Genomic DNA, 72,089 nt, shown 5'->3' on the forward strand with positions numbered 1-72,089 from the left:
AAATCAACTTTATTGATACATATTAACAAAGTATACAGTTCATCCAAAGCATATAATCAATGGTATTTGGTATAATCACATAGTTGTGTGCTCATCACTTCAATCTCCAATAAAGCATTTTCATTATTTCAATAATAATAATAAACAAAAAACAAACAAGAAAATTCCACATCTCTCAATCTCTCTATGTTTCCCCTGGTGTACATAGATGCTATTTCTGGCTTTATTTGCACAATTATTTATGTGTTTATTAAGCAAGCAGTTTTATTGTGATATGTTCACATGTCATATGATCTATCCCAAGTGTATAATCAATGACTTGTAGTAAAATCGTAATAGTGTACATTCAACATTACAAAAATTTTAGAACAATTTCGTTACTCCAGAAAGAAAGACTCCACATCCCTTAGCATTCCTTCCCTAGCACTACAAATATTAATTTCTTCTTTATAAATCAATTTGAATTTATATTTTATATAAATTGAATAATACAATATGTAGCACTCTGTGTCTGGTCTCCTTCACTTAGAATAATGTGGGTATTTTTTTTTGTCTGATATTAATATTTTGTAGTATTAACCTATGTTTGTTCAGCTTCAAAGAAAAATGGTCTTATATATGCAAATTTACCCATATTTTTATTTCATGTAATATATTTATATTTCACATTAAATATTTAGTTCATAATAGCACAATCATAGAGTATTAGTCCCCTTGTGTCTGGCTTGCTTCACTCAACATAATGTCCTTCAGGCTCATCCATTCTGCTATATTTTTCATGACCTCATTTCTTCTTACCACTACATAATTTTCCATTGTGTGTATACTCCACAATTTGTTTATCCATTCCTCAGTTGATGGGCACCTGGGTTGTTTCCATCTTTTAGCTATCATGAATAATGCTGCTATTATCATCAGTGTGCAGATATCTATTTGTGTCACTGCTCTCAGTTCTTCTGAGTACATACCTGGCAATGGTATTGCCAGTCCTATGGGAAGTCTATATTCAACTTCCATAACATTCTACATTCAGGTGTGACCTTTTGATTAGGTAACTTGAGTTGGGGCATGGACCACAGTGGATCTTTATCCTCTTACTGGAGTCCTTTACAAATGGGATCAATATGGAAAGATGACAAGGAGAAAGAAAGTCACAGGAGCAGAGAGGAAGTCACTGACGCCAGAAGCTGAAAGCAGCAAAACCCAGAAGACAAGGTAGAGACCAGCAACACCACCATGTGCCTTGCAATATGACAGAGGAGTCCAGGACTACCAGCAGCTGGTCTTCGGGAAGAAAGCATTGCCTGATGATACATTGCTTTGGAGGTTTTTATGGCCTCAGAACTGTACGTTTGCAAGCAAATAAATTCCCATTGCAAAATTTACCCATTTCTGGTATAATGCATTTCAGAAGCCTTTCAAACTAAAACATTGGTATTCTTAATTATGTCATTCATTTGTCTTCTGATTTCCATAAATCTTTATTGCTGTAATAGTTTCTAAAAATCAGTTATCATTCTTACTGTGGTTTAATAGAATGTAATGTGATTTTTTAATCATGCTGTTTTTTTGATGTTTCCATTGTCTTTTGGTTTAAGCAGTTATATTATGTCGCAATTTTGTGTGGTTTTTCTGTTTACATCCTCCTTTGGTTGTGCAGTACCTAGGACTTAGGACTTGATCTCTTTCATTACTTTTATCTCTTTAAACATTCTTTTTGTACTCTCTTCCTCACTCTCCTTAAGGGAATTTCTTTTCCCCCAGCAATCCTTATTTTTTTAATTATTATTAAGTTATCTGTTTTTTAAAGATACATAGATCACAAAAAATGTTACATTAAGAAACTCCCCACCCCTCCTCTCTTCCCACATCAACAACCTCTTTCATCATTGCTGCACATTCATTGCACTTGGTGAATACATTTTGGAGCACTGCTGCACTGCATGTATTATAGTGTATATTGTAGTTTACACTCTCGTCCAGTAAATTCAGTTATGGCAGGATATATAATATGCAGCACTTGTCCCTGAAATATCGTTTACGGCAACACCAAGTCCTGAAAATGGACACATATCTCATCTCTTCTTCCCACACCCTGCCCTCAGCAAATACCATGGCAACTTTCTCCAGATCAATGCTACAGTTTCTTCCATTACTAGTCACAATAGTTCTATAATAGAATACCAGTAAGTTCACTCTAACCCATATTTTATTCCTCAGTCCTGTGGACCTTGGGTTGGTGATGCACACTCCACCTCTATGTTGAGAGGGGACTTAGATCCCACATGGTTGATGGATGTGATTCTCCTTCTTGGAGTTATAGGCACTCTCTGTTCCCTGATGTGGTGGCTGACCATTTTCACCTCCCTGTTAGCTGACCTGTGCAAGTCAATTCAATCTCTGGACTGGCCACGTGCCAGCTGGGCCCTGAACCTCAGTAGTGTTGCAGCTCCTACTCTCTGATTTGTTGGACTTGACCCCTCTGATGACCTCCTCACTTTTTTGAAGACTCTTAGCCATATAAACTCATTTTTCTTTACCATTTCCCCCTTTTACCCCTTTTATTCAGGGTCTTTTTCTAGTTGCATCACCAGTTGGTGATTGCTAGTAATCCCTCTGTGCCAGGGAGGCTCATCCCTGGGAATAATGTCCCATGGTGGAGGGAGGCTAATGCATCTACATCCTGAGTTTGGCTTAGAGTGGCCACATTTGAGGAACATAGAGACACTCAGGAGGTAACTCTTAGGCACCCTGCAGCTCTGGGCTTAGTTCAAATATCAGGCACACAGCCTCATAAGCACAGTCAAGGGCTCATCATTGGAGCATCCTTCTTCACTGATCTTTGCCCTTGCACGTGGAGTATTGTTGCTGTTCCAGTGCGGAATGTGACAGAGATCTCCTGGTTAGGAACTCAGCACTCCATCAGTTGTCATTTGTAACTGTAACTACTATAAAAATACCCAACATATATCCGAACACTTTTATATACCCTATATACATGCCCTGGAGAAGTCCCCCCCAACCATGTGTCCCCCAGCAATAACACTCCACACCAGTGTTCCTCCTCTGCCATAGTTGAACCCCTCTAGGTCCAAAACTTCTTCAAAAAAGAAGCCTAATATAGTGCCAAATTCAATTAATAGGAAAATGAAATAGTAGTGATAGGTTTAAAGATTAGAAATAGAATATAAACTATTTTAGAAAAACTAAAATAAAGTAAAAATAAATTAGGGTATTAAAAAATGAAAAATATCACAAAACTTTGTTTTTGACATTTCGTCTTTCATCACTGTGATAGGTGTTGCCCTGTATGTATAGTGGCTGGGCAATTCCTTTCATTTCTTCCTCAGTGTCTACATACTTTCTTTTTTTTCTAATTTTTAATTTCATCTTCATAAAAGTTTTAGATCACAGTAAAGTCACATATACAATATATGGGGACTCCCATATATCCAACAACAAACCCTTTTCCCCCTTCCCCAGTAATGATCATTTTACATATTCATGTTATATTTGCTGCAGATGATGTACAGATACTGAAGCATAGCTATCAAATATAGTTCCATTTTGGTTTACATTATGACTTATATTTTAGCCTATACATTTTTATACATTTTTGGTGTAATTTAACCTGTCCTATATCCTTCATTGCTCTATCTTGTGGAACATTTTTCATTGCCCCCCAGTTACCCTGCTTCCATCTATTCTATTCCTCTCTCCCCCTCCCATTAAGGCCCACAGTGACAATCATTTCTCACTGCTTGAAGGAGTAGAGCCACAGATACTCGTAACAATCCTGAGGGTTTGACATACTAGACTCTCCTCCCCCACTGGGAGCCACCAATTCTCTAGAGAGACACAATTCCCTCTATTTCAGAACATCAGGTCTCCCTGGGAGATGGGTACAACCCCTACACATTGTATGGGTCTCCACCCAATGATATAACACACTATGACAAGACGAGGACTCACACACTACCTAGACGCCTTCCCTGTGCCAGATGCCCCCCTTAAGCACCTTAAGCAGGTAATCCTTCCTTATGATATTTTCTAAAGAGTTTTCTCAACATTTTAGTTTCAACCACATACCAGGCAATCTCCCATGTTCAAATGTTCTCCCTAAAACCTCCCCCAATTCCTTGGGTGATTTGACCCTTCCTCACAACTCTAGCCCCCCTCAAGCCTATAAGGCCCCACCCAAAGGTATTCCTATGCCCCAATCTTATCCCTTCCTTGTACAAATACTTACCTTCACTTTATCATATATTTCACTCATGTGGGTATCCACTCACAATCTTCCTTTCCCCAATTTCCTATAAGTCTATCATCCAGTCTCTAGCTCTCTGAGACAGCTTGGTTTGCTTCTTTCATATCAGAAAGGTCATGTAGTATTTGTCCTTCAATGCCTGGCCTGCTTCATTCAACATAAGGTCCTCAAGATTCATCCATGTTATCCCATGTATTTATACCATATACTTTCTTACAGCTGAGTAGTATTCCATTGTATGTATATACTGCATTTTGTTTTTCCATTCATCTGTTGATGGGCATTTGGGTTGATTCCAACTTTTCGTAATAGTGAATAATGCTGTTATGAATATTGGTGGGCATATATCAGTTAGTGTCCTTGTTTTAAGTTCTTCTGGGTACATATACAGCAGTGGGATTGTTGGGTTATATGGCAAATCTAGCTAGGTTTTTTTCTCTATTTTCTTTTAAATGTTACATCCAAAAAATATAAGAGGTCCCCATATACCCCCATCCCCCTCAACCCACTCCTCCCACATCAACAACCTCTTTCATCATCGTGGGACATTCATTGCATTTGGTGAATGCATTTTGGAGCACTGCTGCACCACATGGATTATGGTTTCGTTTTAGTTTACACTATCCCCCAGTCCACCCAGTGGGCCATGGCAGGAAATACAATGTCCAGCATCTGTCCCTGCAGTACCACCCAGGACAACTCTAAGTCCTGAAAATGCCCCCACATCCTCTACCTACCCTCAGCAGCTAACATGACCACTTTCTCCATATCAGTGCTATAATTTCTTCCATTACTAATCACAATAGTCCCACAGCAGAACACCAGTAAGTCCACTCTAATCCATACTCTATTCCTCCAGCCTATGGACCCTGGAATGTTTATGTTCACTCCACCTCTATATCGAGAAGGGGCTTAGATTCCACAAAGATGATGGATACAATTCTCCTGATTGCAGTTGTAGGCACTCTTGGCTCCCTGGTGTGGTGGTTGACCTTCTTCACCTTCCTGTTAGCTGGCTGTGGTAAGTCGAATGAACCAGAGGGTAGGAGTTGCAAGTCTGCTGATTTTGAGCATTTTTATGTGCATTTTAGCTATTTGTATTTTTTCTTTAGAGAAGTGTCTGTTCCAATCTCTTGCACATTTTTTGTCTTTTTTTTTTACTATTACCTTCAAAAAATATGAGGGCCCCATAAACCCCCCACCTCCCTCACTCCACTCCTCCCCCCATAGCAAAAATCTCCTCCATTATCATGAGACATTCATTGCATTTGGTGAATACATCTCTGAGCACTGCTGCACATCATGGTCAATGGTCCACATCATAGCCCACACTCTCCCACAGTCCACCCAGTGGGCCATAGGAGGATATACAATGTCCGGTAACTGTCCCTGCAGCATCATCCAGGACAACTCCAAGTCCTGAAAACACCTCTACATCTCATCTCTTCCTCCCATTCCCCACACCCAGCAACCACCATGGCCACTTTCTCCACACCAATGCCACATTTTCTTCAATTACTAATCACAATAGTTCATGAATAGAATATCAGTAAGTCCACTCTAATCCATATTCTATTCTTCCATCCTGTGGACCTTGGAATGGTTGTGTCCACTCCACATCTATATAAAGAGGGGCTTAGATTCCACATGGATGCTGGATGCAATCCTCCTGCTTTCAGTTGTAGGCACTCTTGGCTCCATGGTGTGGTGGTTGACCTTCTTCAACTCTATGTTAGCTGCGTGGGGTAAGTCCAACAAACCAGAGTGTAGGAGTTGAAGTCTGTTGAGGCTCAGGGCCTGGCTATCACTGGTCAGTCCAGAGATTCAGGTCCCCTGGGTATATATTACACCTCAGCACCAACTACAGTTCTGGTAAAAGTAACAGGAGATGCTTGTGAAAAAAGATCATATCAGAGTCAAGCTCCATCACACAGAAACACAAACTCCAAAGATGGGCCAATTGACATGGCACTGAACTCCATCTGCCATGTCCATAGAATCTGTGGGTCTCTGTAGCCCTCAGGAGAACCAATATCCGGGGTGGTATCTGCTTTATCTGTGTCTGGGACTCTGCTGAGGTGTGCATAAGGGCAACCCCTCTGATAACCTCCCGGCTCTTTTTGGAGACTCATAGCCATATAAACTCATTCGTCCTTTCCATTTCCCCCTTGATTCAGGTCAAAAAGCATTTTTAACTCCTGGTATTATATGTAGACTGAGATATTCTGCTGGTGAGTTGACCCTTTTATTCATGGTCATTTTCTAGTTACATCATCAGCTGGTACTTGGTAGTAATCCCTCAGCACCAGGGAGGCTCATCCCTGGGAGTCATGTCCCATGCTGGGGGGAAAGCAATGCATTTACATGCTGAATTTCTCTTGTCCATTTTTTAAATGGGTTGTTTGTGTTTTTATTTTTGAGGTATAGGAGTTCTTTATATATCCAGGATTTTAGTCTCCTGTCAGATATATGGTTACCAAATTTTTCTCCCATTGGTTAGGCTGTCTTTCCACTTTTTCTTTTTTAAAGATTTATTTATTTATTTATTTCTCTCTCCTTCCTCTCCCCCCAACCCTGGTTTTCTGTTCTCTGTGTCTATTTGCTGCGTCTTCTTTGTCCGCTTTTGTTGTCATCAGCAGCACGGGAATCTGTGTTTCTTTTGGTTGCATCATCTTGTTGTGTCAGCTCTCCATGCACATGGCACCATTCCTGGGCAGGTTGCACTTTCTTTCATGCTGGGCAGCTCTCCTTATGGGGTGCACTCCTTGGGCGTGGGGCTCCCCTACGCGGGGGACACCCCTCCATGGCAGGGCACTCCTTGTGCACATCAGCACTGTGCATGGACCAGCTGCACACGGGTCAAGGAGGCCCGGGTTTGAACCGCAGACCTCCCATGTGGTAGACAGATGCCCTAACCACTAGGCCAAGTCTGCCGCCTTTCCACTTTTTTTAACAAACTCCCTCGAGTTGCAAAATGTTTTAATTTGAAAGGTCCCATTTATCTATTTGTTCTTTTGATGCTTGTGCTTTTGTGTGAAGTTCATGAAGCCATTTCCTATTACAGGTCATAAGGATTCTTCCCTACATTGTTTTCCAAGGTCTTTATCCATCTTGATAAAGGTCTTGATCCATCTTGAGTTGATTTTTGTATCACGTGTGACATTGTAACCTCTTTCATTACCTTAAGGGATCTTAATAAATATGATTTAGCACTTTTCTCCTTATAACAAAATTAATGCATGCTCTTTTCTACATATTCTATTATTTTATTCCTCTTGATGCTATACATTGCACATTTTCTCTTGATACACCCTCCTGGTCATAAAGTGTTTTTCTGTTTTCTTGCTTGAGTTTTCTAGCTTTTTAATACTAATACTTCTCTAGCACATGGGTTCTGAGGTGCATAATGGCCAGCATCACCCAAAGGCCAGCAGATTCCAAGTTATCTCATTCAGGTGGTTTTATAATGGGGTGATTCTGGTGATATACTTTAGTTTTAGAAAGCTTTCATCAACACACTAGAGGGCATATTTCCACCATACTCCAGAGGATGAATTTCTTGGAATTACTTGTAGCACATATCACAATAATTTCTCTGCTATGCCATGAGTCACAGCTGTGCCTTTTACCACAAAGTCTGAAAAGCCAACATTGGAAACATCTTTCTTGGGTGCCCTGTCTCGGCTTTAGAGATTATGACTACTTAATAAATATATTTTTGGTCTCTGTATTTTGTATAGTTCTCTTGACTTCTTACTAGCCAGACCCATGTTATTCCTTATGTTATATGTCCCTGTTTAGATTATGGTGTACTCTCTCTTCTGATTGACAAATACTGGAGAAAAAGAATTCTTGATCTGTAAGACAAGTGGTTAAAAGACGGATGAACTGCAGTATGGTAAGAAAAAAGGATTAAAATTTCAGAAAAAAAATGAAAATCATGAGGCAGAGTGTAAAGACACATTATATGTAATTAAATTCATATATATGAGGAGGAAGGGTAGGAAACAACATATGATATAGTGGCTAATAATATTCCAAATAGCAATAAAAGTCACCAAAACACTTTAAAAAGAAACTCTGTGATCCCTTCAGTATTAATGCACAGAAAACTATGCTTAACATATCATACTCCAACTATAGAAACCAAAGACAGAGAAAACTTTTAAAATAATTAAAGAGTTATAAGTTATAAGTGGAGATAAAATTAAACTGCTTTAAAACAATAAGGCAAAATACAGTAGGCAAGTTAGTAGAGATGGGGTATTCTATGGTTTGGGTATTGATAAGGAAGAATTAAGGGCAGTAATTCAGGAAGCAGACTTGGCCCAATGGATAGGGCGTCCGTCTACCACATGGGAGGTCTGCTGTTCAAACCCCGGGCCTCCTTAACCTGTGTGGAGCTGGCCCATGTGCAGTGCTGATGCACACAAGGAGTGCCCTGCCATGCAGGGGTGTCCCCACGTAGGGGAGCCCCATGCACAAGGAGTGCACCCCATAAGGAGAGCTGCTCAGCATGAAAGAAAGTGCAGCTTGCCTAAGAATGGCACTGCCCACACAGAGAGCTGACACAACAAGATGACACAACAAAAAGAAACACAGATTCCTGTGCTGCTGACAACAGAAACAAAGAAGAACATGCAGTGCATAGACACAGAGAACAAACAACTGGGGTGGGGGGAGGGGAGAAAAATAAATAAATCAATAAATCTTTTAAAAAAAGGTCAGTAACTTTCATTGGACAGTAATAATTCAAGAATGTAAGATGTAATCTCAACAGGAGCACAAAAAGAATAATAAAATAACATATGACTAACATTATAATAGAGGAGAATACCAAATAACAAAACTGTATTATTAATTATTCAAAAGAGGAAAGGAAATGAGAGAAAAACTATGAAGCAGATGTGTCAAACACAAAATGTATGGTAATATGGAAAATAAAAATTCAAATTCATAATTATTATATTACATATAAATGGACCAGATATACCAAGATTGTCAAATTACCTAAAAAGAACAAAACCTAGCTATACACTGTTTACAGTGGGCACATTGCATAGAAGAGGACATGGAAAGGAGAAAAATAAAAGAATGGAAAATAAATACCATGTAAAAATAAATACCACACTAACTAAAAGAAAGCTGGTGTATCTAATATTTATATCAGAAAAAGTAGATAAGGTACTTCTCTTTGCCTTTTTCATTTGCTCTGAAGATAATCTTAAGGTAATCATTATTATTATTCGTATCATAATTGTGTTATCATAAAATTAATGTTAAAAGAGATAATGCACACTGAAGCACACAATACGGGCAGAATAAATATTAGCTCATACTATCAGTATCTTTGTATCTTCCAACACAATTATATATACACATATATATTTAATCATGATCTTGAATGAATGACTAAATTAGTTGATCACAAAATCATGCAGAACTTAATAGCAACCAATGCTAATCCCCAGAAAGACCTAAGCTGTCCCAACACAGCAACACTTATGTGATACAAATGTCAGGATATCAGCCAACCTTAGGCCTCCATTTTTCAACACATTTCACCTAGCAACACCACTGGCAGGTCAGTTGGCAAGGCAGCTCTCAGTACCTCCAGAAAATGACCATTTTTACAGGAACTTTCTGAAGGTTATCTCCTTCCCACTTGACCCAGTCCTCAGGTCAACCAGACCCAAGCACTGTGAATAAATCCCTACAGATTTAATCATTCACACAATTTGCCTTACTTTTGGGACACATTTCTACCCAATTTCCCCAAAATGGACAAAGAGAGCAGACAGCAAGCAAGCCATAAGGGGGGGGGGGTGGATAAATAAATAAAATAAATCTTTTTTAAAAGTTGATGAAACACATAGAAGCATATCCACTAAGCATGGATTATATTTTACATTGTAGTTGACACTCCGTTCCATGCAATTTTGTAAGTTATGACAAAATATATAATGGCCTGTATCTGTCATTGCAATGTCATGCCAGACAACCCCAATGTCCTGAAAATTCCCCCATATTACACCTATTTTTCATTTTCCCTCCCCTCAGAGCCTCTGGTGGCAACCACCTTTATATCAATAATACAAGTTCTTCAACTACTAGAATAACAATAAGTCTATAGTAGAATAATAGTAAGTCTAATTTGGTCCATTGTTCATTCCCCAATCTGCCTCTAATTGAGAGGGGGCTTAGATCCCATGGGACAGATGTATGGAACTATCTAGCAGACAGTTGCTGACTCTCTCTATTTCTTGTCCATTATCATCACCTTGTTAGTTACCCTGGGTGAGCCAATGAACTGGAGAGTAGGTGTTGCAGCTCTGCTGAGGTTCAGGGTCCAGCTGACACATGGACAATGTAAGTCACTTGGACATACACCTATCATGTATGGTATCAACTATAGGTTCAAAAGAAGAGACAGAAGAGCCATGTGTAGGAAAACCAAAAATAAGTCCAAATCTGTCACACTGGGAAGCATAAATTCCAAGGTAAGGCCCACTAGTAGGGCACCAAACTCCTGAGCTTCATGCCCTGCATATTGTGTCTGGATGATCTAGAGCCCTCAGGAGCCCCACTATGTGAGGCACTATTTAACATGGCACTCAGTGAGATATTCCTGAGACATACATTAAGTGTAACCTCTGGAATGACCTCCTGACTCACTTTGAAATCTCTTAGCCATAAAAACTCATTTGTATTTACCATTTCCCCCTCACAGTTAAGGCCTTTTTCTAGGTGCATTGCTAGTTGGCACTTGATAATAATCCTTTGGTGCCAGGGAGGCTCATCTCTGGGAGTCATGTCTCATGTAAAGGGGATGGTAGTGCATTTATATGACTTAGAAATAGGCCACATTTGAGCAACAAGTAGGCCCTCAGGAGATAACTCTTAGGAGCATATAATACTAGGCTAAGTTTCAATTTCACAAGAAAAGGTTCATGAGTACACTCATCAATATCAAGGGCTTGGTGCAATGATTCATCATCCATCACTAGGCACTACCCCTGTACTCAGAGGATTCCTGTAGTCTCATTAGAGAATATATCAGAACTCCCCAGGATAGGAATTCAATATTCTTTCAGTTATTGTGTGGCTCTGTGAAAATGCAACATGAACACTTGAGCACATTCATATGACTTAGAGGCATGCCCCAGATGGGCCCCCTCTCATACACCCCCCTCACTGACACTCTGCACTGATGATACTCCTCTGCAACAATTGTGATCATTCTGTGATACAAAACCTCTCCAAAGATGAAGCCAAGAAAATAACCAGATAAAAACAATTATACTTTAAAAAAATAACATACAAAATACAATTTAAAAAAAAAAATTTCTTCCATATATTCCCCTGGTGTCTTTTTATTTTCAAAGAAGCTTTAAGTTACAGAAAAGCCATATAGAGAATATAGGGGATAGCCATATACCCAATGCCCTCCACATTTTACCCTTTCCCCTAGTAATAAATTTTGCATGTGGAGGGTACATTTGTAACAATTGATGTAAAAATATTGAAACATTGCTACTAACTATGGTAAATGGTTTACATTATGATTTACCTTTTAGACTCTACACTTTTATAAATTTTGACAAAATTTAGAATGGCCTGTTTCCATTATTGCATGATCATGCTGAACAATTCTAATGTCCCCCAAATGCCCTATGTTCCATCTATTTTATTCTTCCTTCCCTCTCTCCTTGGGACCCATGCTAACCACTAAGTCTCACTTTTTGAAGAAAAAGATTCATAGTTACTTACAATAATATTGAGAACTTGACCTACTGGTCTTTATTTTATTAGGCACTGCCTATGTTCTTGAAAGACTCTTATTCCTCTATTTGAGAACTTAGCAGGATTCCTCAGGATGGGAGTTCAATATTGTTCTGTTTATTGTTTGGGTCTTCACTCACTTATATATCACACTATGACAAGATAAACACTTACATATTCCATAGAAGCCTGCCTCAGGTGCACCCTGTCCCATTTACTCCCTCACATCCAACACCCTATACCTGTAACTTGCCCCTGCCATATTTGCCAAAAGAACATTTCTAACATTGTAATTTTAACCACAGACCTGCAAATCCCCAGAGTTCACCTTTTCCTTCCCCCAAGCCAACCCCTAGTTCCATGGATAGATCAACCCATCACCCCCACCATACATCTCTCATGGACCAGCACTGTCAAATGCAACAGCATTACTGCACCACTGTCATACCCATCCACTACACCCTTCCAACCTATCATAGATTTTGGCAATAGGGCATTGGCCTACACCATTTACTCCCTTTCTGTCTCCTGATAGCCTATCTTCCAGATTCTAGCTCTGTGAAGCTGCTCAATTTCCTTAATTCATATCAGTGTGGTCATGCAATGTTTGTCCTTTAGTGTATGGCTTACTTCACTCAACATAAGTCTTCAAGATTCATCCATGTTATTCCATGTGTTAATATTTCATGCCTTCTTATAAATGAGTAATATTCCACTGTATGTACATACCACAGTTTGCTTATCCATTCATCTATTGATGGACATTTGGGTTGCTTCCAACTTTTAGCAATACTGAATAATGCCACTATGGACCTTGAAGTGCCTATATCTGTTCGTGTCCCCACCTTGAAGTCTTCTGGATAAATACCCAGCATTGGGATATGGATAATATGGCAGTTCTATAGTTAACTTCCCAAGGAAATGCCAAACTGTCCTCCACAATGACTGCATCTCTCTATATTCCCACCAGTAGTGGATAAGTGTTCACCCTCCTCCTCCAGATCGTCTCCAACACCTGCAGGCTTCTATTCCTTTAATAGCCACCAATCTAATGGGTGCAAGACAATATGGTATTGCAGTACTGATCTGCACCTATCCAGTAGCTAGCCATGTTGAACATGCCTTTACGTGACTTTTAGCCATTTGTATTTCTTCTCTGGAGAAGTACCTATTCAAATCACCTGCCCATTTTTAAAATGGGTTGTTTGCCCTTTTATATTCAAGATGTAGGATTTCTTTTTATATGCTTGATATTAGGCCCTTATTGGACAGTTGGTCAACAAGCATTCTCTCCCATTGAGTAGGCTTCCCTTTCACTTTCTTGACAAACTCCTTTTAAGTGCAAAAGTGTTTTTTTTTTTTAAATTTTGAAGAGGTCCCATTTATCTTTTTTTTCTTTTGTTGCTTGTACTTTGGGTGTAAAGTTCATGAAAACATTTCCTACTACAGGATTTTATATATGCTTCCCTACCTTAACTTTCAGTAGATTTATTGTCTTGACTCTTATATTTAGATCTTTGATCCATTTTGAGTTAATTTTTGTATAGGGCATGAGATGGTGATCCTATCCCATTCTTTTGGATATGGATATCCAGTTTACCAGGCACCATTTGTTGAAGAGGCCATTCTCACCCAATTGAGTGGGATTGGTGGCCTTATTGAATATTAGTTGAGTACATATGCAAGAATCAATATTAGATTCTCTGTAATGTTCCATTGGTCAATGTGTCTATCCAGTTTTTTAAAAATAATGTGTGTTCTATGCAATGTCAGATAATATTGCCATTCTCAGTGGTGTGACAATGATACCTCATTGTTGTTTTGATTTGCATTTCCTAATGGCTAGTGATAGTAAACATTTTTTCAAGTGTTTTTTTCCCATTTGCTTTTCCCCTTTGGAGTAAATCTATTCAAGTTTTTTGCCCATTTATTATTTGAATTGCTTGCTCTTTTATTGTTGAGTTGTATGATATCTTTATAGAATGGAAATCAAACCCTTATCAGATATGTGGTTTTCAAATATTTTCTCCCAGTGAGTGGTCTGACTTTTCCCCTTCTTGATGAAGTCCTTTCAACTGCAAAAGTGTTTAAGTTTGAGGAATTCCCATTTATCTATTTGATTGTTGTGTATCCCATTTGTTTAAAAACTGGTGGTGGAATTTTCCTGAAATTGCATTGAATCACTATATCTATTTTGAGAGAATTGACATGTTAATGATATTTAGTCTTCCAATCCATGAGCATGGAATGTTCTTCCTATTATTTAGTCTTTTAAAATTTAACAATGCATTGTAGTTATCTGAATACAAGTTGATTAAGTTTATTCCTAAACACCTGATTATTTTAGTTGTTATTGTAAATGGAATTTTTTCCTGACTTCCTCCCCAGATTGTTCCAAAATGTGGCAATAGCCTTTGGTGAGGGCAGTAACTTATGTTTTATGGCCTGGTAAGAGTAAGCTTCTACCTCAAATAAACACACTTTATAAAAACTAACCCATTTACAGAATTTCACATTAGCACCTCTTTGGCTGATGAAAACACTTTTAATTTCATTACTTGTTATTGGTTTGTCGAAGTCTTCTATTTCTTCTAGGGTCAGTGTAGGTTGTTTGCACATTCCTAGGAATATTTTCATTTCATCTACATTGTGTAGTTTATTGGCATATAGTAGTTTATAATATTCTCTTATGGTCTTTATTTCTGTGGGGTCAGTAGCAATGTCACCATTTTCCTTTTTTATTTTATTTATTTTTTTGTCAGTCTAGTTAAGGGTTTGTCAATTTTATTAACATTAAAAAAACACCAACTTTTGTGTTTTTTTTAATGCCCTTTATATTTTTGTGCTCAATTTCATTTATTTCTGTTCTTATCTTTGTCATTTAATTCCTTCTAGTTGCTTTGGGAATAGTTTGCTGTTCTTTTTCTAGTTCATCCAGCTGTGTAGATAAATCATTTGATTTTAGCTCTTTCTTCTTTTTAAATGTAAGCATTGAGAACTATAAACTTGCCTCTCAGCACTGCCTTTGTTGCATCCCATAAGTTCTGATATGTTGCGTACTCATTTTCATTCATCTTGAGATATTTATTGATTTTCCTTGAAATTTCTTCTTTGACCTACTGATTATTTTCTGCCTCTTTTTGATTCCCAACTTTATTCCATTATGATCAGAGAAAGTGCTTTGTCTAATCTTGTTGAATTTATTGAGATCTGATTTGAGACTGAATGGATGGTTTATACTGGAGAAAGATCTGAGAGCACCTGAAAAGAATGTTTATCTTGCTGATTTGGAGTTCAATTGTTCTGTATTTGTCTATTAGGTTTAGTCCATTTATCATGTTATTCAAGTTCTCTGCTTCTTTATTAATCCAATGCCCAGATGTTCTGTCCAATGCTGAGAGTGGTGTATTGAAGTCTCCAAATAATATTGTAGAGATATGTATTTCTCTCTTCAGTTTTACTAGTATTTGCCTCATGTATCTTGGGGCATTCTGGTTAGGTGCATATACATTTATGATGTTGTTTCTTTCTGGTGAATTGCCCATTTTATTAATATATAATATCCTTCCTTGTCTATAATAAAAGTTTTACTTTTAAAGTCTATTTCATCTGATATAAATATAGGTACTACAACTTTTAATTTTTTGGCTACTGCATCCATGGAACATCTTTTTCCAGCCTTCTGCTTTCAGTATATTGGTGTCCTTGGGTCTAAGGTGAGTCTCTTATAACAGCATATACATGACTCATATTTTCTTATCCATTCTGCCAGTGAACATCTTTTGTTTTGGGATTTTAACCCATTAATATTCAATGTTATTACTGTAAATGCAGTTCTTATTCACCCATTTTGACCTTTGGGCTTTATCTGTCATATTTTATTTTCACCACTCTTTCTACTCTTTTAGTTACTTTTACTGATATAATCTTCATTTCTAGACTCTCTTCCAAGCCTCTAATCTCTCCTGTTTTTTCTTCTCAGGCTGTAGCACTCCCTTTAGTATTTCCTGCAGAGTTCGTCTCTTGATTGTAAACACTCTCAGTTTCTGCTTTACCATGAATATTCTAAACTTACCTTCATTTTTGAAAGACAAGCTTGCTGGATATAGGATTCTTGGCTGGCAGTTTTACCCTTGTAGTATCTTAAATATATCATGCCACTGCCTTCTTGCTTCCATGGATTCTGATGAGAAATCAACATTAATTTTATTGGATATCCCTTGTATGTTATGAATTGCTTTTCTCTTGCTGGTCTCAGAATTCTTTCTTTGTCTTTGGCATTTGACATTCTGATTAGTATGTGTCTCAGAGTTGGTCAACTCAGATTTATTCAGATGTGAGTACATTGTGTTTCTTGGACATATGTATCTATGCCCTTCAATAGAGTTGGGAAACTCTGCCATTATATCTACAAATATTCCTTCTGCCCCTTTTCTCTTCTCTTCTCCTCTGGTACACCCATGACATATGTTTCCATGCCTCTTGCCATCATTTGGATCCCTGAGACCCTGCTCAATTTTGTGCATTATTTCCTTCATCTGTTCTTTTGTATGTTTGCTTTTGGAGACCATGTCTTCAAGCTCACTGATCTTTTCTTCTGCATCCTCAAATCTGTTATTATATATCTCCAGTGTATTTTTTATTTTCATTTATTACACCTTTCATTCCCATAATATCTGTTATATTTCCACGTATGCTTTCAGGTTTCTCTTTGGTGCTCATCCAGTGTCTTCCTAATATCCTTAATCTCTCTAACCATCTCATTGAATTAATTAAAGAGATTTGTTTGAACATCTATGATTAGTTATTTCAACCTCTTTATGTCATCTGGAGATTTATCTTGTTCTTTTGACTGGGTCACATCTTCCTGCTTCTTGATATGGATTGTAATTTTTTTTAATTATCTTGGCATCTGGCTTACTAGATGTATTCTTTTTTTTGTTTGTTTGTTTGTTTATTCTTCATATTTATTTTTTTTATTGACTTTGTAATAATATTACATTAAAAATATATATGTGAGGTCCCATTCAACCCCACCCCCCCACCCCCCATCTCCCCCCCTAACAACACTCGTTCCCATCATCATGACACATCCATTGGATTTGGTAAGTACATCTTTGGGCACCTCTGCACCTCATAGACAATGGTCCACATCATGGCCCATACTCTCCTCCATTCCATCCAGTGGGCCCTGTGAGGATCCACAATGTCCGGTGATCACCCCCGAGGCGCCATCCAGGACAGCTCCACGTCCCAAATACGCCCCCACCTCTCATCTCTTCCTGCCCTTCCCCATACCCATCGTCCACCATGTCCACTTTTCCCAATCCAATGCCACCTCTTCTATGTGGACATTGGATTGGTTGTGTCCATTGCACCTCTATGTCGAGAGGAGGCTCAGATTCCACATGGATGCTGGCTGCCATCCTCCCATTTTCAGTTGTAATCACTCTAGGCTCCATGGTGTGGTGATTGTCCTTCTTCAACTCCATCTTAGCTGAGTGTGGTAAGTCCAATAAATCAGATTGTAGGTGCTGGAGTCTGTTGAGGCTCAGGACCTGGCTATCACATTATCAGTCCAGAAATTCAAATCCCCTAACTATATCTTAAACCCCAACGTTAACTGCACCTCCAGCAGATTAGTATGAAAGTCTTATGAAGGGAGATCCCATCTGAGTCCAGATTCAGCACACATAAACACCATTTCCAGAGAGGGGCCATCTGCCCTGGTAGTAAACCCCATCGGCCATGACCATAACTCTCATGGGTCTCTTTAGCCTTCATAGGAACCAATATCTGGGGGTTGTATCTGCTTTATCTGTCTCTCTGACTCTGCTCAGTTGTGCATGAGGGCAATCCTTCTGCCAGTCTCCAGACTCTTTTTTAGAAACTCGTAGCCATATAAACTCATTTCTCCTTTCCATTTCCCCCTTACTTTAGGTCAAACAGCATTTTAAAGTCATGTTGTTTTATGTAGACATGGATATTCTGTTGATCCGCATTGAACCTTCCATATAAGGTCCTTTTCCAGTTGCATCATCAGTTGGTATTTGATAGTGGTCCCTCGTTGCCAGGGAGGCTCATCCCCGGGTGTCATGTCCCACGCTGGAGGGAAGGCATTGCATTTACATGCTGAGTTTGGCTTCGAGACTGGCCACATTTGAGTAACATGAAGGCTGACAGGAGGAAATTCCCAGGCACAATGTTGCTCTAGGCCTTGTTCTTATTTTAGGTTTATCAGCTCACAAGCATAGTCATTAGCATCAGGGGCTCACTGTTGAACCCTCACTCCCTCCCGGTCCCCGCCGCTGTACCTGGGAGACTATCGCTGCTCCCCTAGGGACCACGACAGAGCACCACTGGCCAGGAACCCAGTACCCCCCCTGCTGGGTTTTTAATTGTTGCCACTATGAGTATATCCAATCATTACCATGCACCTTGGACATATGTTCTGTACAGCTCCCTGTCAGCCATATATCACCTGTCATTGGTATCCCATACCAGTATCCCTCCATTGCCATTGTTGAAACACTCTGTGATCCAGAACTCCCCGAAATTTGAAGCCCAATATAATGTCATGGTCCCTTACTAGGGAATGGCATATAGCGATGGGTTTAAAGGATAGATAAAGAACTTGGATAAAGTTAGATAAAGAACTTAGATAAAGAATGTTGACTTGAAACAATTCCACATCCTATCCTTTCCCCCCCCCCCCTAATTATTCAGCGTTTCTTCGTAGGAGTCCTAGACCACAGCAATGCATATATATAATATACAGCACTCCCATACATCCACCACAAAACCTTTTTCCTTCCACAGCGATACTCTTACACCCTATTCACATCATATTTACTTAAGGTGATGTACAGAGTCTGAGATATTAGCTTTCTAACATGGTAATATCTGTGCTTACATTATGGTGCATACTTTAGGATACACAGTTCTTTACATTTTTAGTTCTCCTATGTTTTACATTATGGTTTACATTATCAGTCTGTCGTCTCCTATATGTTATGGTGTAATATTACATGTTTTATATCCATCCTTGTGTACTCTCAAGAAACTCCTCCCTTGCCCCCCATTTACTTTGGTTCCACACATTTAACGTCTATTTTCCCTTCCACCTTGGTGCCCACAGTGACAGTCAACCTCCGTTTCCTGAGGAGCCACTTCCAGAGATAGATGGAATAGTGTTTAGGGCCTAACTTGCTCATCTGCCCCAATGCCCTGGGAGCCACCCTTTCTCTCGAGGGATAGAGTTCCCTCTATTTGGTGGCATTAGTCCTCCCCAGGATGTGGGTCCACCCCCACTCTCACTACTTGGGATTCTACCCCATGGTGTCACCCATTCTGGCAGAATGAGCATTTAGACATTCCCCAGGAGCCCGTCCTGCATCAGACCCTCCCCTCCGAGCATTCTAAACAGGTAACCCTCTTTATTATATTTTGATATTATTTTCTCGGCATTTTACTCTCCACCACCTCCTAACCCTCTCCTGTGTTCGTATGCTACCCCTCCCTCCCCCCACTTTTGGGCAACATTACCCAACCGTCCCTCCCCAGCCACCCTCAAACCCATAAAGCCCCAACCAAAGGCAACCCCTTGCCCCCATTTTATCTCTTCTTTGTGTTCATACTTATCACCATCTCGTCTTAAGTTCCACCCCTGCAGACATCGGCTCATATCCTTCCTCCACCCTCCGATTTCCTGTAAGCCTATCGTTCAGTCTCTTGCTATCTAGGGCAGCTTGTTTATTTCATATCATTGAGGTCATGTAGTATTTGTCCTTCAATGTCTGGGTTGCTTCACGCAACATAAGGTTCTCAAGATTCATCCATGTTATCACATGTGTTTGTTCTTACAGCCGAGTAGTATTCCATTGTGTGTATATACCACATTTTATTGATCCACTCATCTGTTGATGGGCATTTGGGTTGATTCCAACTTTTGGCAATAGTGAACAATGCTGCTATGAACATTGGTGTACATATATCGGTTTGTGTCCTTGTTTTCAGTTCTGCTGGGTATATACCCAGCAGTGGTATTGCTGGGTCATATGGCAAATCTATGGCTAGTTTTTTGAGAAACCGCCATACTGTCCTCCAGAATGGTTGGATCCTTCTGCATTCCCACCAGCAGTGGATGAGTGTTCCCCTTCCTTCACATCCTCTCCAGCACTTGTATTCTTCTGTTTTTTTCATAGCTGCCAATCTTATGGGTGTAAGATGGTATCTCATTGTGGTTTTGATTTGCATTTCCCTGATAGCTAGAGATTTGGAACATTTTTTCATGTGCTTTCTTGCCATTTGTACTTCTTCTTCGGAGAAGTGTCTGTTTAAGTCTTTTTCCCATTTTTTAAATGGGTTGTTTATCTTTTTATTTTCAAGACATAGGAGTTCTTTATATATGCAAGTTATAAGTTTCTTATCAGATATATGATTGCCAAATATTTTCTCCCACTGTGTGGGCTCCCTTTTTACTTTCTTGACAAACTCCTTTGAGGTGCAGAAGGCTTTAATTTTGAGGAAGTCCCATTTATCTATTAGTTCTTTTGCTGCTCGTGCTTTTGGTGAGATATTCATAAATCCATTTCCTATTACAAGGTCCTGTAGATGTTTCCCTACACTGCTTTCTAAGGTTTTTATGGTCTTGGCTCTTATATTTAGGTCTTTGATCCATCTTGAGTTGATCTTTGTATAAGGTGTGAGATGGTAATCCTCTTTCATTTTTCTACATATGGCTATCCAGTTCTCCAGACACCATTTGTTGAATAGGCCACTGTCTCCCAATTGAGAGGGTTTGGTAGCTTTATCAAATATTATGTGGCTATATATGTGAGGTTCTATATCAGAGCTTTCAATTCGATTCCATTGGTCTATGTGTCTTTCCTTATGCCAATACCATGCTGTTTTCACCACCGTAGCTTTATAGTATGTTTTGAAGTCAGGTAGTGTGATTCCTCCAATTTCGTTTTTCTTTTTCAGTATGTCTTTGGCTATTCGGGGTCTCTTTCCTTTCCAAATAAATTTCATAGTTAGTTTTTCTAGTTCCTTAAAGAAGGCTGCGTTGATTTTTATTGGGATTGCATTGAATGTGTAGATCAATTTTGGTAGGATAGACATCTTAATAATGTTCAGTCTTCCTATCCATGAACAAGGAATAGTCTTCCATTTATTTAGGTCTTCTTTGATTTCCTTGAACAATCTTGTATAATGCTCGTGTATAAGTTCTTTACCTCTTTAGTTAAATTTATTCCTAAGTGTTTGATTTTTTTATTTACTATTGTGAATGGTATTTGTTTCTTGATTTCCTCCTGATCTTGCTCATTATTGGTGTACAGAAATGCTACTGATTTTTGCGCATTGATCTTATAACCTGCGACTTTACTAAACTCATTTATGTGTTCTAGAATCTTCGTTGTAGATCTCTCAAGGTTTTCTATGTATAGGATCATGTCATCTGCAAATAATGAAATTTTGACTTCTTCCTTTCCAATTTGAATGCCTTTTATTTCTGGTTCTTGCCTCAGTGTTCGTGCAAGTACTTCTAAGACAATGTTAAATAGGAGCGGAGACAGTGGGCATCCTTGTCTTGTTCCTGAGTTTAGAGGGAAGGAGTCTAGGATTTCTCCATTGTAAACAATATTGGCTTTAGGTTTTTCATATATACTCTTTATCATGTTCAAAAAATTCCCTTGTATTCCAATCTTTTGGAGTGTTTTTATCAAGAAAGGGTGCTGTATTTTGTCAAATGCTTTTTCTGCATCAATAGATATAATCATGTGATTTTTTTCCTTCAGTCTGTTTATATGGTGTATTACGTTGATTGATTTTCTTATGTTGAACCATCCTTGCATACCTGGGATGAATCCCACTTGGTCGTGGTGTATAATACGTTTAATGTATTGTTGAATACGATTAGCAAGTATTTTGTTAAGTATTTTTGCGTCTAGGTTCATCAGAGAAATTGGTCTGTAATTTTCCTTTCTTGTGATGTCTTTGTTTGGCTTTGGTACTAGGGTAATGTTGGCATCATAGAAGGAGCTGGGTAATGTTCTTTCCGTTTTGATGTTTTGGAATAGTTTCAGCAGGATTGGTGTTAGTTCTTTCCGGAATGTTTTGTAGAATTCACCTGTGAAGCCATCTGGCCCTGGGCTCTTCTTAGTTGGGAGATTTTTGATAACTGATTCTATCTCTCTGCTTGTGATTGGTTTGTTAAGATCATCAATTTCTTCTTTTGTCAATATGGGCTGCTTATGTGTTTCTAGGAATTTGTCCATTTCCTCTAGATTGTCATTTTTGTTGGAATATAGTTTTTCAAAATATCCTCTTATGATAGTCTTTATTTCTGTTGGGTCAGTGGTGATATCGCCTTTCTCATTTCTTATTTTGTGTATTTGCATCTTCTCTCTTTTTTTCTTTGTTAGTGTTGCTAAAGGTTTGTCAATTTTGTTAATCTTCTCAAAAAACCAGCTCTTGGTCTTGTTTATCTGTTCAAGTGCTTTCTTATTTTCTATTTCATTTAGTTCTGCTCTTATCTTTGTTATTTCCTTCCTTCTTCTTCCTGTTGGGTTACTTTGTTGTTGTTTTTCTAATTCCTTCAAATGTGCAGTTAGTTCTTCGATTTTTGCTCTTTCTTCTTTTTTGATATATGAATTTATGGCTATAAACTTCCCTCTCAGTACTGCTTTTGCTGCATCCCATAAATTTTGGTATGCTGTGTTATCATTATCATTTGTTTCAAGGTAGTCATTGATTTCTTTTGAGATTTCCTCTTTGACCCACTGTTTTTCTAAGAGTGTGCTGTTTAATTTCCAAATCGTGGTGTGAAATCTGGGCTTCTGTCCCTTGCAAATCTCCAGCTTGACTCCACTGTGGTCAGAGATAATGTTTTGTATGATTTCAATCTTTCTGAATTCGTTCAGCCTTTCTTTGTGGCCTAGCATATGATCTATCTTGGAGAATGATCCATGTGCGCTTGAGAAAAATGTATATCCTGCTGTGTTTGGGTGTAGCGATCTATATATGTCTATTAGATCGAGCTCCTCTAATATACTATTCAGATGTTTTGTTTCTTTGGTGATTCTCTTTTGAGATGTTCTGTCCAGAGTTGATAGTGGTGTATTAAAATCCCCCACTATAATTGTAGATGTATCTATTCTTTCACTTAGTTTTTCCAGCGTTTGCCTGACGTATTTAGAGGCACCCTTGTTAGGGGCATAGATATTTATGATTGTTCGATCTTCTTGACAGATTTTCCCTTTCACTAAAATGTAGTATCCTTCTTTGTCTCTCACAATTGTTTCACATTTAAAGTCTATTTTGTCTGATATTAATATAGCTACTCCTGCCTTTTTTTGGTTATTGTTAGCTTGTATGATTGTTTTCCAGCCATTCACTTTCAATCTCCATGCGTCTCTGGGTCTAAGATGTGTCTCTTGTAGACAGCATATGGATGGGTTATATTTCCTTATCCAATGTCCCAGTCTGAATCTTTTGATAGGTGAGTTTAATCCGTTGACATTCAGTGTTATTACTATCAAGGAATTATTTGTGTTAGCTATATTTTGATTGGATTTGTGTTTGTCATATTTTGTTTGTATATTTTTTTGGTCTTTTTTGTTGTTGTTGTTGGTCTTATACTCTCCTCCAACTTTGCCTTTCCTGTTTTTTCCTTTCTTCCTGCAGAACTCCCTTTAGAATTTCTTGAAGGGGAGGTTTCTTGTTGGTATACTCTTTCAGTTTCTGTTTGTCTGTGAATATTTTGAACTCTCCATCATGTTTGAATGCTAGTTTAGCTGGATAGAGTATTCTTGGTTGGAAGTTTTTTTCCTTTAGTACCTTGACTATATCATACCACTGTCTTCTTGCCTCCATGGTTTCAGAAGAGAAATCAGCACTTAATCTAATTGAGCTTCCCTTGTATGTGATGGTTTTCTTTTCTCTTGCTGCTTTTAGGATTTTCTCTTTGTCTTGAGCCTTGGATAATTTGATAAGTATATGTCTTGGGGTGGGCCTGTTGGGGTTTATGACTTGTGGAGTGCGCTGTGCTTCTTGGATATGTACATCTGTCTCTTTCAGTAGATTTGGGAAGTTTTCAGCCATTATTTCCTGCAACACTCCTTCTGCCCCCTTTCCCTTCTCTTCACCTTCTGGAATGCCTATAATACGTATGTTTGAGCGTTTTGCATTGTCATTCAGGTCCCTAAATCCTAATTGGATTTTTTCTATCTTCTTATTGACCCCTTCTACTATCTGTTTGATTTCTGAGGTACTGTCTTCCACATCACTAATTCTCTGCTCTGTCTCTTCTAGTCTGCTGATATTTGCTGCAAGTGTATTTTTGATTTCTTGAACTGTGGTGTTCATTCCCATCATATCTGTTATGTTTTTGCGTATGTCTGCAATTTCCCCTCCAAGTGATGTCTTCATGTTGTTAACCTCTTTCATTACTGCATCAAATTTGTCGGTGATGAATGTTCTGAGTTCTTTCATTGCTTGTGCCAAGTTTTGCTCCCCTTCGTGCTTATTGGTTTGTTGATTGGATTCAGTCATGTTTTCCTGATTATTGGTTTGGTTTGTAGATTTTTGTTGCTTTCTGGTCATCTCTTTATTTTGACGAATTTAATCAGTTCCTTAGCTTCTTTGTCTGCTTTTGGAGGTTAATTAGTTGTTATTTTTGCATAGGTGTTATATCTTCTCTTTGTCACTTTTTTCTTCTTACTCAAGTTACTTGTTGTTGGTTAAGTTCACTTTAGAAGAAAGTATTAGTGTTGGGAAAAGGCAATTGTGTCAGCAAGGGTAAAGTGTAAAGTGGTATTGGTAATGTATGTTAACAAAGCAAGAATATGAGATCTGGGAGGATGGAGGTTAGATTCATGTAGATTGTATAGAGTTATAGCTGTAGGTAGAGTATCTTTTATGAAGTAGATGACTGAATATAGGTGGAATATGGTATGAACTACAAAGCTATTGTTTTCATGAGAGAAGGAAAAAGAAAAGAAATGTAATAGTTTCAAGAGTGGATAACAGACAGAAAACAGAACAAAGGTATTAGAAATTAAGAGTTAGACACTTTGTGGATCAAAGAATGGGAGGTGGGGGGTGGAATATAGGAGAGACAGTAGATGATAGTGGTTATCAAGATGCAGGGGAAGAGGGATAGTGTAGGTAGCCTAAATCAGTTCACACAGAAATGAGGCAGTGGAGGATGGGAAAACCCAGCAAATGTGAGGTGTTCCCTGTAGCACGTATTGTGTACTTGAATTAAAATAAAATAAGTGGAAAATGAGGGACAAGAGGGAAAGAGAGAACCGAAAAAAAAAAAACACACTAAGTATAATAAAGAAAAAAAGAAAGACAAGAAGAAAGGAAGAAAGAAAAAGAGGATAGGCAAGCGGTGGGGAACAGATGGGGGGAGAGAGATACAGGTATACACGTGTCACAATTGCAACACTATCTAAAACAACAACCAAAAAACCCCCTAAATATCTGTATAAAAAAAAAAAAAAGGACTTTGGGGGAGACGCTAGGAGAAAAGACTAGGGGATAATGCAATATTAGCAATCAGGGCGTCAAAAAGAGTAAAAAATAAGATAAAGTGAAAATAAAAACAAAACAATATGAACCATTAAAGATAAAACGCAAACGTTGAGGTCCAGGGCACTCAAGGACCCCAGGTAGACCCCAGAGCGTGATGGATTCAGGGGTGGAAAGTCTGAGACACTGAAGACTCAAGAGGTGTGAGTCTGGGGTGTGGACCGCCAGAGTTCAGGGGACCCAGACCTGGCAAGCTCAAATCTGGTCCACAGAAAGCTTAGGAGCCCCGCAGTGCAACACAGACCTCAGGGATCCCCGTAGCTGGGTGCCAGCCCTGTGGGGGAAGCCAGATCCGCGAATTTTATATTGAATTTCTGATCCCTGAAATTCACCTAACTCCTCAGGGTATCAGCCTTTGGACAGCTCCCTCCCTGTGCTCCCTCGGAACGGCCACTTGAGGGCGCCTCTACACCACGGCCAGTTCAATGACCCAGATCCCAAGCCCCGCCGGGTGGGGTGGGCTTCAGCTGGAAACGCCGAAAACAGACTCTAAGATCCGAAATCCCAAACTTCGCAAAATATCCTCCAATCAGCTTCGAGACGTGTCCTCCTCCCTCACTGCACCCTACAACAGTCTCCCAATTGTGTCCCCTTATTGTCCAAAATCCAATTCCGTTGCAGATCGGCAGCCGGACCTGTGGGGATGGGGCTCCAGGCGGAAGCACTGCCCCCCCTGTCCGGCGACCAAAAACGTCCCCCGCTTCACAAGAAAACACCGTCTGTCTCCCCAAATCAATCTGCAAAGGAGTCTTGTCCCAACAATCCCTCACCAGCCAGCCCAGTATCCGCGAATTTCTCAGCACCGCAAAGCCTCTAGTAAAAGGAAAAAAAAAACAAAAACCCTGGCCGCCACGGCTCCGGAGCTTCAGGAGCACCCGCTACCGTGGCTCCGCCCACCCAAGGAGGGAACTTCCCGAGCTCAGCTGGGACCTCCGTTTATATATTATAGATGTATCCTCTCTGTTACCTTCCCACCGAATTGACGTCCAGACACCTTCCAACCAGCAAAAATCCCCGAAACAGCGCGGTCTCAAAGAGCCTTCAACGCTGCCCAGCCGCCCCCTGCAGAGACACTACCAGGCAAGCTCACGCAGCCACCATCTTGCCGAAAAGCCACTAGATGTATTCTTGACCCAGTTTCTCTCTTTAGTTTAAGACTTCCTTGCCCTTCCTTCCTTACTGCTTGTGTAGTAGGAGCCAAAGATGTAGTTGGTACTGTAAGCTATGGAGGCTGAATCTGACTGTGTTGCTCCAGGAACTGAAGCTACTCTCACCTTTCTCCTCTTCCAGGAATACGGACAGAGCCACAGTCATGTGTAATAATCCAGTTCTTGCAGGCTAAGACCATCTGTAGCTGCATGAAGAGACATAAAGCTTTAACTCCTGACTCTGCTGCTTGGAATAGGGATGGAGCTGAACATGTGGGCAACAATCTATGCTCTGTGTGTCCAAAGTGACCACAGTTGCCCAGGTAAACTGACATAGCACCAGCCCTCCTCCTCCCCTACTAGAGGAGGGGATGGACCGCCCAGAGTGCCCAAAAATCTAATATGTGTGGGCTGAATGCACCTGTAGTTGACCTGTGAGAATGAGGAAGTACTGTCCCTTCTGCCCTTAGAGGGTGGGGATGGAATCACAGCACCCAATAATTCTGTTGGTGTAGGCCAAAAGTGCCTGCCTTTTCCCAGAGAGACTGAAGAAATACCAGCCCCCTATTATCCTATCAGGAGTTGGAGGTGGACCCACAGGCTCCCAACAGTCCAGTCCATGCAGGCCAAAAGTGCCTGCCATTGCCCAGAAATGCTGAGGAAATACAGTTCCCCTCCTATCTTATTTGGGGGCAGGGATGGAGCAACAGGGGTCCAACTATTCAGTCTGTGTAGGGTAAAAGCACCTGCAGTTACTCAGAGAGACTGGAGAAACACTGACCGTTTTGTCCTGTTGTAGGTGGGGGTGGAGTCACAGGCACCCAACAGTCGAGTTTGTGCAGGTCAAAGGTGCCTGCATTGCTCTGAGAGGCTGCGGAAACACCAACCTCTTCTTATCTTATGTGAGGGAGAGTGGGGTTGCAGATGGAATTGAAGATGCTCAACAAACCAGTTTGTATGGACCAAAAGTGCCTGCAGTTGCCCAGAGAAACCAAATAAACTGTTCCCCTCCTTTCCTACTGGGGGTGAGGATGGATCTACAGGTGTCCAAGGAACCAGTCTGTGTGGGCTGAACACCTGCAGTTGCCCAGGGAGGCTAAAGAAACACCAAGCCCCTCCTATCCTATGGGGTAGAAGGGTGGAGACAGAATCAGAGGTGCTCAACAAATCAGTTTAAGCAGACTGAAAGTGCCTGTCATTGCCCAGAGAGACCTAGGAAACACAGCTCCCCTCTTATCCTACTTGGAGGTAGGGATGGAGCAATAATTGTCTGACATCTGACTATTCATTTCTGTATGGGCCAAAATCACTTGCAGTTACCCAGAGAGTCTGGGTAAACATTGACCCTTCTTGTCCTTTCGGGGGTAGTAGTGGGACCACAGGTGCCCAACAATCAAGTTAATGCAGGCCAAAACTGCCTGCAGTTGCCCTGAGAGACTAAGAAACATTAAGCCCCTCGTATCCCATATGGGATACAAAGGTACTCAACAAACCAGTTTGTGTGGACAGAAAGTGCCTGTAGTTGCCCAGAGGGACTGAGGAAACAAATTTCTTCTCCTATCCTATTGGGGTACAGGGATACAACAACCCCAGGTGTCTGACTATTCAGTCTATGCCTGCCAAAAGGGCCTGCAGTTACCCAGAGAAGCTGCAGGTCCCTTCAGCTTCCTTCTTGCTGGAAGTGGGGCTGGAGCCTAGGCTAGGGCTGCAATCTGATCTGGGTGGAAAGATGCCAGCCCCTACCATCATTGTGATTTTCAATCAGTCCTGCTTCCCCTCAAGGGAAAGAATTAAAATGGCAGCTACTAGCCTCTTTCTGACTTGGGCAACTTCAAACTTTAGCTGTTCTTAGGATTACACTTTAGCCAAGTGAATTTGCTAATCAGTAGCAGAAGTCAGTGCCCAACTGTCTCTTTCTCCCCCATTTTTTTTGAAAATGGGGCTTCAAGCAGCCATAGACTAGCTTCTGCCACCAGTGGAACTGAATTTGCTCAACAAGCCAGTTCTTACAGGTCAAAAGTGCCTGCAGTTGTCCAGAGAAGCTGAGGAAACACAGCTTGGAATGCTCTATTCATGCAACTTCACTGCAGATGGTCATTCTCCTTTCATTCTTTCAAGGATGTTGCAGAATGCTCTTCTGGTCTTTCTGGCCCACAAACAGAGGCTTTAGATTGCTCTGGGTGATTTCTAACTGCCATGTAGGACAAGCTTATTCTTGGACCTCCTTAATCTGCCACTATCTTCCACATTTGACTTTTAATCAACTATTAATAACACTATGTTTAGAATATTCAGGAAATGTGATAATTTCCCCCAAAATCAAGTTACATTTTGATGCAACCCATACAGAAAGGATATTTCATGACATAAGAATCATTCTTGGGCTATGTATTAGGAGACAAAAATGTTTCTGTTTATTTTGATTGGTGGGTCCCTATTATTTGATACTTATTGGTGTGTCTGTGGAGGAATTTTATCTTGGGAGGAGTTCAGGAAATTAAGGAAGACTTCTTATATAGCTCTACAAGGAAATATTTTTTGTAGTGTTATCCTTATACCCCTTCCTATAACTGATTGTATAGAAAAGGTTTCCTAGGGTTTCCTTATGTGTCTGGAAGCTCAGTGACAATAGCTAATTTTTCATCACCTTACCATAAGGTAATGTGTGTATATAAATCAGTGTTAATAACATTCCTATAGAGCAAAGGGACCATGGTTATTAATTTTAAGGTTACAGTTAATACTCTTTGGTCTTACAGATGTGGCTATAAATACAAGTTTCCTCCTCTGTAATATGGCTTTAAATAATAATTCAAGCCATTGGCCAGTGATTTCTATAAGCAAAAACTTTTTGCCTTGCATATATTTATTTCTAGAAATTTCCAGGGGCATGGAAAATACTTGTTAAACAAATGAATAACAAGCATACATTTACCTTTGTCTTTCTTTGAAGCCACCTTTGCTGTCTGGGCAGTAAAAGATAATTCATGTTCACAGACTAGAATTATGCAGACAGAGTCCTGTTGTCCTCAAAAAGAAACAATCATATAAGGAAACAATACCTTGTACATTCATTTGGGAATAAAACAATGGAATTGACTGCACCGAACTCCCCTGTTAGTTTGTTAACACAAGTACAAACAGATTTTAGAACAATAAAGACAAAATATTTGCAATATGTTTATGTTAGCAAAACATCAGGCAATATATTAACTAGCAACAACATTAAAAAGGTAAACATGTTGAACTCCATTGTTTTAAATATGTGGTGCCACACTTATTTTCTGTAACTATGGAAAATGAAAGAAAAAAATGACAGAGAACTCAAAGTCTAACCACTATCTCTTATGCATAAAAAATACCTATTTTACTTTGTTAAGATGCTCAAAGCAGATACCATAAAGTAGTTGGCTTCTAAGAGTTGGAATTTATTAACTTCAAGCCTAAAATTTTGAGATTGAGAAAAGTGTTCAAATCAAGGCATGATCACGCAACCCTTTCTTCCCAAAAAACAGTTGCTGCAGTCCTGGTCTCTTTGTCACATACTGGTGTCTGCTGGTCTTTTCCTTCTCTTCTGAGTTTAGTTGATTTCAGTTTCTTTCTTCCTTGGCTTTTTCATTTTGAATAGCACTCTGTTTATAAAGAACTCCAGTAAGAAAGATTAAGATCCACCCTAGACCACATCTTAACTGCAGTAATCTAATCAAAAGGTCTTACAATAGGTTTGCACCCACAGGAATAGATTAGTTTTAAGAAAATGCTTTTCTCTTCTTAAATACCTACTATGTTTTATCAATAAATTTCATATTAATCAATATCTATGATAGTCATCTAAAATATTCAACAAATCTTGAAACTAACTGAACTGTAAGTATCCAAATGAGAACTGTTTTGTACATAAATACAAGAATCATATCACATTTGAGAACTTTCGTCTTTTCAATAATATATTTCTAACTTAAGGAGTAAAAAGATGGAATTTTTCAGATGCAATATTATTCGCACCTCTAATCTAGTATAAAAGTATTTCACTTCTTAATGGGAACATATTTTTCTGATGTAATCACTTCCTTCATAAAGGGATGGCTTAGGTACTTTGGTATTATAGCAAATCATTCATATCTTCCTAACAGATAAGGCAGCACCTTAACATGATTAGGAATATCACTCTCCCAACTGATATACAGAAATGAGAGTCACTGGCAAGGTCTGACACTGAAGGTTATGAGAGAAGGGGACAATAAATACACTTAGTGCTAAGGAAATTGTTTGTGAAGTCTTGAAGTCTGTGGATTATAGAAAAATTGGCAGGGAAAAAATCTTAGCAGGCACCAAAAAGAGGAAGGAATCATTGAAAAGGACAGTTTGGAGTGTACCACAGCCACTGTATTTTGTTGCATAACAAACCATCTTAATACTTAGTGTCTACAATAAGAAACATTTATTTGTTCCACAACTCTTTTGATGGGCCTTCTGGGCTGTGTCTAGCCTCAGTCAGATGGTACTTCTGGTCTGGCTAGGCTCAGATGATCTACACAGAGGCGTTAAATGCCTCCTAAATCATTCTTGCAATATCACTTCCCATATCTATTAGCCAAAGAAATTCACCAGGCATCTCAAGATATAAGGGGTGCAGGGAAGACATTACACATGGTAAGAAGGGGCTGCACAAACATTTGACTATTTCACAATCTACCCTAATGACTTATATTCAAAAAGAAATCACATAAGGTATATGTAGAAGAACTGAAAACATGAACAGCTAATTATCACTTGAGGAAAGTAATTCTCATTCTCAAAAGTACCCTCCCTGCCGCACCCTCCCCCACCCCCCACCCCCAGCCCCTGAGTTGATATGATGTCTCTATTCCTCAGGCTTAGCTAAAAGTATTCAGCATGGGAATCACCACTGTGTACAATAATGAAGCAATGATACCCTCAATTTTGGAATTGTTTGATAAAGGAAAGAAGTGAACATTGGCAAGAGTTCCATAGTACGGAAACACCACAGAGAGGTGGGAACCACAGGCTTTACAGATCATCTTGGTGGAAGGGATCCTGAAAATCGTGGTCCTAATGAAGATATAAGAGCCCAAAGTAGCACTCACTGATAGAAGAAAATCACTCCTGCCTCAGTAGAGATGATTAGATCATTGAGCGAGGCGTCTAAACAGGAGTGCTGATAGAGCACAGAAGAAGTGGGGGATAGTATTGTCATCACAGAAGGACTGTTGAGCCAAAAGCAGGGCATGGACACAAGAGAGGATCCAGCACCCAGACACCAACAGGACACGCAACTCCTCCCTCATGATGGTGGTGTAGTGCAGTGGGTGACAGATGGCCAATTACCTGTCATATGTCATCACTGAAAGAAGAAAACAGTCAGCACTAGCAAACATTATGTAAAAATTCATCTGGGATATGCACTCTGCATACAGGATTGATTTGTGTTTAGTCTGAATGTCCATGGACATCTTTGGGACAGTGACAGTTAAGAAAAGCATCATTGAGGGTCAAGTGCTGAGGAAGTAGTACATGGGGGTGTGGAGGCGAGAGTCCAGCCTGATGAGCAGGATGATGAGCAGGTTCCCCAGCACCATGGTGAGGAACATGCCCAGGAAGAGGGCGAAGAACACGCCCTGCTGCTCGGGCCGAATGGGAAGTCCCAGGAGGAGGAATTCAGACACGCTGCTCTGGTTCTCCCACTTCAGGCTGCACTTTTCTTTCTTGGGAAGTAGAAAAGTGGGAAATTTAAAGGATGTAAAATAGGGAATATGCCCATAACATTATAGTTATGTCTTTTTTAGTATAAAGTTATCACTTTTTAGATACACTTTTATTTCTCACACTGTTGATTCACAAATCACAAATTTCTCACATTTTCTCTCCAATGATGCACTAGAACATCACAATAAGCAACAAAATTTACTTCCATGGAAAGCAGAAGACATTTTTTTCTTATTCAACCAATATTAATGGATTGACAGCCTTATCCAGATAATAAGTTAAACACTGAATAGAAAATAAGAAATGCAAGGTCTCTGTGTCTGTATGCCAGACTCTGTACTGAGTAATTTGCATTCATTTCCTCATTTAATCCTCATAAAGGCATCCTGAAGTAGGAAAGTTTTCCCTCATTTACTAGTGAAGAAACTGAATCTAAGATAGCTAAAGTCACTCCCTAAGGTTATCAAACTTACAAGGTCTGGAAGAAGACTAGACCCAAGCTTGACTTAGGGCAGACACTGAGAAGATGATCCCTGTCCACTGGTACAAATGCATAAGAACCTATCGGCCTTCAGAGGAAATACGGTCTCTATTGAAAGAGACATTAAGAAATATTTTTTATTAAGAAACACATGTATGAATTACTTACACACATACACACACAATGCACGTGCACACACTGAAGTTGCTGGTTTGGGAATTCAAAGCACCTGTAACCACACAGAAAATCTGTGACTCATTAATGCACACAAAGATTGAAAACACAGCACACAAGAAACAGCACAACCATGTAAAAACACAAATACTGGGACAATCACAAGACAAATATAAAACAACCAAAACACTTGAATAACACTTATTTATAATTCATACTCTGTTTCTAGACACACATAAGGAATTCCTCATGAATCATACCCAAGTCATATAAGAAATATACCAATTGCACATACATGCCTCTTCACAATTAGGCAAGAAGCAAATAACACAATTGGTCACACATACACTCCCATTTAAGAGTGAGGCCTTCAAGCCCACAGACGCTACAGGACAGGTGAAGTAGTCATGTGTGAGGTACTTGGGCCACACTCACTCACAGACAGTCACACAATACTACCCACAAATAAAATGGATGACAAACACACAAACGCAATCAGCAAACACAAATGTCTCACACACGGGCAAATAAATCTCATAAGCAAAAGGAAGATCTCACATACCCTCAAAACTGAGTAGGTATTTCAAGCCTTCACTCTTATTCTGGTTATAGAAAAATTTAGAAAACTAAGCACCACTTAATGAGCAAATCAGTCTTCCTCTCAGTTCTATACTTATTTACTTAGCTAAGTTGTGAGTTCAATGGTGAAAAAGCTAAAAATATTGAGAAAGAAGGGAGCAAATATTTGGGATCAATGACATTCATTAAGAGACTCCAATCATGCACACAAGTCATGCACTTTCTTAATTGGGGCCTATTTGTAGCTGTATGTTCTTGGTCAATAGGGGAAAAAAATGAGCTGAGTCAGGTGCATAGTACACATACCATAACACACCATCACACATATGCACACACCACATGCAGAGACTGAACTGTAAAGGAAAATATGTTACATATGCATATAAAACACATAGAAACAACAGACGTATACAGGCAAATTTATAATCACACAGATACACTTTGCTCACTGAAAAATTGCAGCTCACTCTGATTTTCGCCAGTCTTTGATGAGCTCAAGCACCTTCTAACCCACCTCCTTGAGTCTCTTACTCTTAAGGACACCAGGAATAACAGATTTAGTGAAAGACTGTGAGCCCAAGGCCTCTAGAGGTCTCTGTGTATTAACTTGAGTCCAGACTGAATAATAGCAGATTACCATTTTATCAACTGGAGACGATTCAGAAAAATTCTTGGCCAAGGAGAAAATCAAGTTGGTTAATTGTCTCCAATTTCCCATTAGACCTTGGGAAGGAGCCTGGATAGGGGAGACCAGACTAGTAGTGCCCAGAGACAATTTCTCTGTCTGCACAGAGTTCTGACTAAAAGCAGCAATAGCTCAGTCACCTCTGACTTTGATGTAGCCAATGCACTAGGTCAGACCAGACTGGAATAGGTTCTGGTCCAGAATCCTGGAGTGAGGTCTGCACAATGCCATCATTAATTGTTGGCCCTAGGAAGAAAGGAAACTCTCAACCTTGTTTCATTACCTGTACAGTGTAAAGTATTGAAATCAATGATGTTGAAATTAAAATTAATGAGGCAAAACATTGAGTAGTCAGTGTTTTGATATATATAATTAAAAGTAAACAAATAAAAAATTAAATGAGGTAATACATGCTAAAGCACATAAGTACACAATAAAATTAATTTTGACTATAATTATTTTTTGTATTTTACAAAAATATAACTCATACATGTGCATATATACATATGTAAATAATGATATTGAATTAAAGACTAAATTCGTTACTAAAATCTTCAAACTTAGTAACAACCAATGCCATCCCTAAGACCTAAGTTGCCTGTGAAGAGAAACACATTATGTGATTCAGAGTAAATTCACCAATTCAATTTTATTTCATTTTTGTTTTACACATTTTACTGGAACATACAGTAACTGGACCCTTGACAAGACTCTCTATGACAATGGCCATTTTTATAGGATCCTTCTCATGGTTCTCTCTCCCTACTTTACCCAACCCTCAGCCCCCAATATCCAGATTAAATCATATATGCAGTCTATCCTACTATTTGGCACACACTTCTTTCCCATGACCTAAGACGTTATAATCACCTCTAAGAGAGAGGTTGTGCACTTTATTCCTTTTCTCTCCCCAGCACTCAGAGACTAGCACTGTCTGGACTAACAGTAGGGACTCATCAAGTGTGAGAGTCTGAAACCAGCCCCTGACATCCAGAAAGAACACTAGAGTCTCCCTTAAATCCAAGCTCTAGCTCAAAGTCATCTTATTTCTCCACTCTGACATTCTGTGTCAAGCAAACAGAGAATTAATAGAGATTAATGCCATACTTTTAGTGTGAGTCACTGTACTACTTTATTTCCAGGAAACCAGGCAAGTTCCTTCAAAATAAATTAGTAGCACAAACAATTCTATAAAGAGGCACTCTGAGAATGCTAAATGGTAACTTACATAGTAAATTATGAAATGATAATAACAGTAAATTTTTACTAATTCTAAATGAGACTGTGCATAATTTGAAAAGTTATAAAATAGAATAAGATAAAATAAAGAATGTAAGTAAAATAAGAATTGAAAAGTTGTAAAATATTGTAAAACAGATTTGAAAAATCATCTGGAATCAGTATACAAGTGAGGTACATGTCATATACATGAGTATTCACACACACAGCTCACTCTTACCTTTGCCAGTCTTTGGTGAGCTCAAGCACCTTCTGATCCACTTTCCTGAGTTCTCCACTTCTGTTAATGGCACCAGGGACAAAAAATTAAGTGAAAGTCTCTGAGCCCAAGACTTCTAGAGCTTTCATTGTATGACCTTAAGTCCAGAGTAAAAAAAGGAGGATACATTTTTACCAACTGGAGAGAACTCAGAAGTGGATCAAGGAAATAATCTACTAAGTTAACTGCCTCCCATTTCCCATCAGACCTTGGGGAGGAGCCTGGACAAAGACTGGAGAGACTGGACTAGTAGAGCCTCGAGGGAGGTTGTCCCTGTTCTGAGGGACGCCCACAACTTCTTTCTGTATTCATAGAGTTCTGACTAAAAGCAGGAGTGGCTCAGGCAACTCTGGCTTTGATAGAGTCAATCCACTGGGTCAGAGAAATATGGAACTGGGTCTGGACAACGCCTGCCATTGATTGTTAGCCCTGAACATGAAAGGTACTTCTCTCAGATTTGTTTCATTAGCTGTACCGTGCACATCTAATAATACTATCATCTATCAAGTTATAATTAAAATTAAGTGAAATAATGTATACTAAAGTACGCAATAAGAAATGCACAATAAAATTGTCACATCTTTGAATCTGCCAAAAAATTTAATTATGTACATGCACATATATGTATAAAAATACCAGCATTAAATGCTAAATGAATTCGTTATTAAAATCTTCAGAACTGAATAACAACTTATATCATCCCTGAAAAAGGCCTAAGTTTTCCAAGAAGATCAACACATTATGTGCTTTTGATTTCCAAAGATCCACCAATCCAATTTTAGTCCACCTTCTGTTACACATTTATTGGAATTGAAAACAGCTGTACTGCTGGCTATGCTCCTTTCTGACTCAACAAATACTGTCTTTTTTTATAGGATCCTTCACATGGTTCTCTCTTCCCCAATTTATCTAATCATAAGCCCCCAACCTCCAGATTGATCATATATACAATTTATCCTACTATTTGGGACACATTTTTTCCTTCCAAATCTCCCTTCTGTAATGAGAACATATATCCTATGTTGGTGCACTATTGTAGCTCGGAAGCAGATAAATTGTTTTCTAGGTTTCATAGGTCCACACTTAGAAGGAAATATTGATTTAAGCTTCATCATATTCATGAATGATTTAGATGAGATTTTGAGCAAAGGGTTGTTACTGACATGACTTAAGGCTTCTGGGTAATTGGTAAGGTGTGAGTTTTTTAATGTGATAACAACATGCTTTTAGGAGGACAAACTGTTTTGAATTGAAAGACATATTCAAGACCTAACCCCTGGTCCTGTGGATTTGAACTCTTTTATAAATAAGATTTTTGAGGATGTCAGTAGTTAAGGTGAGGCCAACCTGAATCAGGAGTCCTTAATATAATAGCGAGAAATTGTGCTCAGTGGAGGAGGAACAGAAGGTCATGCGACAGTGTCAGAGACTGAGTTATGGATTTCCAGCAGGCCACCACCAATACAGGACAGTGTTCAAAAAGTATAATTCTGTCAACACCTTACTTTCGGACTTTTAGACTCCAAAAGTATGAGAGGATAGTTTTCTATTGTTTAGGTTTAAAAGGCAAACTAAAAGGTATGACTTAAGCTTTCTAAATTCTTACTCATGTTTTATTTATTCAATAAATTGAATTCAATACCTTGAATTGAAAGTGTTGTCTTGAAATACTTGAATAATTTCAGATATGTCTACTTCTCCTTGCAGTGCTAAGAAATTTTTGTAATTTTTTTCCTTTATTTTTAAAGATGTTTTAGATTACATAAATGCTACATAAAAAATATGAGATTCCTATATATACCACCACCTCCACCTCTCACACTTTCCCCCATTAACAATAATATCTCTCATTAGCGTGGTACATTTGTTAAAATTAATGAATACATATTGAAACATTGCTACTAACTATGGTCTATAGTTACATTATGATTTACACTTTGTACCACACAATTTTATAGGTTTGGACAAAATGTATAATGGTTTGTATCCATCATTGCAATATCATTCAAAAAATTCCATTGCACCAAAAATGCCCAGCTACAAGTATTTTGAAGATTTGTTATTAAGAGGAAATATGATACCTTTGTCATTTTGACATGGTTTTCCTTATCCCTGCAAATATTTTGCAATGAAATTAATTTGTCTGATATTCCTGTACACAATTCAGATTTATTGATTAGGGTTAGCATGGTATATTTTTCTCCATTCTTTTACTTTTTTGTTCTTATTCTTTTATACTGTGAGATAAAAATGTATCTCTATGGCAGTAGATAGGTACTAATTATCCGATTTTATTGATAAGGTGGTGGATGTGTAGCACCTTGGATGGAGTGCAGTAAATCAAGAGAAAGTTCCTGATAGCTCAATAAGAAATATTATTCATAATATTAGTCTTATACCTCTTCCTATGCGTGAAACCCCTAGGGTTTCCTTGGTTGTCTGGGACTTAGTGACAGTAGATAATTTTTAATAAAAAATTAGGTAGATAAATAAGGGTTTAAGATATTCTGCAAAAGGAGCATGACTATTAGTTTTAAGGTACAATTAAAAGCATTGGGTTTCAAAGATGTTGTATAAACAAAATGTTTCCTTCACTGTAAATGGTTTCAAAGACTAAACAGGCTTTTGAACATTACGGCAGCATAGGGTGCTCCAGGGATCCATCTCCCCATAACATTTCTGAACAAGAAGCAAAAATGGCAGTTTAATCTTCTTCAAAACTCCAGAAAAGAGTTAAAGGTTTGCAGTAACTAGCTAAGTACAAAATCAAGGAAATTAGACTTTAAAAAAATAGGTATGTCCTAGGTGAATACAATGAACTGGAGAGCAGGTGTTGCAATCCTGCTGGCACATGGACAGCCCAAAGATTCAAGTTTCTTGGACTTACTCCTTCCAACTCCAGCACTAGCAATGAAAGAAATAATATCACTGATGTGGAGACAGTGGCCACTACAGGTGCTGAAGGCAGGGAGATGGAAAAAGAGGTATAATACGGGGGCATTTTTGGGACTTGGAATTGTCACGAGTGACAGGTCATTATGTATATGGCCATAATCTACACAATTGAATGGGAGAGAATGTAAACTATAATGTAAACTATAATCCATGATTAGTGGCAATGATTCAAATGTGTTCATCAACTGCTGTGAATGTACCACATTAATGAAAGAAGTTGTTAATGTGGGAAAGGGTGAGAGGTGTGGGGAGTAGGGCATATGGGAATCCATTATATTTTTGTGTGTAACGTTTTATGTAATCTAAGTATCTTTTTAAAAAATAAAAACTATTTTAAAAAGTAAGAATGAAGAGCTACTGACACATTTGCTGGACCTAACCTACTCTTACCCCAGAGCAATGGACTTGGTCCGAACTCCCTTTGTGTGTTCTTGGCCTTGTTCTGGAGGCACTAAGTAAACCCCATGTGCATTGTAGGTTACCTGTATGTTGGTGTCAACTATTGTGTTGCAGCACAAAATACAGAATTAGAATACTTTTCTTCTTACCCTACCCTGCAGACAGAATCATTTGAGGATAGCTTAAGCATTGTTATAAACAAATAGGTCAGACAAACCTGGTACAAAGTATTACCTGCTTTAAGTCATACAATAGTGCATACTGGAGATGGGGGCAGTCTATTTTAGGAGGAAGTAGAAGGGGCCACTCTGATTCCTCTAAATGGGGGAATTCCTAAGGCCATGATTGCACACACTGTATTATTATTCAGCAATAAAAAGATGTGCATGTGGGTTGGGTGGACTTGGACATGCATATGTGGAGCTTAAGTGTGTTCATGCGGTCATGAGGTATTGTCTCAGTGGATGGAGACCTATAGAATAACAGACAGAATATTGAATTCCCATCCAGGTGAGTCCTGCTCCATTCTCTCATAGAGTAGCAAGACTCTCTGGAGTACCTGTCTAGCAAAAGAGGGTGGACCAATGCCCCAGGCCCTTGATATTGAGGCTTGTTCCTATGAAACTTGTTTTTGTGAAATCGGAACTTGGCCTAGTAAAATATATTGCCCAAGAATGACTTCTAGAGGACCTCCTTCTTGCTTAAGTGTGACTTCTCTCTAAACTGAACTCAGCATATAAATCCACTGCCTTTCCCACAAGGTGGTATATGGCTCATACCCAGGTATGAGCATCCCTGGCACCAAGGGGTTAATACCAAGTGCCAATTAATTATGCATTTGGAGAAAGACCTAGACCAAAAGGGGAAAATACTAAATGTAAATGAGTTTCTATGGCTAAGAGATTTCAAAGTGAATCTAAATTTTTAAAAAATCAGATACACTTTGTTTCCTTTTAAAGTTTACTATATTATCATATATTAGAATTAATAAACAATAGGCTACTATTCTTAAAAGAGGGGAAAAAATAGTATTCATACAGATGGAAAAGGAAAGAAAAACTGGAGACATTCTCGGTAAACTGATTCACCAGAAGTTATCAAATTGGCCACAGCACACTTGATAATGTCCCTGAAACAGGTCACCTAGGGCATTAGGGAAAGTGATGGATTCTCCAAGAATTCCAAAGAGATCATCTGCGCAGAATACCTCTGTAATGTCTGACAGTGTCTTTTCCTTGGCACTTCCAGTTGAGATAAGAAATGAGTGCATCGTTAACCACACGAGAATATCAGGGGAATGATGGTAAACCCACCTCTTGATACAGTTAAAGGATTAAATGAGGTGAAACACATCACATATTTAGATTTCCTGGCATTTATTAAACCTTCATTAAATATTACTTATATTTTGCTAGTATTTACATATTGATTGCTTTCTGCTGCTTACGCGTTTACCTTCGGTTTCACTCATGTAAACATTATAGCTCAGCACAGCTTTGTTATTTAAATGAAAAGTAGGAGTAGTCCTTGACTTTTATCTTTCTTTTACAGTTCTCTCAGTTTTTCAGCAAGTCTTGTTAGTTCTGACTTCCAACTACATTGCAACCTCCACTGTTACCAGCATAGACTGAAATACTTTAATTTCTTTTGTAATAGCTTCTCAGATATTCTCACTTCTTTCACACATACCTTTTCCCTATTGTCTATTCTCAACACAGCAGCCAGGATAATAATTTTCAAAGCTGAATCATGTTGTTCATTTGCGGAAAATTTTCAAGCACTTCGCAAAAAATTCACAGGAATAATTAAATTCCAAGTCTTATAAGATCTGCTCTCCTTTAGCTCTAAAATTAACTCCAACTGCTTTTGTACCTCCTCATTCCTGCCCAGCCACTCTATCCTACTTTCATTTCCTGGAGTATAGCTGGCATTCACTCATCTCAGCAGATTTGCAATTACTTCCACTCGCTGTAATATTTACCCACAAATATCCTCTCGGTTCACTACCCTGATATCTTGATTCTTCCGTCAAATATTACCTTTGTGATGAAACCAGTTTTCATTGTAGAACTTAAATTTCAACTTGTTCCCTCATTCCTGATGTCTTCACTCAAGTTGGTTTTCAATTTTTAAGAAATTTTTTATGTTTTTAACATTTATTTATTTATGCATTAATTGAGTTACCAGGGGCCGAAAATTGAACCTGGGACCTCATGTGTGGGAAGCCAGTACTCAACTACTGATCCCCATCAGCTTCCTGAATTGGATTTATTATTTGTTTTACTTATTGTTTTTGTTTTTTCAAAAGACACTGGGAACCAAACACAGGACCTCTTGTATGGGAGGTGGGTATTTAATTGCTCAAGTTACATCCGAGCCCTTATTTCCTACCTTTTTTGTAATTATGTATATGCAACACAAAATATCCCATTTTATATACTTTCAAGTATGCAATTCTTTGATACTAATGATATTCACTCTATTGTGTTATTAACATCCACATACATTGCCTCAATTTTTCCATCACTCATCTGCAGAAATTCTGTACAATTAAGTGATAACTCTCCATTTCTCTTGCCCCTGCCTTAGTTTGCCAGGGCTGCTCTGACAAACACCCAAAATGGGGTGGTTAACTACAGGAAACTAGTGTCTCACAGTGTGGAGGTAAGATATCCAAAATCAAGGCATCACCAAGTCCTTGCCTTCTCCTTGAAATCCTTGCATTCTGCCAACAGGTGGTCAAAATCCTTGGGGACTCTGGCCTTGTATCTCTGTCTCCTGTCCCATGGCAATCTCACATGAATTGTGTCTTGTCTGATTTTGATATCTGAATTTCTTTTCTTATTAGGCATTCAGATTAATGCCCACCCAGATTCAGTTTGGCAACACTTATCTAAGAATTTAGAAAATACTTTCCACAAATGAGCCACACCATAACTGAAAATATATCTTCATAGGGTCCCATTTACGAATGGGTACATACCCATAGAATGCAGATTGAGTTTAAGAGCTTGTAATTTTCTTTGGGGACATAATTTAATCTACCACTCCATCCAACCACTAGTTAATTGTAATCTACTTTGTTTCCTCTCTGGATATTTATTTAGTATGAGTATTTCCTACAAGTATGATTCTACCTTCACTCAACATGAAACCTGTACAATAATGTTCACAACAGTATTATTCATAATTGCCAAAAATGGAAGCAATACAATTGTCCATCAGATAAATGGATAAACAAAATGTGGCATATTCATCCAAGAGCATATTATTTGGAGACAAAAAGGAATGACTTTCTAGTACTTGAAACAACAGGGATAAAACCTTGTGACATCGCATTGAGTGAATTAATTCTGCTGCTTTTTATACAAGCTACCATCATGAAATTTAGTGATTTATTGTGCTTGTTATTATTTTCTTCCATCTAAATAAAAGCTCTACAAAGCAAATTTTTTTTTCCAAATTTGTGCATTTCTAGAAATATTCTGGACATGGGAAATAATTTTCAAAGAATAAATGATAGATACATATTTGACTTTGTATTAGTTGGAAGTCAAAGGTAATTTACTCCCAATATGTTGGAAGTATAAGGTAACTCATTTCCAGTCTACAATGAAGCTGGCTGATTTATGCTGTCCCTGTAAAGTCTCACATAGAGAAAAAGGACATTTTACATTAGTTTGGGGATTTAGTAATGGGATTCACTGTTCTGTGCACCATTGATGGGTACTTCACATGGGCACAAACAAATATAAGGGCAATAAAGCTAAAATCTTTGAAATAAGTTTATATTTTTTCATATTAATAGACATAATATATTAATTAGAAAATACATTACATAGGTAAGATACTGAACTTTATTACCCTAAATACTTGGAAGTATATTTACTTTCTATAACCATAGGAAATGAAAGACAAAATGATGGGGAAACCAAAATTCTAATTGCTATCCAACTTATATAAAATATATATAGTATAATTCATCACTAAATTTCAATATACACATTTCATGGTATTTACCTAAAATAATATTGACCAAATCTTGAAACTAGAAGTTTCAACTTAATTGTAAGGATGCAAAGGAATGTTTTTGTTAATCAATAAAAGTATGATATCATGTTTGAGAATTCTTATCCTTTCAATATGGTAATGATAACTTAAGCAGTAAAAAGCTGTAATTACACAAAATGCATTATAATTTGTACCTCTAATCTTATTCTGAATGTTTTCTCTTTTTAATAAAGTGACATATATTTCTGATGTAGCATATTCCTTCAAAAATCCTATGTATGTATTTTGGTATCATAGCAAGTCATTCATATCTCTTCCAACAACTAAGCAGTTCCTTAACACAATTAGGAATGTTGTTCTCACACTTGACAAAACTGAGCGTTACATGCAATGCCAGACACTGAGGGGTAAATGAGAATGGAGGAATAATGTATATACATAAAGATAGGGCATTTGGTTATGAAGATGAACATGGAGTTTCTGAGAAACTGCAGGTTTTGAATTCTGTTGATTTTAAAAAGTAGGCAGGGAAGAAAATCTAAGCAGTGACCAAAAAAGAAGGCACTACTTAAAAGGACAGTTTGGAGTGTAACTGAGACAACTGCAAACACTGCATTTTCTTCATATGAAACCTTCTAAAATTTTTACTTAAACCAAAAGCATTTATTTATATAACAATATTGTGAGTTGGCCTTTTGGGCTTGGGCTTGACTCAGCTGATCTACACAGGAGGTCTCATGCATCTGCAATCACCTACCAGGTGGTCCATGGGGTGGCTGATACCTTCTGAGGCATCCTAATTCCTCTGCATGTGGCCTCTTATTTTCAGGCATCCTATCAGGCTAAAGGCAGCAGGAACAGAATCTACAAAGACTTTGAGGCCTTTCAACATAACTTCCAATATCTATTTGCAAAAGAAATTCACTAACACTGCAAATATTTAAGAGGAAGAAAAATAGATTGCACATATGAAAAAGGGACTGCACAGAGAACTAGCAAGATGGTGGCAGAGTAAGGTGCCCTTAGAGTCAGCTCCTGCTACAAGGCATTTAGTAAATACCCAGAGTTCTCTGGAGCCAGGTGAAGCACCTGTTTGGGGTTTCAGGAGGCCAGAAGAGCATCCTGCAACATCCTTGAAGGAATGGAAGGAGGAGACTGCGCATCTGCAGAGAAGATCCATAAGCAGAGTGCTCCATGCCGCGGAGGCTACTGCCCATCCTGCACTGGAGGCACAAGTCACCTCAGGAGCTGCTACGCGGTTGGAATTGAAAGTTCCACTTCCCAAAAATGGGGGAGGAAGAGATAGTTGGGCACCAACTTCAGCTACTGATGACTAAATTCAGCAGGCTGAAGTATAATCCTGAGAACAGCTAAGTTTGAGCCTGTCCAAGTCAGAAACAGGCCCTGAGCCACTATCTTAACTCCACAACTGGCATGAGGGGAAGCGGGACAGACTGAAAATCAAAGTACTGGTGAGGACCAACTTCTTTCTATCCAAGTCAGATTGCAGCTCTAGCCTAGGCCCCAGTGCCACCCCCAGTAGGGAGGAAGCTGCAGGCACCTGCACCAGCCTCTCTGGGAAATTACCAGCCAAGCCGCGGAGGCCAGTGATTAACCTATTCTGGCGGCACAAGCAGCCCCAGGAGCTGTTCTGTGATGAGAATTGGAAGCTCCATTTCACAAAAACAGGGGAGGAAGAGACAATTGGCTGGCAATGTCCGCTACTGACTGGTGGATTCAGCTGGCTAGAGTATAACCCTAAGAACAGCTAAAGTTTGAACTTGTCCAGGTCAGAAAGAGGATGGTGGTCGCCATTTTGAGTCCACCCCCAGCCTGAGGGGAAGCCGGGCAGACCAAAAATCATAATGATGGGTAGGAACGGCTTTCTTTCACCTAGATCAGCCTGCAGCCCCAGCCTAGGCATCATCCCACTTCTGGCAGGGAGGAGGCTAGCAGGCCGTGCATCAGCCTATCCAAGTAACTACAGGTACATTTGGCTGGCACTGACTAAATACCTGCACTGCATAGATTGCTGCCCACACCTGCAGGTCCATCCCCACCCCAGACAGAGGAGAAAGGGACTTGAAGCCTTATCATTCTCTCTGGGTAATTGGAGTCTAGGCCTGTGTGACTTGGATTATTCCACAAAGCTGTGTCTCTATCCCTACTCCTGGGAAAGGAGAAAGTTGACAGAAGCTTCACTGGTCCCTGGAGCAATGAGGGCAGCTTGAACCTCCACAACTTAAAGCACCAACTACATCCTTGGTTCCTACTGCACAATCAACAAGGGAAAAAGGGCAAAAGCACTAAGCTAAAGAAAAAAACTGCACCCAGCATAATATTCTAGTAAACCAGGTGCCAAGGGTCCAAGAAAAAATTATAATCCACACCAAGAAACAGGAAGCTATGGCCCAGTTAAAGGAACAAGATAAGCCTCCAGATGACATAAAGGAGTTGAGACAACTAATCGTAGGAGTTCAAACAAATCTCCTTAATAAATTCAATGAGATAGCTAAAGAGATTAAAGATATTAAGAAGACTTTGGATGAGCACAAAGAAGAATTTGAAAGCATACATAGAGAAATATCAGATCTGATGGGAATGAAAGGTGCAATAAATGAAATTAAAAACATATTGGAATCATATAATAGCAGATTTGAAGAGGAAGAAGAAAGGATTGGGGTGCTTGAAGATATGGCCTCTGAAAGTGAACATACAAAAGAACAGATGAAGAAAAGAATGCACAAAATTGAGCAAGGTCTCAGGGAACTAAATGACAGCAAAAGATTTGGAAACATATGTGTCATGGGTGTTCCAGAAGGAGAAGAGAAGGGAAAAGGGGCAGAAGGAATATTTGAAGAAATAATGGTAGAAAATTTCCCAACCCTATTGAAGGACACAGATATCCATGTCCCAGAAGCACAATATACTCTCATCCAAAAAAATCTGATTAGACCAACTCTGAGACACATATTCATCAAAATGTCAAATGCCAAATGCAAAGGGAGAATTCTGAAAGCAGCAAGAGAAAAGCAATGCATAACATGTAAGGGATACCAAATAAGATTAAGTGCCGATTTCAACAGAAACCATGGAGGCAAGAAGGCAGTGGTATGATATATTTAAGATGCTGCAGGAGAAAAACTGCCTGCCAAGAATTTTATACCCAGCAAGATAATCTTTTTAAAATGAGGGTGAGATTAGAATATTTGCAGATAAACAGAAACTGAGAGAGTTTATAACAAAAAGACAAGCTTTGCAGGAAATACTAAAGAGAGTGTTATAGCCTGAAAAGAAAAGACAGGAGAGAGAGGCCAGGAAGAGAGTCTAGAAATGACAACTGTATCAGTAACAGTAACTAAAAATGTCAAAAATAAAATGACAGATAAAACACAAAGATCAAAAAGGATGAAATAAGAACTGCCTTTAAAGTAATAACAGTGAATATTAATGGATTAAGCTTCCCAATAAAAGACACAGACTGACAGAAAGGATAAGAAAATATAAGCAATTTATGTTGTCTATGAAAGACTCACCTTAGACCCAAGGATACCAATAAATTGAATGTGATAGGTTGAAAAAAGATATTCTATGCATGCAGTAACCAAAAAAAAAAAAAAAAAGCTGGGGTAGCTATACTTATATCAGATCATATAGACTTTAAAAGCAAAACTGTTATTAGAGAAAAGGAAGGACATTACATATTAATAAAAGGGATGATTCACCAGGAAGAAATAATATATACACCTAACCAGGATGCCCCAAAGTACATGAGGCAAACACTGTCAAAACTGAAGAGAGAAATGGACATCTCTGCAATAATAGTTGGAGACTTCAATAAGCCATTCTTAGCATTGGAAAGAACATCAGGGCAGATGATCAATAAAGTAACAGAGAGCTTGAATAATATGATAAATGGACTAAACCTAAAAGACATATACAGAACATTGCACCCCAAAACAGCAGGATATACATTCTTTTCAAGTGCTCATGGATGATATGATTCTCCAGGATAGACCATATGTTGGGTCACAAAGAAGGTCTCAATAAGTTCAACAAAATTGAAATTATACAAAGCACTATCTCTGATCATAATGGAAAAAAGTTTGAAATCAACAAGTGGCAAAAAAAAAGGGGGAAAATTCACATATATATGGAGATTAAACAGCACACTCTCAAAATAATCAGTGGGTCAAAGAAGAAATTTCAAGAGAAATCAATAAATATCTCGAGATGAATGACAATGAGAATACAACATATCAGAACCTATGGGATGCTGCAAAAGCAGTGTTGAGAGGAAAATTTATATCCCTCAATGCTTACATTAAAAAAGAAGAAAGAGCTAAAATCAATGACCTAACTACACAACTGAAGGGACTAGAAAAAGAAGACCAAACTAATCCCAAAGCAAGTATAAGGAATGAAGTAACAAAGGTCAGAACAGAAATAAATGAAATTGAGAACAAAAAAACAATAGAGAGAATTAACAAGACCAAAAGCTGGTTTTTTGAGAAGATAACAAAATCAACAAACCCTTAGCTAGACTGACTAAGTAAAAAAGAGAGAAGATACAAATAAATGAAATGAAAAACTGAAAAGGGGAACATTACTATTGCCCCCACAGAAATAAGAGATATCATAAGAGGAAACTATGAACAACTTTATGCTAAAAACCTAGACAATGCAGATGAAATGGAAAAGTTCCTAGTAATGTACAAACAACCGACACTGAGGCTAGAAGAAAGAGAAGACTTCAACAAACCAATCACAAGTAAAGAGACTGAAACAATCATCAACAGCTCCCCAAAATGAAAATCCCAGGACCAAATGGTTTCAGAGGTGAGTTCTACCAAGTATTCAAAGAAGATTTAATACCAATCTTTCTCAAGCATTTCCAAAAAACTGAACTTCATTCTATGAAGCCAATATCACCCTAATTCCAAAGCCAGATAAAGATATTACAAAAAAAAAAAGAAAATTGCAGACCCATTTCTGTAATGAACACAGATGCAAAAATCCTTAATAAAATGCTTGCTAATCAAATCCAACAACACATTAAAAGAATTATCCATCATGACCAAGTGGATTTTATACCAGGCATGCAAGGCTGGTTCAACACAAGAAAATCAATCAGCATAATACACCACATTAATAAATCAAAGAAGAAAAATCACATGGTCTTATTAATTGATGCAGAAAAGGCATTTGACAAAATATATCATCCTTTCTTATTAAAAATACTACAAAAAATAAGAATTGAAGGAAACTTTCTCAACATGATAAAAGCCATATATGAAAAACCCACAGCTAACATTGTACTCCATGATGAAAGACTAAAAGCTTTCCTGTTGAGATCAGGGACAAGACAAGGATGCCCACTGTCATCACTGTTGTTCAATATAGTGATAGAGGTACTAGCTAGAACAATCAGGCAAGAAAAAGAAATAAAAGGCATCCAAATTGGAAAAGAAAAATGGAAAACTTTCACTATTCACAGATGATATGATTGTATATCTAGAAAGTCCAGAAAAATCTACAACAAAAAGTAGCTAGAGCTAATAACTGATTTCAGTAGAGTGTCAGGATACAAGATCAACATGCAAAAATCAGTGGTGTTTCTGTACACTAATAATGCTCAATCTGAGGAGAAAGTCAGGAAAAAAATTCCACTTACGATAGCAACTAAAAGAATCAAATATTTAGGAATAAACTTAACCAAGAATGCAAAGCAATTGCATTCAGAAAACTATAATGCATTGCTAAAAGAAATTTAAAAAGACCTAAATAATTGGAAGAACATTCCATGGTCATGGATTGGAAGACTAAATATCATTAAGATGTCAATTCTACCCAAATTGACATACAGATTCAAAGCAATCCCAATAAAAATTTCACCAGCATTTTTTTAGCAAATGGAAAACACAATTATCAAATTTATCTGGAAAGGTAAGAGGCCCTGAATATCTAGAAACATCTTAAAAAGAAAAATTGAACTTGGAGGACTCTCACTTTCAGACTTTAAATCATATTACCTAGTACAGAGGTAAAACAGCATGTTAATGGCATAAAGACAGACACACAGACCAGTGGAACTGAATTGGTGGTTCAGATCCTTATATCTATGGCCAAATGATTTTTGCCAAAGCTGTCAAGCCCACCCAGTTGGCACAGAACAGTTTATTCAACAAATGGTGTTGGGAGAACTGGATATCCATAGCCAAAAGAAAAAAAGAAGACCCCTATATCACACTTTATACAAAAATTAACTCAAAATGTATCAAAAACCTAAATATAAAAAGAAGTACAATAAAGTTCCTAGAAGGAAATGTAGGCTAACATCTTCAAGACCTAGTGGTAGGTGGTGGCTTCTTAAACCTTAACCAAAAGCATGAGCAATGAAAGAAAAAATGGATAAATGGGACCTCCTCAAACTTAAAAACTTTTGTGATTCAAAGGACTTCATCAAGAAGGTGAAAAGGCAGCCCAGTCGATGGGGGAAAATATTTGGAAACCACTTATCTGATAAGGGCTTGATTTCCATTCTATATAAAGAGATCATACAACTCAACAATAAAAGAGCAAGCAACCCAATCAAAAAATGGGCAAAAGATTTAAATAGGCATTTTTCCAAAGAGGAAATACAAATGGCCAAAAAGCACATGAAAAAAATGTTCCATATCACTAGCTATTAGGGAAATGCAAATTAAAACAACAATGAGATATCATCTAACACCACATAGAATGGCCATTATTTTAAAAAAAACAAACAGACAACAATAAGTGCTGGAGAGGATGTGGAGAAATAGGAACACTCCTTCACTGTTGATGGGAGTGTAAAATGGTGCAGACTCTGTGGAAGAGTTTGGTGGTTCCTCAGGAAGCTAAATATAGAACTGCCATATGATCCAGCAATTCCTCTACTAGGAATATATCCAGAAGAATTAAAAACTATGAAACAAACAGACATCTGCACACTGATATTCATGGTCGTGTTTTTCACAATTGCCAAAAGATGGAATCAACGCAAATGTCCATCCACCAATGAATGGATAAACAAAATGTGGTATATACATAAAATAGAATACTATGCTGCAATAAGAAGAAATGAAATTGGGGCACATGTGATAACATGGATGCATCTTGAAGACATTATACTAAACAAAGTAAGCCAGACACAAAAGGACAAATATTGCACAGTCTCATTAATATGAACTAAGTATGAATAATAAACACACGGAATTAAAACCTAGAGAATAGGTTATTAGGAGATAAGAGGAAGGTAGGGAAGAACTACTGATGCATAATGTATGTAGCAGTTTTAATTAACTTGACAGTAAAAGTGTGGAAATGGATAGAGTTGATGGTAACACATTATAGTGAGTAGCAACTGGTTTATAAATGAGATTGTGACTGAAATGGTAGTCTGGGGAAGTAAATATCAATAGAAAGAAAGCTAAAGAATAATCTAGGGACTGACTAACATGGTGAACCCAGAGATGGCTGAGAATAATGGTTAAGGGTACAAATACAAGGAAGTCCTCCTGTGAGCTAGAGCAGATGTACATCACTATTGCAGGGTGATGGGGATGTGGAGAAGCATGGGAAAACTATAATTGGTATGACCTATAGACTGGTTAACAGCAATACTGTAATATTCTTTCATCAATGCCAAAGCTGTACTGTGTTGATAATGCAGGTGTATGGACAAAGTGTGCCAAATGTATGCTATGGACCATGATTGGGGGTAATAATCTGATGATATTATCTCATAATCTGTAACAAATATTCCACCAAGGTGTGGTGTTGTATGGGAAATCTACACATCTGTATGATTGTTTTGCAAGTTCTCAACATCTGTAACATATATATATATATATATATTTTTTTTAATAATGTGGGTTTGGGGAGAAATTCACCAAATGTAAGATAAGGACTATAGTTGGTAGTAATATATTGATGATGCTCTTGCATAGTTTGTAACAAATGTTTCACAACAATGCAAAGTGTTGGTGGAGGGGTGCTGTATGAGACCCCTGTCTGATGTTATGTAAGTTTATTTTGTAAGTTCACAATCTTTACTCTATACTTTGCTTAGGCATGTTCATGTTTGAATGATATACGTCAATAAAAACTATATATTTTTTAAAATGTCTACAATGTAAGCTTTAGTCCATGATTGGTAGCAAGAGTTTGATTTCTACCCTATTTACTTCAACAGCTAGAAACTCTAAGTGATCATTAAAAAGTCTATAGTGGAAACTGCAGTCCTTGGTTGGTAGCAATGATTCAATATGGGCTCATCAATTGTAACAAATGTACCACACAAAGGGTGTTATATATGAGAAAGTGTATGAGGAGAAGGAACTGGGACATATGGGAATCCCTTATATTTTTTATGTAACATTTACGTAATCTAAAGCTTTGTAGCAATTTTCATATTATTGATGAATTCCAAACAGAAATATTGGATGATGTTTATAAACTGATCTTTTCCTCTGGGAATATTAAATTATATTGGATTCAGAGGTTTACTTGATTAAGTAATGAGGTAAACTTCTTGTGTCAGTAGGGCATTGAGGCACCACCCTTGGTGGGTGGGGACTCACAGATAAAAGGCATGGCAAAGGACAGAGTTGGAAGGCTTTTAATGTTGGAGTTTTGATGTTGGAATTTGATGCTGAAGCTGGAGCCCCAGGGATAGAGACAGAGTCATTCGCCTAATAGTCTACATTTGACCTTGTGGAAAGAGGCAAAGCCTAGAAAGCCTCATAGCGTTCAGCTGACCTTGTGGAGAACACAAAAGAGCTGAGCCCAGAGAAAGTCAGGAAGCCTGAAACCTTGCAGATGTCGGCAGCTATCTCGCTCCAACATGTGAAAATAGACTTTGGTGAAAGAAGTAACTTATGCTTTATGGCCTGGTATCTGTAAGCTCCTACCCCAAATAAATACCCTTTACAAAACCCAAACAATTTCTGGTATTTTGCATCAGCACCACTTTGGCTGACTAATACAAGCTTCTTTAAAACTAAAAAAAATTATATTAAAAAAATAAAGTTTATATAAATTTGGTAACCGTGAAGGAAAAAACGCCATAGTACCTATTGCTGAGTTGCATTTTAAACTAAAAAACCATGTGAAATAGACTTACACTGACTCCAATTAAGGGTCCAATTGCTCATTTCATTATACATAAAGAGAGGTACCATTACAATATGAGAATTCTTACCATCTGCAGCGTGAGGTAAGTAACTCAGGGAATGAGAAGGTACAGTTTAGACTAAGGTACAAACATATTTCACACTTCTAATCTTAAAATAAAAGTTCCAGATAGAAAACTGGTTTTATCTTTAAGGAGGAACCATAAAGTCCTGTTGTATTTCCTGTTAAGAGAAGTGACTAGTGTATTTCATAATCTTAGCAAGCATTTCATAGGTCTTCAGGAAAATAAGGATAAGTGTAACCTATTTAGAACGATCAGTTACATACTTGACTAACAAAAAGTTTTGTACTTTGAAACACACAAAGATGAGTGTGTGTTGCAGTCAATGTCATATTAAGGGCAATGAGACAATAAAGGACAGTATAAGTATAAGTAAAGTAAAAGAGATGAGGTCCCACAGCTTAACTGCCCATGTTAAAGGAGAATTGGATGAGGCTGAAACAAGGCTGACCAACTCATCGTTTTTCAAGTAGCCATCGCTGATAGTGTCAGTGTGTGAAATAAGAACATGATTTGGAGATTTCCACTTGAAGGAAAGGATATCGCTTCTGAAAAATATCCTCAGAGCCAATTTCATATCTCTGTTTCTTAGGCTGCATATGAAAGCATTCAACATAGGGGTCACCACTGTATGTATCAACGAGGCAATCATCTCTCTGCCATTGGAGTTGTTCAATGAGGGGGAAAAGTACAGGACCATAATTGTTTCATAGAATAGACACCACACAGAGGTGAGAGCCACAGGTGGACAAGACCTTGCAGATACCTTTGGTTGAGGGGACCCTCAGGATCGAGGACCAAATACAGCCATAGGACATAAGGATGCCACTCAATGGAAATATGACAAGTGCAGTCGCTACAGTGAAAATAACCAGCACATTTAAAGAGGTGTTTGAGCAAGACAACTTGAGCAGGATAGAGAGACTACAGAAAAAAGAGGAGATGATGTTGTCAGCACAGAAGGACAATCAGGTAAGGAGGAGGGTATGCAAGAGGGCACTTCCACAGGAGAGAATCCAGGAGCCAGATACCAGCAGGACACACAGCTCCTCTCTCCTGATGGTGGTGTAGTGTAGAGGGTGACAAATGGCCACATACCTGTCATATGCCATCACTGTGAGGAAGTTGTCCATGCAAGCAAAAGTTAAATAAAAATACATCTGTGAAATGCACCTTGATAGGATATGGATCAGTTCTGAGACCACATGTTCATTAGCATCTGGAGCAGTGACTGATGAAAGGGAGACATCAGTGAGCCAAGTGGCTGAGGAAGAAGCACATGGGCATGTGGAGGCGAGAGTCAAGCCTGATGAGCAGGATGATGACCAGGTTCTCCAGCACCGTGGTGAGGTACATGCCCAGGAAGAGGGTGAAGAACATGCCCTGCTGCTTTGGCCAGATAGGGAGTCCCAGGAGGAGGAATTCCGACACGCTGCTCTGGTTCTCCCACCCCATGACTGCTCTTTTCTCTGCCATGGATAAAGCAAATGGTAAATGTCAGGAACTTGGAAATGCTAGGCAGAACTTGGAAATGTATGGTTCAAACTTCTCTCCATGTTAATATGCACACAAATCTCACGACATTTCATATCCATATTGTTGCCTCATCCTGTGTGGTCACAGAAAGGCATCAAATCCTTCCATGAGAGCCAGAGACAATTCTTTTTTTTTTAAACATGTAAATCTGTTTGGTACATACTAAGGAGAGAGTAATAAATAAGATAAGAGAAAGCCCTTTCCTTTGGGGAGTTCAATTTCTAGTGAACAGCCTCTCATAACACTGACTAATATCATGACTCCTCAGTCAGACTGCTAGTGTGCTTGTGTCTGATTTTTGCTGTCACAACTACCATTGATTTGAAATTAAACTAATACTTACTGTTTCTCTCTCTCTCTGCCCCTCTTTCTCTATCTCTATGTTTTTTACAAACTAACATACCCATACACACACATACAGAAACAACCAACTTGCAGCATTATTGGAAGATTTAAATGAGCTATTACATGTAGTATGCTTAGTACATGCCGTATGAAAAGAAGTGCTCAAAATGTATATGACCATTGACCATGTGATGCAGCAGTGCTCAGAGATGTATTCACCAAGCACAATGAACGTCCCATTATAATGGAGGAGGTTGTTGTTATGGGAGGAGTGGGGTGAGGGGGGTGGGGGGTATATGGGGACCTCATATTTTTTAATGTGACATTAAAAAAATTAATAAAGACAAAAAAGTTATCTCTTATTATTTTAGCATTTGAGTGACCAAGAACACATTTCAGAAATTACAGCATATTCTAAAATACAATTACATAATATTTCACACCTGTAATCTTAGCCTAAGCAAGATGATAAAAATATGAGGAGTCATTAATCAAGATCAAAGAGCTCAACAAAAATCTGTGTTTACCATTGGTCTCTCCCTCATTCAAGGATACTGTGAAGACCAGATCATGGACCTGAGAATTAATACACTCATGACCTTTGACTTACTGTATTTGTAATAGATTTGCCAGAATATAATTTTCTTAATATCTGGCACTGCCTCTCTTTTTCCATCCATGTCCAGGGTTTCAAATGCTGATTCCTGAGCACATATACAGAATACATACACCTGCACTGGAGCACAAATTCCATTGCTACCTGAGAGCTTACAGTGCTCCATAGTTCCTAAGAATTTGACCATTTACCAGCTGAGAAAACCAAGTTATTGCAGATGCTGTAAGACAGATAAGTTATATCACAATTTGCAGTCATCACATTAACCAGCCTAGGTTTTAGAATTAAATATACCAAGTTCCCAGAGCAGAAATATGGAAATAGTTGAACGTCAATTAGGAACTTGCTGTGGGTCCAGAAGAAATTCAGTTGCCTTCAAACCATATGGATAAATTGCTGCCAACTTAGCATAAATAGGACTTTCCTTGGAGCTGCCTGTTTATGTCTAGATGTGAGACAAGAGAAAAATTGGGCTATGAGTCTCTTTCATGAGATGAAGGGCGCAAACATGTTGTCATGCCACACATTTACTCCCCTCTCTAGTACATGAATTCAAGGTAAAGAAAGTCTGAAAGTGATACAGAGTGTCACAGAACCAAACAAACCAAAGGAGCTGTTTGTCATTTCTCTTTGACATAAACTCATCCTAGTTGTAACGTATAGATGCTTACATGGATTTCTGACCAATTTACATATAACCGTTACATGAAACACTCTGTTACATACAATTAAAAAACAGCACAGTGTCACTCAGGCAACTCACAAATCACATGCACATGCAAACTCCATTAAATACACTGAGAAGCACATACAGTTGAACACAACACAAAATAACATAAAAAGAAGCAGTACACACATCTCAACACAAGCATATACAAGAACATACACATGCATTGGCCAAAGATCCATAACTCCATAGTCTATGCCAGCACTGTCCAATAGGACTGTCAACAATGATGCAATTGTTCTTTTTGATGATGCATTGTGCATTTCAGCAGCCTCGAGCCTCGTGTGAATATGGAGCACTTCAAAAATGAAGAGTGTCACCAGAGAACCCAGTTTTTAATTTCTTTAATTTTAATTAATTTTAATTTGTATAGCCACTTGATGCTAGTGTTGATCATATTGGACAGTGCAGATCTAAATATTTCCTAGGAGAAAACAATGTGTGAGTCAGTTGCCCACTAAAAACACACATTTAACAAGCAACACAAGCACACATGCACACAAGAACACACATCCTTCTGGTCGTCATATAAACAAGTATATCTAGGCCAAAGGATGGTTCTCCACCTTGCCCTGGTATGTGTCAATCCTTAGTGCTCAAGGTGCCACCAGCCCTCATCTTTTGTTCTTAAACAAAACGTGCCCCACAGTTGGGCTAAGAATCTTTTGCATTTCTTGTGTCTGTTTACGAGCACCAGAACAATGGGTAGGAAGGTCCCCATATATCAATAGGACTAAGACTCAGGGAAAACAACTCCAAGCTTCTGATTGGAGAAGATGCCAGCAGGGATAATTGCACAATTTCCTGAGTTCCTCTTGAGATGGATTTTGTGCAGGGTCCAAAGAGGCTGAGCCACAAAAGTCACAGGGAAGGGATCCCCAGTGTCAATGACTTGTTGGTTTCCCACTGTCTTCTCTTGCAAAAGGCCAAGGATATCTTTGGCTTTGAAGAAACTACAGCATTAGAATCAGCCTCTCCATTCTTCACAGAATGGCCCATACAGTAAGGTCTCATCCCTATAGACTTTCACCCCATAGACTACAACCTCCACTACAGCACAAATTCCATTGCTGGTTGAGAGTCTGTAGGTCTCTGTACTCCCTTATGATGTTCTGCAGGGCAGGGGCTCAGGTTGAATAGAAGGTGCTAAAATAAAGGGGTTGAGTTCAAAGGGATTAAACGCGGACTGACCAGAGATCAGTATGAGCTCTGTCACTTACTCACTGGTCGCCCCTCATCAAGGTCCTTATACCAACTGTATTAAAGATTAATATTTTTATCCCCAGGGATTATACATAATATTTACCAAGTGCTTATACTACTTGGTAAAAATTGTATTAAATACTAAGTTCACTTCCACCTTCCTTCTTTCCTTCATTCTTCTTGAATAAATATATTTATATGTTATCATACATGCAAAAACTTTTTTTTTCTGGTTTTATAAAATACAACACCTATATTCTCCTTCTAAGGCAGACAATAAGAAATAAGTTTGGAAAAGTTTGTTAAGTGATAATAAGTGTTACATAGTAAATAAAACTTGGATGAAATAGAGTGAGAGTACAGAAGAGCCACATTTTTAAATGGTTGGGAAAGGATCTCATTTAAGTAATGGCTTACTTACTTATCAGTTTCTCAGAAGGGCAACCTTTCTCTCTACCCAGAGCTATACTATACCCACAAAAGAATGAATCTCATAGGATTCTGTTATATGGCATCAGGCATCAACTTTGTTTAAACTATATTAATGGTCCATCACCAACTCCACTGCTAGGATGGCTTCTTCAGATTCTTTCTGCTTCTCTCACTAAAGTACATTTTATAGATCTTGCTTAAGACTCTCTTAACCTTTCCCATGTTGCTCCAGTCCCTAACACCCCCAGACTCTTATTACACTAACATTGGATTTGTTTCATATACCTCAAGGGTTACCTGCATTTCAAGACAAAGATCATGAAGTTAACTCATTTTCTCTCCCTAAATGCCTGGAATAGGCATGCCAAAGAAAGTCATCTGTAACTAGAGAAGAAGCCAACATAGTTTGAGAAGCCTACATGGTTAGGAGAGAGGCCTACATGGGCTAATTGTTGAATTTCCTGTGTTCCAAGGAGAGGGGTTTATGCAGGAATTTGTGTAGTATCATGGCCCATAGAGCCATGGGAATCATAGGTGAAAGTATCACTGATGACTATCATACTCTATGCTTTCTATTATGATATCAACTTGGAAATAGCAGTAGTGGAAGTAAGGGCCTAGTCATCTTTGGTATCAGAAGTATCCAAGTAATGAAATCAGCCACTCTGTAGACTACACAATGGCCTGGGACGGGTAAGGCCTGAATCATACAGCTTATGATTAACCTGCACTTGACCTCCATCACAATGCAAGTATTTAACATACAAATATTTTTGTATGTTTTTCTTTAATTTCAAGAATAAATTAGATTCCAAGAGAGACGACAATTTTTTGATAAAATAGTAGGCTATATAGTAGTTAGAATGGATTTTTGAGAAGAAAGCAAGACCCCATAACTTGACATAATTGCCTACTGATATTCTCTGTTGAAAAATAATGATTGAAAGATGATGTATTAAGATATTGCAAGGAATTTAACTCAAGTAGAGCTGTGCTTTTTATGAAACAGTAAACATACAAATATTAATGTGTGACAATAATAGCACAAAAGACAAGGAAGAAATGGAGCTACTTGGAACACATTTCTAGACTAGATGTACCCCAGAAAACCATGGCCTAAAATTGATCCATTCCTGTGGTGGGGACCCATTGTAAGTAGGGTCTTTTCATGAGCTACTTTGGTTAAAATGAGGCCCTCTTTATTCAGAATGGGCCTCACCTCCCTAACTTGAGTCCTTTATAAACAGAATGGAGAGAGAGAGAAAAAGAGAGGAACAAAATAGAAGCAAGAATATGAAAACAGTGAACTCCAGAAGATAAGGGAGAGACCAGCAGATTCTGCCATGTGCCTTGCCATGTGGCAGATGAGTCAAGGATTGCCTGCAACCAGCTTTTAGGAAGAAAACATCACCTAATGATGTCTCTATTTGTACATTTTACCCAGGCTCAAACCTGTCAGATAATAAATTTCCATTGTTTAAAACCAACCCATTTTATTGTAGCTGCTTTTTTCATTAAAAAAATTATTGAAGTATATCTTTCATACATGAACATATATAAACAAATGTATAGTAAAAGTTGTGAACTTACAAAAAACATGGATTTTTTCGTTATACAGGGTTCCCATAAATCACCCCATCACAAATACCTTGCATATCGTGAAACATTTGTTACAAACTATTAAAGTTCATTGTCAAAACATTACTACTAATAAACTAAAACAGTATTCATCAGAAGTAGATTGTTTTAAGTTAAAATGAATGCATTATATAATCCCCAGAGCAACCACTAAGAAAATAACTCAAAAAGATACTCTTACCCGCAGAAGAGCAGAGGCAGAAGCTGGAGCAGCCTCAGCCTGCACCCTATCCCGCCAAACCGCCCCGGGGACCTCTTTCCCGCTTCCGCCTCCTCCTCCTCCACCCTCCCTTCCTCCTCCACCCGCCCGCGCTCCGCACCCCGCCCCCCGTCCCCGCGCCTTCCCGCCCGCCCCTATTGTTCAGCCCCCAGCCTCCCACCCTTACCCTTCCTGCCCGTTCCCCTTTTCCTCACAGTCGCCTTGCGCCTGCAGTGGCCAAAGACTTGACTACTCAAAGTCCAGCCCCCCTGAACACTGCTCAACATGAACACCGGTGTGATTGACGGTGGATTAAATGTTTCTCTAACCCTCGGGCTACTTATGCATGGAAAGGAAGTTGGCAGTATCATTGGAAAGAAAGGAGAATCAAGAAAATATGGGAAGAAAGTTGTGCACGTATAAACATCTCAGAAGGGAATTGTCCTCAGAGAATTATCACTTTGGCTGGATCCACTAATGCCATCTTTAAAGCTTTTGCTATGATCACTGACAAACTGGAAGAGGACATCAGCAGCTCTATGACTAATAGCACAGCTGCCAGTAGACCCCCAGTCACACTGAGGTTGGTGGTCCCTGCCCATCAATGCGGCTTTTCAATTGGGAAATATGGTTGCAAGATCAAGGAAATACCAGAGTACAGGAGCTCAGGTCCAGGTGTCAGGTGATATGCTCCCCAACTCAGCTGAGCTGGCCATCACTATTGCTGGAAATCCATAATCCATCATTGAGTGTTTCAAACAGATCTGCGTGGTCATGTTGGAGTCTCCCCCAAAGGTCATGACCATCCCGTACCGGTCCAAGCAGTCCAGTTCTCCTGTCGTCTTTGCAGGTGGTCAGGACAGGTACAGGACAGGCAGGGACAGTGAGAGCTTTCCCCACACCACCCCTTCCATGTGCCTCAACCCTGACCTGGAGGGACCATCTCTAGAGGCTTATACCATTCAAGGACAATATGCCATTATACAGTCAGATTTGACCAAGCTGCACCAGTTGGCCGTGCAACAGTCTCATTTTCCTGTGATGCATAGTAACACCGGATTCAGTGGCGTTGAATCCAGCTCTCCAAAGGTGAAAGGCTATTGGGCAGGTTTGGATGCATCTCCTCAGACTACTTCTCATGAACTCACCATTCCAGATGATTTGATTGACTGCATAACTGGGTGTCAAGGCACCAAAATCAATGAGATCCCTGAGATCAATGAGAGATATCTGGGGTGCAGATCAAAATTTCGAACCCACTGGAAGGATCTATTGATATACAGGTTAGCATCACTGGATCTGCTGCCTGCATTAGTCTGGGTCAGTATCTAATCAATGTCAGGCTTTCCTTGGAAATGGGTAGCATGAGGAGTAGCAAGAACAATGCAGATTCATTCATAATCCCTTTCTGCTGTTCACCACCACCCATGATCCATCTGTGTAGTTTCTGAACAGTCAGCAATTCCAAGTTTTAAATAGTTTGAAAATTTTCAGTTTCTACACACTTTATCATCCACTTACGATTTTTAAATTAAAGCATTTTAATTCCTTTCTCTCTTCAGCTGTTAATGCTGAGATCCATATTTAGTTTTATAAGCTTCTCCCTGTTTTTTGTTTTGTGTGGGTTTTTTGTTTTTGTTTGTTTGTTAGTTTATTTTGTTTATTTACTTTCAAAAATAATAGGGCAATTAGTTCTCAATTAGTGAGGGCTAACAGCTTGATTTGATACCAAGAGAAGAAGAGAGCATAACCAAAAGATCAGGAAAAGATACAGTTAAAGAGAGGTCAGCTAAAACCACTGTTATTCCCAGTCTGCACATTGAGAGGCATGTGAAAAATAGACTTGTGGGGGCCCAGTGTGTCCCTAGTCCTGGCTCCTCCTGACTGAGAGAAACTCAGCCCACAGCACATAGCCACTTGCATATCCAAGATACTGTTGAAATATAACACACCTCCCCAAGAAAAACAATGTACAGATGATATTGTAGATTGTAATTTTCTTAAGGCTGTACACTTTCTTCCTAAAATAACATCACCAGACCTCATTTATATAACTCTGTTTTGAAATGTCTTCATTCTGAGACCTTTTATATTGCCCTTAATTTTCCCTCCTCTTTGTGGGACACTATCTTCATTCTCTGAGCAGCCACCACCAGAGAGACACTTTCCTCTCTGTAAGTACAAATAAATTAAGCTCATGTCAGACACTGTACCAAGTGAGTTCTTTGGTCTTGCAGCTGCCCTTACCAGTGCCCTTCAGGAGTTGGGTTGGAATAATTGGAAAGTCAGCCAGGAGACTGAAGAACCACCAGCAATAGCAGGCATGAGTTTACAGAAAGGAGAATCCATGGGGGAAATCCTGGGTTGGCCTATAATGTCCATGTGGGGAGGGGTTGATGCCTGCTTGGATGAGTGGGGATTGCTGCGAGAGTATGTGGAATCCCCAAAATTCTAGCAGGTATACTGGCTGTGATACAGCAGGTAGCAGAGAAGCTACATTATTTTAAGTAAGAAAAAGGGAGACTACCAGAGAGGGGCAGCTAGAGTATAGCTCCTGTTAGGCACCTTGCAGTTGGCTGCTGAGGCAGAACAAGTGGCAAAGACCTTTGTGTGCTGCTTAGAAGAAGACTTAAAGTTAAAAAGGAATATGCATCTGGCAGAGGCAGAAATGAAAGTTTCTTTAACCAATCACCTGCAAAGAGTTAATAATCAGTTAAAAATCCTGACTTGTAGATATGCTCAGGCTAGGGACAATGGACTGTCTTGAGTCCAAGTCTGAAGGATATTAACCACTCCTGAGTGGGACCCTAAGTCATAGGACCCTATGGACTCCTCCTCAGATAAGGAAAAAAGAGGAAAAATGTGAAAAGAGCTGGTGTAACAATATACAAAAATGTAAGATTAGCTTAAAACTCTTCACTACTAGGCCAGGGAATTAAAAATCACAGTTTGTTTTGTAATTCCCCAATTTAAACCTTTTAAAATCCTTAAAATGAATGTAAGTAATCCCATTAACAAGTTTCAGTAAGTAAAGAAAAAGTTCTTAAAAGCTATGGAAAATATTTTCTAAATTATGATTTTAAAAAATTAAATAATTACGTATTCCAAAAACAGTATGTTTATAAGGTTATTCACAATTTTAAATTTTATTAAAGAAAACAAATTTTCCTCCTGTGGAAGGAGAAAAACAAGAAGAATATTTCTTACAAAAACTATAATTGTTCCATTTTTATTTGGATTGGGTGCATCTCCCTAGGTTTATAGGATGCTAATAAAATAATACAGAATTATGTTTCTTAAATCTTTAACACGATGAAAATTGCAAGTTCATATTTAAAGAAATATAGGTCTGTCCTAAAATGAAACGACCAGTTTTCAGAACAGAATGAGGAATATAAAGCAAGACTTAAATGGATAAAAGTAAATTTCATTGGTTGCTAATTGTAATTTAATAAACTTATTTAAAGGTAAAATTAACTTATGGCTATCGGAAGTTTGCAGAAGCATTTTCTAAACTAAAATATTTAAATGGCTCCAGGAAGCCATTATTTATTAAAAACCTAAATTGATATTATTTTTAAAGATTTTATTTTTATTTATTTATTTCTCTACCCTTCCCCCACTGCCCCAGTTGTCTGTTCTCTGTGTCTATTTGCTGCATGCTCTTCTTTTGTCCACTTCTGTTGTTGTCAGCAGCACAGGAATCTGTGTTTCTTTTTGTTGCACCATCTTGTTGTGTCAGCTCTCTGTGTGTGCCTGGCACCATTCTTGGGCAGGCTGAACTTTCTTTCGTGCTGGCCAGCTCTCCTTACGGGGCACATTCCTTGCATGTGGGGCTCCCCTACGCGGGGACACCCCTACGTGGCACAGCACTCCTTGCACGCATCAGCACTGCACATGGGCCAGCTCAACATGGATCAAGGAGGCCCGGGGTTTGAACTGCGGACCTCCCATGTGATAGACAGATGCCCTAAGTACTGGACCAAGTCCGCTTCCCTAAATTGATATTAAAACAAAAAGTAACTTCATAACAGGAAAACCTGTCAGAGGCCAACTTAATTTGCATGTTAAAGTGGTAGTAGGGGGAAATAATCTCAATTCCATTGGGAATCTTAGATTTTCATAAATAATATAGTTTTTTCCTAAATGTCTAAAATAATTACCTGTTAATGTAATCATGGTAAAGGTGTAAAAGTCAAAAAAGTAAAGTACTGAAAATAGTTAAGTTCATTTAATATGTTATAATTTGCATTGGAAGTATTTAGAAAGTGTATAAAAATTAACAGAAGTAGACTTCAGTATTGTCAAATTCTCTTGTGCATTCAAACTGTGCCCCCAGTACACTGTATGGTACCTCTTCATTGGAGTTATTGACTAGGTCAATCACTATGGACATGCTCCTGAAGTGGATGGAAAGTATGTTGCTCTTTTGGACTCTGGCAGCAGCTGGTGATGGCTTGATATAGCCAGATTTACACTACCTCCAGACTGGTTTTGTGTCATGGTCCCAAAGGGTATTGTGCACCAGAGAGATGGAACACTGGAGTTTCCTTCCAAGGGCCAACAGTGCTGCAGCATGCTGGCTGTGTGAAAAATACACCAAGTGGAGCAATAATTACCAGAGTAATGTAAGTAGAACTTAAACAAACACAATTGGCATTATGGTCTGCTCCCATGGAGAGACAACATGTATAGTATTGCAAACATGAGCTTAGATTTTTAACTGCAGTTCAAAAAAAGAACCTCTGGTACTACAAAAAACCAACTGAGTAGGGACAGAATCCTGCCTGACTAAGCTGTTTTGGGAACACACAAAGCAGGTTTGTGGACATCGATCAGGAGAGAATATAACAAAAGGAGAATTTGCACAAGGAAAACTGTGGGTTTCTGGCACTTGTGCCCTAAGCTGTGGGAAGGTGAAACTCTTCCCCTAGGGCTGAGAGCCGCAGCATTCTCTGAACACTGCCAGTCACAAAGTGGTGATTCCAAAACCTTTTTTCCCCAAACTCACAATCCTCAAACATGCATTCACTGAACCCCCATTCCCTGAAACCTGCATTTCCCGTACCCCAAGTTCCCTGAACCCATGTTCCCCAAGCCCATGTTCCCTGAATCCAGCACTCCCCAAACCCCAGCATTTTCCTAGCCCACCAGTTTCAAGCAAACTCTGAGAGTGGAGAGTGGGAGTGTTCTGGTAAGGGGCACAGAGTGGCCTGAGGAGTGCAGGTTTAATTGTCTGGTCCCCCCTTTTTTGAGCTTGGAGGAGCATGCAAACTGGCTTGGGGAGAGGCTAGGAAAAGAGGAGAGGTGAATCTGCTAAAGCAGTCCAATTTACCTAATGCCCTGGGATAGGGAAAGTTGGTCTGGGAGAAGGTGGAGTCAGGCAATTAACTAGTCCTGTGCAACACACATAAAGGAGGGGGACAGTAGGACGTGCTTGGTAGGTTTCCAATAGTATATTTAGGGTTCCTGGCAAGGTGTGAGTGCTAGCCATTATTTTCTGTGGTGAGTTGTCTCACCAGGGTCCCATTTGAATCTTGGAGGGGAGCTCTCACATGGGCTTCCTGCTGCCCTGTGAGAGAGAGAGAAGGGAGGAAGGAAGAAAGGCAAAAGGACAGATTCCTAAGTAGTTTATTTAATTGCAAAGAGAACTCCTTGCTTGAGAGCTTGTCTGGTTTTTTTGTATGTTTGTTTGTTCTCTTGTCTTTCCTTCATCTTCATCCCCTCACCACACTTTTTTTCTTTTTTTCTTTTTCTTTTTTTCCTATTAGGTGCTGCAGGCATTGTTTCTTGTTTGCTGTGCTTCCTTATCCTCAATTTCCTCTTTTCTGTGTGTACTAATTTTGGCAACCAAGACTATGCCCTTTTCTTTTACATCTACCCATCGTCCATCTTTTGCTGTTGCTCTCACATTCCACATCTCTTTGTGTGGCCCCCTGTTTTTCTGACTTTTTATTTCTAACACCTCTATTCTGTTTCCTATTTTTTATTCACTCTTTATGATAGTGCCCTTTCTTTTCACTTTCCTTCTCTCCTGATCACACTAGCCTTTTAATTCATACTTTATCCCTCTCCATATTCATTTTCCCATCTCACTGTAGATACTCCATGTTTTTATTCCTATAACTCTACACTGATTATATGAGTTTAATATTAATTCTCCTAGGTCTTACATGGTTCTTCTGCTGACATTTACTATCAAAACAACTATTATACTTTTTCTTTTCTTCCTCTTTTGCTTTCCCTGGCCCTAATCTTTTTTCCTTCAAGGGAACTTACACAGGAACAAGGAAACAGAAGAGGAAGAACAAAGTGTCAAAGAGAAGACTTAACACACACATACAAACATCACCTAAATAAAACCTGAGACTAAATGGAAAAGTTAATCAACTGAACAAACCTATCAAGATAAAATGATGACCAGACAGCAACAAATTATAAACAAAAAATTACCAAACATCAAGAAAACTTGGCCCAATCCAATGAAAAAACTAAAAACCAGGAAGAGGCACGGAGCATCAAACAACTAATCAAAGCTCTCCAAACAAATATCATGGGCAAACATAATGAACTGAAGGAAGAGATTAAGGATACTAAGGAAACACTTGGAGAGCATATAGAAAAAAATTGTAAACATATGCAAAAAGATAATGGATATGATGGTGATGAATGGCACAAAGAAATAAAAAATACACTCTCAGCAAATAACAGCAGATTTGAAGAGGCAGAGGAAAGAATTAGTGATGTGGAAGATAGTATATCTGAAATCAAATAGATAGTAGAATTGGTTGATAAAAAGATAGGAAAAATCCAGCAGGAACTTAGGAATCTGAATGACAACATAAAACCCACAGACATACACATTATAGGCATCAAAGAAAAAGAGAAGGGAAAGGGGAAAGAAGGAGTGTTGGAGGAAATAATGACTGAAAAGTTCCCAAACCTATTGAGGGAGGGGGATGTCCATGTCCAGGATGCGCAACATGCCCCAAACAGCATGAATCTCAAAAGGCCTACCCCAAGACATATACTTGTTAAATTATCCAATGCTCAAGACAAAGTGAAAATCCTGACGGCAGGAAGAGAAAACAGAATCACCATGTACAAGGGAAGTTCAATAAGATTAAGTGCCGATTTCGCATCTGAAACCATGGAGGCAAGAAGGCAGTGGAATAACATAGTCAAGGTATTAAAAGAAAAAGTTTCCAACACCCAAGAATACTCTATCCAACAAAGGTGGCATTCAAAAATGATGGAGAGTTCAAAATATTCACAGATAAACAGAAACTAAGAGAGTATGCCAATAAGAAAAATACCCTTCAAGTAATACTAAAGGGAGTTCAGCAGCAGGAAAGAAAAAAAAACAGGAGAGACAGAGTTGGAGGACAGCGTAAAAACAACTAAAAAGACAAAAAGAGAAATAAGAACAACATATGACATACACAAATCCAAAGATAATATGGCTAAAGTAAGTAATTTCTTGACAGTAATAACGCTGAATGTCAATGGATTAAACTCACCTGTCAAGAGATGTAGATTGGCAGAATAGATAAGGAAATATGACCCATCTATATGCTGTCTACAAGAAACCCATCTGAGACCCAGGGATTCAAGGAGGTTGAATATGAATGCTCAGAAAACAATCTTACAAGCAAATAAGAACCAAAAAAGAGCAGGAGTAGCCACAATAATATGGGGCAAAATAGACTTTAAGTGCAAAACTATGTGAGAGACAAAGATTGACACTAAGTATTAGTAGAAGGGGTAATCTTTTGAGAAGAAAGAACATTCATAAACAGTTATGCCCCTAACAAGGAGGCACATGAGGCACACACTGGAAAAACTAAGTGAAGGAAGAGATGCCTCTATGATTACAGAGGTGGACTTTAATAAACCATTATCACCATTGGACAGATCATCTCAACAGAGAATCAATAAGGAAACAAAGACTTTGAACAATGTATTAGAGGATCAGGACCTAATAGACATATACGTAACATTACACACAAATACTGCAGGATATACATTCTTCTCAAGTGCACATGGATCATTCTCCAATATAGACCACATGCTAGGTCACAGAGAATGTCTTAATGAACTCAGAAAGATTGAAATAAAATAATAATTTCTCTAATGACGACAGAATGAAGTTGGAGATCAGCAAGAGCCAGAGAACCAGATTAGGCACAAAGATATTGAAGTTAAAGAACACACTCTTAGAAAAACAGTGGGTCAAGGAGGAAATCTCAAAAGAAATCAGTAGCTATTGAAACTAATGAAAATGACAATATAACATATGAAAACTTAAGGGAAGCAGCAAAAGCTATACTGAGAGGGAAATTCATACCAAAAATTCATACATCATATAAGGAGAAAGAGATAAAATCCAAGACCTAACTGCACACTTGGAGGAATTAGTAAAAAAACAACAAACTAACCCAAATGGAAGAAGAAAGAAAGAAATAACAAAGACCAGAGCTGAACTAAATGAAATAGAAAAGAAGAAAACACTTAGAAAAAATAAACAAAGCAAAGAGCTAGTTCTTTTAGAAGATCAATAAAAGTGACAAACACTTAGCTAGACTCACAGAGAAAAGAAGAGAGAAGATTCAAATACACAAAATAAGAAATGAGAAAAGGAATATCACCATTAACCCCACAGCAATAAAGGCTATCATAAGAGGATATTTTGAAAAACTGTATGCCAGCAAGAAAGACAATTCAGAAGAAATGAACAAATTCCTAGAAATACATAAGTAGCCTACATTGACAAAAGGAGAAATTGATGATATCAACAAACCAATCACAAATAAAGAGATAAAATCAGTCATTAAAAACCTCCCAATTAAGAGAAGCCGTGCACCAGATGGCTTCAAAAGTGAATTTTCCCAAACATTCCAGAAAGAACTAACAGCTATCTTGCTTAAACTCTTTCAGTAAATCAAAATAGAAAGAACATTGCCTAACTCATTTTATGATACCAACATTACCCTAGTATCGAAGCCAAACAAAGACCATAAGAAAGGAAAATCACAGACAAATCTCTCTAAGGAAACTAGATGCTAAAATCCTCAACAAAATACTTGCTAATCATATTCAACAACACATCAAATGAATTATACACCAAGACCAAGTGGGTTTCAACCCTGGTATGCAAGGACAGTTCAACATAAGAAACTCTATCAATATAACACACCACATAAACAGATCAAAAGAAAAAAATCACATGATCATATCTATTGGCACAGAAAAAGCATTTGACAAAATACAGCACCCTTTCTTGATAAAAACACTGCAAAAGATAAGAACAGAAGGAAACTTTCCAAACATGATAAAGTGTATATATGAAAAAACCCACAGCTAAAATAATTTACAATGGCGAAATTCTAAAATCTTTCCCTCTAAGAACAGGAAAAAGAAAATGATGCACACTATCAGCCCTCCTATTTAACATTGTGTCAGAAGTACTTGCTGGAGCACAAAGGCAAGAAACAAATTAAAAAGGCATCCACATTAGAAAAGAAGAAGCAAAAATTTCACTATTTGCATATGACAAGATCCTATACATAGAAAGTCCTGAGAAATCTATAACAAAGCTTCTAGAACTTATAAATGAGTTCAGTAAAGTCATAGGTTATAAGATCAATGCACAAAAATCAGTAGTATTTCTTTACACCAATAATGAGCAATCTGAGGAGGAAATCAAGAAACAAATACCATTTACAATAGTAAATTAAAAAATCAAATACTTAGGAGTAAATTTAACTAAAGATGTAAAAGACTTATTCACAGAAAACTACACAAAACTGTTAAAGGATATTGAAGAATAGTTAAATAAATGGAAGAATATTCCCTGTTCATGGATAGGAGGACAAAATATCATTTAGATGTGCATCCTAACCAAACTGATCTGCAATCTAATGCAATCCCAATAAAAACCAATGCAGCATTTTTTAATGAAGAAGAAAAACTAAGTATGAAATTATTTGGAAAGGAAATATTGAAAAGACATATTGAAAAAGAAAAATGAAATTGGATGAATCATACTACCTGACTTTAAAACATACTACAAATCTACAGTAGTCAAAATGGCATGGTATTGGCACAAGGATAGACATACTGGCCAATGGAACCAAATTGAGAGTACATTATAGATCCTCACATATAAAGTTATCTGATACTCGACGAGGCCACCAAGCCCACTCAGCTGGAAGAGAATGGCCTCATCAACAAATGGTGTTGGAGAACTGGATATCCATATGCAAAAGAATGAAAGAGGATTACCATCTCACACCTTATACAAAAATCAACTCAAGATTAATCAAAGACCTAAATATAAGAGCCAAGACCATAAAGAACTTGGAAAACAATGTAGTGAAGCATCTACAGGACCTTGTAACAGGAAATTGCTTCATGAACTTCACACCCAAAGCATGAGCAGCAAAAGAAAAAATAGAGGAATGGGATCTACTCAAAATTAAAGCCTTTTGCACCTCAAATAAGGTTTTCAAGAAAGTGAGAAGACAGCCTATCAAATGGGAAAAAAGTACTTGGTAACTATACATCTAATAGAAGACTAATATCCAGCATATATAAAGAAATCTTATATCTTGAAAATAAAAAGGAACCCATTTTTTAAAAGGGCAAGAGATTTGAAGAGACACTTCCCCAAAGAAGAAATACAAATGTCTAAAAAGCTCATGAAAACATGCTCATCATCACTAGCTATTAGGGAAATTCAAATCAAAACTACAATGAGATGCCATATTACACCCATTAGACTGGTGACAATTAAAAAAACAGAAACTACAAGTGTTAGAGAGGATGTGGAGGAATGTGAAGCGTCATCCGCGGCTGGTGGGAATGCAGAAGGATATAGCCATTCTGGAATAAAGTTTGACAGTTCCTCAAAAAACTAGCTATAGATTTGCCATATGACCCAGCAAAATTCCACTGCTGGGTATATACACAAGAGAACTGAAAACAAGGACACAAACTGATTTAAGCACACCAATGTTCATAGAAGCATTATTCACTATTTCCAAAAGTTGGAATCAACCCAAATGCCCATCAACAGATGAATGGATAAACAAAATGTTGTATATACATACAATGGAATACTACCCTGCTGTAAGAAGGAATACAGTACTAACACATGGGACAACATGGTTGTACCTTGAGGACCTTATGTTGAGTGAAGCAAACCAGGCATTGAAAAACAAATACTACATGACCTCTCTGATATGAATTCAGCAAATCAAGCTGTCTCAGAGAGCTAGAGATTGGATGATAGGCTTACAGGAAATTGGGGGGGGGGGCGGAGAGGAATGCTGTGAGCTGATGCCTACAAGGGTGAAATCTATGATAAAGTGAAGGTAAGTAGTTGTGCCGGGAAGTGATAAGATGGAGTCATAAGGATGCTATTGGATGGGGCTTTGCAGGCTTGAGGGGGGCCTAGGTTTGGGAGGATGGGTTAGATGGTCCATGGAATTGGGGGGAAGTTTTGGGGGGAAGCAGGTGAACATGGGAGATTGTCAGGTATGTGGTTGAAACTATAATGTTGAGAAAACTCTTTAGAAAATATAACAAGGAAGTGTTAATCATTTAAGTTGTTTGACAGGGGTCATTGGCACAGCGTTCACATAGGGCAGGTTGCTAGGGAATGTGTGATTGCTCATCTTGTTATATTGTGTTATATCACTGGGTGGAGACACATATAATGAGCAGAAAAGTATTGTACCCTCGTTCTGGGAGGCTTGATGTTCTCAGACAGAGGGAAGGGTGTCTTTTGAGACCATTGGTAGCTCCCAATTGGGGAGAACAGTCTAGTGTGTCAAGCCCTCAGCATTGTCGAAAGTATCTATGAGTCTGGTCCTTCAAGAATTGAAGCTTGGTTGTCACTGTGAGCCTGGAGGAGAGGGGAAGAGAGAAATAGAATAGATGGAAGAGGCAGTAACTGTGAGGCAAGGGAAGTGTTCCACAAGATCGAGCAATGATGGTTATAGGCCATGTTAAATTTCACCAAAAATTTATAAAAGTGCATAGTCTAAAATGTAAACCACAATGTAACTAAAAATTTAAGAAACTATACATTGTAAAATATAAACTATAAAGTAAACCAAAAGGGAACCATGGTTTGTAGCTATGTTTCAATACTTGTACATCATCTGTAGTAAATATAACATCCATATGTGGAATGATCATTGCTGGGAAAGGGAGAAAAGTTTTTGATGTTGGGTGTATGGGAGTCCCCTATATTGTATATGCGACTTTACTGTGATCTAAAACTTTTTAGAAGACAAAATAAAAAATTACAAAAATGGATATAGACACTGAGGAAGGAATGGAAAAGATTGCCTTGTCACTAGACATGAAGTGCAACACCTATTACAGTGAAGAAAGGCAAAATGTCCAAAACAAAGTTTTATGATATTTTTCATTTTTAATACCCAATTTATTTTTTACTTTATTTTAGCATTTCTAAATTAGTATGTATTGTATTTCTAATTTTTAAACCTATCATTACTATTTCATTTTCCTACTAATTGAATTTGGCAATATATTAGGCTTCATTTTAGAAGAAGTTCTGGATCATAAAGGGGTTCAGTTGTGGCAGGGGAGGAACACTGGTGTCTGGAGTCACTGATGGGGGACACATGGTTGGGAGAGAGTTCTCCAGGGCATGTATATAGGGTATATAAAAATGTTTGGGTGTTCATTGAGTATTGTTCATTGAGTAGGTAGAGTTACACACAACAAGCGAATAGTGCTGAGTTCCTTGCTGGGGACCTCTGTCACATTTCCCAATGGAACAGCAACAATCCCCCAAGTGCAAGGGCAAAGACCAGTGAAGAAGGATGGGCCAATG

General features: G+C 38.5%; 2 pseudogenes; one reads left to right on the plus strand and one right to left on the minus strand.

The window, feature by feature from the left end:
- Positions 1-32,309: 32,309 nt before the first annotated feature.
- On the minus strand, positions 32,310-53,980 carry LOC111764578 (olfactory receptor 1J4-like; annotated as a pseudogene).
- A 5,499-nt stretch (positions 53,981-59,479) lies between these two features.
- Positions 59,480-60,672, plus strand: LOC101426700 (poly(rC)-binding protein 2 pseudogene; annotated as a pseudogene).
- Positions 60,673-72,089: the final 11,417 nt, after the last annotated feature.

Source organism: Dasypus novemcinctus, chromosome 8 (assembly GCF_030445035.2).
Source record: "Dasypus novemcinctus isolate mDasNov1 chromosome 8, mDasNov1.1.hap2, whole genome shotgun sequence".
In the NCBI taxonomy this organism is placed as follows: Eukaryota; Metazoa; Chordata; class Mammalia; order Cingulata; family Dasypodidae; genus Dasypus; species Dasypus novemcinctus.